The sequence below is a fragment of the Coregonus clupeaformis genome, unplaced genomic scaffold (genome assembly GCF_020615455.1).
Source record: "Coregonus clupeaformis isolate EN_2021a unplaced genomic scaffold, ASM2061545v1 scaf0688, whole genome shotgun sequence".
NCBI lineage: Eukaryota > Metazoa > Chordata > Actinopteri > Salmoniformes > Salmonidae > Coregonus > Coregonus clupeaformis.
The window spans coordinates 129,681-201,769 of record NW_025534143.1 but is presented as its reverse complement, the minus strand read 5'-3'; the positions used below and the strand labels follow the sequence as shown (position 1 = coordinate 201,769).

Below are 72,089 nucleotides of genomic sequence, written 5' to 3'. Positions count from 1 at the left end.
CTGTCTCCTCGAGTTTCTTTTTTGTGAAGAAGAAGGATGGAGGTTTACGCCCATGCATTGACTACCGGGGTCTCAATCAGATCACTGTCAAGTACAGTTATCCACTTCCGCTCATTGCTAGTATGACGGAGTCATTGCACAGGGCGCGCTTCTTCACAAAATTGGATCTCAGGAGCGCGTACAACCTGGTGCGTATCCGGGAGGGAGATGAGTGGAAGACGGCATTTAATACCACATCTGGGCACTATGAGTACCTCGTCATGCCGTACGGGTTGATGAACGCTCCATCAGTCTTCCAATCCTTTGTAGATTAGATTTTCAGGGACCTGCACGGACAGGGTGTAGTGGTGTATATAGATGATATTCTCATATACTCCGCTACACGAGCCGAGCATGTGTCCCTGGTGCGCAAGGTGCTTGGTCGACTGTTGGAATATGACCTGTACGTCAAGGCGGAGAAATGTCTGTTCTTTCAAAAGTCTGTCTCCTTCCTAGGGCACTGCCTGTCCGCGTCAGGGGTGGTGATGGAGATTGACCGCATTTCGGCTGTGCGTAATTGGCCGACTCCAACCACGGTTAAAAGGGGGGGCAGCGATTTTTAGGGTTTGCCAAGTACTACCGGAGGTTTATCCGGGGCTTTGGTCAGGTAGCGGCTCCTATTACCTCCTTGCTGAAGGGGGGACCGGTGCGCCTGTAGTGGTCAGCCTAGGTGGACAGGGCGTTTGGTAACCTGAAGGACCTGTTTACCTCGGCTCCGGTGCTGGCTCATCCGGATCCCTCCTTACCATTCACAGTAGAGGTGGATGCATCCGAGGCTGGGATAGGAGCTGTACTGTCTCGGGTACGCCACCAAAACTCTGCCCCTGTGCTTTCTTCTCGAAGAAGCTCAGCCTGGCGGAGCGCAACTATGATGTGGGGGACCGGGAGCTGTTAGCTGTAGTTAAAGCTCTGGAAGTGTGGAGGCATTGGCTTGAGGGGGCTAAACACCCTTTTCTCATTTTGACTGACCACCGCAATCTGGAGTACATCCGGGCAGCGAGGAGATAGTTTTTCACTCGTTTTGTGTTCACACTTTCTTACAGACCAGGTTCCCAGAACGCTAAGGCAGATGCCCTGTCCCGACTGTACGACACAGAGGAGAGGTCCATTGAGCCCACTTCCATACTTCCGGCGTCGTGTCTGGTGGCACCGGTGGTGTGGGAGGTTGACGCGGACATCGAGCGGGCGTTACGTACAGAGCCCACTCCCCCCAGTGTCCAGAGGGTCATACGTTCGTGCCGTTAGAGGTCCGCGATTGATTGATCTATTGGGCTCACACGTCACCCTCCTCTGGTCATCCTGGCATCGGTCGGACAGTGCACTGTCTTAGTGGGAAATACTGGTGGCCCACTTTAGCCAAAGACATTAGGGTTTATGTTTCCTCCTGCTCGGTGTGCGCTCAGTGTAAGGCACCTAGACACCTGCCCAGAGGGAAATTACAACCCCTACCCGTTCCACAATGGCCGTGGTCCCACCTATCTGTGGATTTTGTTACAGACCTTCCACCGTCACAAGGGAACACCACGATCCTGGTCGTTGTGGATTGGTTTTCTATGTCCTGCCGTCTCATTCCTATGCCCGGTCTCCCTACGGCCTTACAGACTGCGGAGGCCCTATTTACACACGTCTTCCGGCACTACGGGGTAGATTTTGTATCTGATCGGGGTCCCCAGTTCACCTCAAGGGTCTGGAGGGCGTTCATGGAATGTCTGGGGATCTCGGTCAGCCTGACCTCAGGTTTTCACCCCGAGAGTAATGGGCAGGTGGAGAGAGTGAACCAGGATGTGGGTAGGTTTCTGCGGTCCTATTGCCAGGACCGGCCGAGGAGTGGTCAGGTTTTATCCCCTGGGCAGAGATGGCCCAAAACTCCCTCCGCCACTCCTCCACTAACCTTACTCCATTTCAGTGTGTGTTAGGTTATCAGCCGGTCCTGGCACCTTGGCATCAGAGCCAGATCGAGGCACCTGCGGTGGAGGAGTGGTTTCGGCGCTCGGAAGAGACCTGGAACGCTGCCCATGTACACCTCCAACGGGCCAACGGGCCATCAGGCGACAGAAGGCGAGCGCCGACTGCCACCGCAGTGAGGCTCCGGTGTATGCACCGGGGAACCGGGTCTGGCTCTCGACCCGAAACCTGCCCCTTCGCCTGCCCTGCCGGAAGCTGCGTCGGCGGTTTGTGGGGCCATTTAAAGTCCTGAGGAGATTGAACAAGGTTTGTTATAGGTTACAGCCTCCTCCTGAGTGTCGTATTAACCCCTCGTTCCATGTGTCTCTCCTCAGGTCGGTGGTAGCTGGTCCACTCCAGGAGTCTGAGGTACGGGAGGTTCCTCCGCCCCCACTGGACATCGAGGGGGCACCGGCGTACTCGGTCCGTTCCATCCTGGATTTGAGGCATCGGGTGGGGGGCCTGCAGTATCTTGTGGAGTGGGAGGGGTACGGTCCGGAGGAACGGTGCTGGATCCCTAGGAGGGACATCCTCGATCCCTCCATGTTGAGGGATTTCCACCGTCGTCATCCGACTCGCCCTGCGCCGCGTCCTCCTGGCCGTCCCCGAGGCCGGTGTCGGCGCACGGCTGGAGCCGTGGGGTACTGTCACGGATTCAGCCGAGGCTGCTCCTCCTCCTTGCTCGGGCAGGCTTCGGCGTTCGTCGTCACCGGAGTACTAGCTGCTACCGATCTATGTTTCTGTGTTCTACTTGTCTTGTCTTTATTGTTCACACCTGGTTCCCATTAGGTATTGATTACTTCCCTATTTAACCCTCTGGCTCCCACTGTATTTTGTGCGTGTTTGTTCATGTTTGGTTGTCGTCTGGTGAGCGGGTTTGTTTCCTCCCTGCGTGGAGGTTATGTTATTTACGTTACCTACGAGTAAAGTACGTTTTCGATTAGCTCTGTGTCCTGCGCCTGACTTCGTCCTACCGCATCACACTGACACCTTGACAGGTCGTTGGTAAACATAGAAAGACTCCACTGCTGAAAGAGACACAAGAAAGCCCCATTGCACTCTGTAAAACCCCACCTAAACAAGCTTAATGAAACCAAATTAGAGCTCTTTGACAACACAGATCAGCCTTATGTTTACCGATGACCAAATGAAGCAATCAAAGAAAAGAACACCCTCTCTATAATGAAATATGGGGGAGGTTTGATAATGCTGTGGGGTTGCTTTGCTGCCTCTAGTACTGGGGGCCTTGAACGTGTGCAAGACATCATGAAATCAGCAGATTATCAAGGTGTTTTGGAGTGCAATGTTCAACCCAGTGTCCAAAAACGGTGTCTCTGTTGAAGGTTGTGGGTCTTCCAGCAGAACAACAACCTAAACACACATCAAAAAGCACCCAGGAATGGTTCAAGAATAAACACTGGACTGTTCTGCAGTGGCCAGCAATGAGTCCAGATCTGAATCCCAACATAAACCTAAGGTGAGATCAGAAAAATTGGAGCAATTTGCAGCTGAAGGGTCCATTGATGATTACAATAAGTGTTTTTTTGCTGTTATGTTTGCCAAAGGCTGTTTAACCAAGTATTAGCTCCTGGGTGCCAATTATTTTGTCCATGCCATTTGTTAGATTTTTCTTAAATAACATTGTAAACTTAAGTTTCCCCCAAAAACATTGTTTTGCAATGTTGACAATCCAATAAAACATTTTTTTCCCATTTTAACTTATTTTAAAAGTGCAAGGGTGCCAATATTTTTGGCCGCCACTGTACATGTTTCCTTGAAATGTGTAAACAACCTCCGTTCCGATGTGCTGTTATTATTTAGAAGCTATTCTTTTCGGCTCACAGTGCTTTCTTCAGGGTCTTACACTCCCCTAGGTTGAAGGGTGTTATTCACAATGGTCCAATATCTGGATAAATAACAATAACAGCTTCTTGGACCTTATCAGCAGTTCCCAGCAGGCTCACACACACCCATAAAGCTCCTGGTCACATTGCGGCTGCAGAATTTACTGCAGTGTACTTTACAAGGAAAAAGTCCCCTTTAGTCTAAAGCAGGGTTCTTCAATTCCGGTCCTGGAGGGCCGAAACACCTCTGTTTTTTATCCTCTCCTTCTAATCAGGGGCTAATTCAGACCTGGGACACCAGGTGAGTGCAATTAACTACCAGGTAGAAATAAAAAACTGAAGTGTTTCGGCCCTCCAGGACCGGAATTGAAGAACCCTGGTCTAAAGGGATGGCCTGACCGACGTTTCATTGTCATTAGCAACAGTGTGTTGCCCAATCAAAGCTGTCTGCTAGTCACGACCCTACCCCAGATCCACTGAGGAGTGTGGGGACAGAGGGGGAGGAGAGGGGAAAAGGGAGGAGAGGAAGGGAAGGGTCTTAATGGAATGATAAAGCAGAGAGATCATGTATTCTACAATGCTACAGCCAGGCTGCCAGGGCAGCGTGGGCAGATAGCTACACTCGTTTGATGTATAAGATAAAAGGGATTCTCTCTGTCTCTCTCTCTGATATAAAGCACTGGGCTTGCAGTTTGCAGTGAGTACAATACAAAACGCCTCATCTTTCATTGAGGAGCCGTGCTGTGCTGCAGTAAACTGTACTTGCCATTTGACTTCATTCAGACAGGTCATTTACTGCACTGATAACACGTCGTCAGTCATTTATCATGAGCTTATAAAATGCATTATCCTTCCTCAAGCTCCCAATAATGACATACTGTATGTGATTACACTATGTCAGACAATATCATGAACATATCAGCAAGGAGCACCATGTCCATTAGCTTAACATAAATCAGACTTTATACTGTATAATGGACACTACTAACCCTGACCTAATGCATCTTAGGCAGCATACCATCCTCTGAACCATGGAATAGCAGTGAACTGTTACTTTTTTGCCGGAGACCTGAATCGTTAACTAATTAATCCTCCTAGAGAGATAAAAAATGACAGCTTCTTATCTTGAGATTTGTATCATTTGTGATTTATCTCACTTCCCTGAGCTGTAGGGATTTCACATGTCCCCTGGCAAAGAACTGTCTACTAAAGCGGAACGGCGTCCAAGCTTTCACAGAATTTAAAAAGACAAAATCCTCTGGATTCTCCTGCCAAATCCCACAATCCTCTGGGGTGGTGCTCCCACTGCAACCCCTGGGAGGAGGCGCTTTATAGAGTATACTCCCCTCCAGTTTCCTCAGTTCCCCTTGAATACCAAGAAAGCAACAGGACAGGCCCTCTCCCACCACTACAGAGGAGAGTCTGGGCTCTTGCTGTTAGCATGCCCTTTTGTGGCTTCATTGGTATGACTGGGAATGAATGAGGGCATTAATCCCACTTTGTGCTACCTGCAATAGGGGGATTATTATAGTGCAGCACCTGAGGCTGGTTAGAGACAGGGGTACTAAAGGAAAGGCCTAGTGTTAAATCCTCACTGCTGACTGATTTTCACTACACTCAGCCCTGCATGTCAATGTATCCCTCTGCCTATTGTATCCATCCTACCTAGGGCCTATCTCTCTCTCTCAGTGGTGTGGCCCGGTGGGCAAAGCCCTCTCACTGTCACTCCAGGAAGTCTCAGTGGTGCACTGATTGCCCTGTAACAGTTTTAAACTCCAAGTTGCTTTCAACAGCATATGACCATTCGCTAAGCTCCGCGCCAGAATTTTGAGCAACCAATTGCAGTGCGACAACTGTCGAGTCCGACACCTTGGACAAGCTCACTTTTCAATTGCATGAAAGCCAGTGGGATATGGCAAAGACTGAGATGTTTACAAAAAAAAAATTGGGCTAAATAACTGTGCAACGGGAGTACTTGCTACTGTGATTCCTGAAATGCAGAGCCTGTTGGAGTAATTTTCAAATACGAAATTATACTTTTGTTACATTGTATAACTTGTTTTCTCAAAATGTATGTTAGCTAGCATGTTAACAATGTTATGAATACAACTCCCATCTGCTGTCGACATTAGGATACGATTTGAGAGCCTGTCACGCCCTGACTCAGGGGACTCTTACATGTTGAGTCAGGGTGTGTATATTCCTTGTTGTGCTTTTTCTATGTTGTATTCTAGTATGTATAGATCTATGTTGGCCGGTGTGGTTCCCAATCAGAGGCAGCTGTCGCTCGTTGTCTCTGATTGGGGATCATACTTAGGCAGCCTATTGTCACTGTGTAGTTGTGGGATCTTGTTCCTTGTAAGGTATGTTGTGTGTTCTACCTTGGACTTCACGGTTCGTTTCGGTTGTTGTTTTGTCGTGTGTTTAATCGTTAAAATAAACATGTACGTATATCACGCTGCGCCTTGGTCTGACCCGTCATTAAACGAACAGTTAGCTCCAGAAGTGGTTATAGCTTTGACTGCATGCTAAGTGAATTCAGAGCCATCCAGTGGCTAGCTACACTACAAACATTACCAGGTTCCCTTGAAGCATTTGTAATGACAGTCCATTCAACATAACCAAGAGTTTCCTGATTAGTAAGGGGTAGTCTGTGTTTAACCCACTGAGGTAGGGTTTAATTTCATTGTGTATTAGAAACTGTTTGAGATCCTTTAGGAGGATTTTGCCAATAGTTGAATGGGGAATTGGGCTTCCCAGATTTTTTTTGTAAAAGTAACCAAGGGGAGCGCGGCTTAGCAAAGGGTAAATTGGGAAATGTTCCAGAGAGCAAGCGAGGCAGGAATAGATGAAATACCACTGCAAATTTGGTACTTGTGCTAGCTTTGAGTCATCAGTCAATCGAGTTTATCGTCATTGTATGACCCTTTGTTTAAGATTTCTACATACTGAGGTGATTTCAAAAACACTGCATCTGTAATGATGCAACCTGCTACCTCAGGCTCTGCTAGGCACACAATGTCTTCCATTCTGTCCGATCAAATCAATTAAAACGAAGGCACTATGGTGCTTGTTGCCAGTCCCCCACATTTGTGTACATGTTAAATAATATATTGCAACAAAAAAAATGTGCATCCTAGTTCCGTATGGTAAGTGAAACATTCACAAAATAGTAGACTAAATGTAATTTGTTTTTACATGGTTTTCTCTGTGGCTCCAGGGCATGTACAGTATTAACTGTACTGTAAGTTTCAGTAATTATGAGAAAAGTATTGTAAAAGAACATACCGTAACTCTACACATGATAATAATAAAAAGGGGCGAACATGGAAAAATCAGTGAGCCCTGCTTCTTGCACTGGCTAATGAACGTGACAATAAACAATCTTTTTACAGGTTCTGTTATTTTCTTTCAAGGGAAACAGAGCCTTCCTGAAGACACAGAAGAAGAGGGAAGATTTGACTGAGCTACTGTAGGAGAGAACGGCGGCTGTGCTGTGAACAGAGGGACATTTAAAACCACGTGCTGCAGAAGAAGTGGGATATGAGAGCTATATCTGGACAGAGACAGACAGACCATATCTAAGCAGAACAAAAATCCACCAAACTCAAAAGAAGAGAAATAAAATACAACTACATCCGACACAAAGGCTTGAACGGAGCCAACGAATCTCCTGTACCCATTCTGTGTGACTACCGCAATTGTTCCACTGAAGCAACAGTGCTCCATTGAAGCAACTCCCAAATCTGTCAAATAATGTAACACCGCACATAAAGTACTGTCAAAAATGTAATTGATAACAGAGACAGATAATAATAGCATTAAAAACAAAGCCTTACCATGTTAGGCTGATACTATATCGTAAGGAAGCAAATCAGAGAAGTGTCCGTTAAAGAGTCACAGTGAACATTGAGAGGGACAAGGCTCTTTTAGAACCAGGAGGAGGAAACGTTTGTCACACATATGGGTTCTCATTACTGGCCAGAGTGACCCGGCGCCCAGGGTCAAAGCTAAGACATGGAAGGAATGGACAGACACTGAACATCTTTCAACTCTGCCTCTTTTCTTTATTTACAAGACAAAGAATAAAACGGTCCAGGAAGCACATCTTATGGTATGAGACGTTTTCTATGAGTCTTTGTTGGTGTCCAGCAGATGTAAGGGTCCGGAGGCCCGTTCCCAGATTCAGCCAGGGCCCTACTTCATGGCAGGCCACACAATGGCCAACACTGTGAGGCAGAGCTGTGAGGCACTCGCAGGCAACAAGGCCCGTTTTGTGTTGGTCCGTCCCTCCATTTCTTATAAATCAAGTTGACCCTGTGTGCAGTGTGTTCGAGCTGCCACACTCCCCTCTGATACTGACTGATTGTGACTGACTATCTCTAAGAAGGGATGCAGCCGGCCAGGCAGCATCGTCTGGCAGCTGGCTAGACACATATCTAAATGAAAAAGCAATAAGAACCAGAGAAGACAGCAGACACATTTTCAATCTTTAGAAAGCCCCCTTTCAAGCAGAGTCGTCCTGTTCAACATCAAGTTCATTTACAGCCAGGATGTCTCACTTGTCCTTAAGAACTCACCAAGGCCATTACATTTTACATTTTAGTCATTTAGCAGACGCTCTTATCCAGAGCGACTTACAGTTAGTGAATACATATTTTTTTTATACTGGCCCCCCGTGGGAATCGAACCCACAACCCTGGCGTTGCAAACGCCATGCTCGATCAACTGAGCTACATCCCTGCCGGCCATTCCCTCCCCTACCCTGGACAACGCTGGGCCAATTGTGCGCCGCCCATGAGTCTCCCGGTCGCGGCCGGCGGCGACAGAGCCTGGATTCGAACCAGGATCTCTAGTGGCACAGTTAGCACTGCGATGCAGTGCCTTAGACCACTGCGCCACTCAGGAGTACTATTTGTGTGCCTTAGACCACTGCGCCATGGGGGACTATTTGTGTGGAATATGTTTATATGGGGTAACCAATGGAAACAGACAGGCCTATTTATTTTGTCCTTCTCACAAAAAACATTAGATGCAATCTGCTTCTTTGGGTAATCACTCAGCTTAATGCAAATCAGAACAAAGGCTTACAGTATCTATAAACAGATAGAGAACTCATACTCAGCATTAAGTTATCAAAGCCTGTTACAGTAGTATATTTGGTAGGCAATGTGCACTATAGGGACGGCTTCATGATGAGATTCTTGAGATCTTGATGATTGACAACACATGATAATGTCTGAAAAGAACACGTTGTCCTCCTGCGTTTTTAATATGAGTCAGAAGAACACATAAGCTCACACTAAAAGTTCCATAAATGAGGACACAGTGTTTCTTATTGACTGAGCTTGTTGACAAGTAGCAAAGCAGCGTTTATTAGCTCCAGAGCATACTGGAGCATCATTGACAGATGTGACTGGAGTGTTTCATGTTAGCAAACAATCTTCACTGAAGGAGCAGCAAGAATTCAATGTTGGCTCTCTCATCTGATATGAGGGGCATAAAAGACAAATTTGCCTACAACAGCTGTGGAGTATCTGTATCTGATCAGTTGATGAATTGATCAGACTGATCAGTAAATGAGTTAACGAGTTGATCAGACTGATCAGTTAATGAGTTAATGAGTTGATCAGACTGATCAGTATGTCACACCCTGATCTGTTTCACCTGTCTTTGTGATTGTCTCCACCCCCCTCCAGGTGTCGCCCATCTTCCCCATTATCCCCAGTGTATTTATACCTGTGTTCTCTGTTTGTCTGTTGCCAGTTCGTTTTGTTTCGTCAAGCCTACCAGCGGTTTTCCCCTTGCTCCTGTCTTTTTCAAGTTCCTGTTTTCTAGTTGTCCCGGTTTTGACCATTCTGCCTGCCCTGACCCTGAACCTGCCTGCCGTCCTGTACCTTTTCCCACCACACTGGATTACTGACCTCTACCTGCCCTGACCCTGAGACTGCCTGCCGTTCTGTACCTTTTGGACTCTGATCTGGATTACTGACCTCTGCCTGCCCTTGACCTGTCGTTTTGCCTGCCCCCTGTTCTAGTAAAAAAAGTTTGTTATTTCGACACTGTCTGCATCTGGGTCTTCCCTAAAACGTGATACAGTTAATTAAATAATCAGACTGCAGAGCATAATAGTCCATTTTCATGTTGCTCAACTTTCAAATACACTTCATATACTGTACCTTTGATCACTATTGTAAAGTGTACTGTATATACATATACAGTTGAAGTCGGAAGTTTACATACACTTAGGTTGGAGTCATTAAACTCGTTTTTCAAACACTCCACAAATTTCTTGTTAACAAACTATAGTTTTGGCAAGTCGGTTAGGACATCTACTTTGTGCATGACACAAGTCATTTTTCCAACAATTGTTTACAGACAGATTATTTCACTCATAATTCACTGTATCACAATTCCAGTGGGTTAGAAGTTTACATACACTAAGTTGACTGTGCCTTTAAACAGCTTGAAAAAGTCCAGAAAGGGATGTCATGGATTTAGAAGCTTCTGATAGGCTAATTGACATCATTTGAGTTAATTGGAGGTGTACCGGTGGATATATTTCAAGGCCTACCTTCAAACAGTGCCTCTTTGCTTGACATCATGGGGAAATTTAAAGAAATCAGGCAAGACCTCAGAAAAGTCTGGTTTGTAGGCCTCCTTGCTCGCACACGCTTTTTCAGTTCTACCCACACATTTTCTATAGGATTGAGGTCAGGGCTTTGTGATGGCCACTCCAATACCTTGACTTTGTTGTCCTTCAGCCATTATGTCACAACTTTGGAGTATGCTTGGGGTCATTGTCCATTTGGAAGACCAAGCTTTAACTTCCTGACTGATGTCTTGAGATGTTGCTTCAATATATCCACATAATTTTCCTTCCTCATGATGCCATCTATTTTGTGAAGTGCACCAGTCCCTCCTGCAGCAAAGCACCCCCACAGCATGATGCTGCCACCCCCGTGCTTCACGGTTGGGATGGTGTTCTTCGGCTTGCAAGCGTCCCCCTTTATCCTCCAAACATAACGATGGTCATTATGGCCAAACAGTTATATTTTTGTTTCATCAGACCAAAGGACATTTCTCCAAAAAGTATGATCTTTGTCCCCATGTGCAGTTGCAAACCGTAGTCTGGCTTTTTTATGGCGGTTTTTGAGCAGTGGCTTCTTCCTTGCTGAGCTGCCTTTCAGGTTATGTCGATATAGGACTCGTTTTACTGTGGATATAGATACATTTGTACCTGTTTCCTCCAGCATCTTCACAAGGTCCTTTGCTGTTGTTCTGGGATTGATTTGCACTTTTCGCACCAATGTACGTTCATCTCTAGGAGAGAACGTGTCTCCTTCCTGAGCGGTATGACGGCTGTGTGGTCCCATGGTGTTTATACACTGCTCAAAAAAATAAAGGGAACACTTAAACAACACAATGTATCTCCAAGTCAATCACACTTCTGTGAAATCAAACTGTCCACTTAGGAAGCAACACTGATTGACAATAAATGTCACATGCTGTTGTGCAACAGACTCCATGAGGGTGGTATGAGGGCCCGACGTCCACAGGTGGGGGTTGTGCTTACAGCCCAACACCGTGCAGGACGTTTGGCATTTGCCAGAGAACACCAAGATTGGCAAATTCGCCACTGGCGCCCTGTGCTCTTCACAGATGAAAGCAGGTTCACACTGAGCACATGTGACAGACATGACAGAGTCTGGAGACGCTGTGGAGAACGTTCTGCTGCCTGCAACATCCTCCATTATGACCGGTTTGGCGGTGGGTCAGTCATGGTGTGGGGTGGCATTTCTTTGGGGGGCCGCACAGCCCTCCATGTGCTCGCCAGAGGTAGCCTGACTGCCATTAGGTACCGAGATGAGATCCTAAGACCCCTTGTGAGACCATATGCTGGTGCGGTTGGCCCTGGGTTCCTCCTAATGCAAGACAATGCTAGACCTCATGTGGCTGGAGTGTGTCAGCAGTTCCTGCAAGAGGAAGGCATTGATGCTATGGACTGGCCCGCCCGTTCCCCAGACCTGAATCCAATTGAGCACATCTGGGACATCATGTCTCGCTCCATCCACCAACACCACGTTGCACCACAGACTGTCCAGGAGTTGGCGAATGCTTTAGTCCAGGTCTGGGAGGAGATCCCTCAGGAGACCATCTGCCACCTCATCAGGAGCATGCCCAGGCGTTGTAGGGAGGTCATACAGGCACATGGAGGCCACACACACTACTGAGCCTCATTTTGACTTGTTTTAAGGACATTACATCAAAGTTGGATCAGCCTGTAGTGTGGTTTTCCACTTTAATTTTGAGGGTGACTCCAAATCCAGACCTCCATGGGTTGATACATTTGATTTCCATTGATCATTTTTGTGTGATTTTGTTGTCAGCACATTCAACTATGTAAAGAAAAAAGTATTTAATAATATTATTTCATTCATTCAGATCTAGGATGTGTTATTTTAGTGTTCCCTTTATTTTTTAGAGCAGTGTACTTGCATACTATTGTTTGTACAGATGAACGTGGTACCTTCAGGAGTTTGGAAATTGCTCCCAAGGATGAACCAGACTTGTGGAGGTCTACAATTTATTTTCTGAGGTCTTGGCTGATTTCTTTTGATTTTCCCATGATGTCAAGCAAAGAGGCACTGAGTTTGAAGGTAGGCCTTGAAATACATCCACAGGTACACCTACAATTACACTCAAATAATGTCAATTAGCCTTTCAGAAGCTTCTAAAGCCATGACATTTTCTGGAATTTTCCAAGCTGTTTAAAGGCACAGTCAACTTAGTGTATGTAAACTTCTTCTTCCACTGGAATTGTGATACAGTGAATTATAAGTGAAATAATCTGTCTGTAAACAATTGTTGGAAAAATTACTTGTGTCATGCACAAAGTAGATGTCCTAACCGACTTTCCAAAACTATAGTTTGTTAACAAGAAATGTGTGGAATGGTTGAAAAACAAGTTTTAATGACTCCAACCTATGTGTATGTAAACTTCCGACTTCAACTGTACATACATAAATACAGTATCTGACATCTCAATACATGATCTGTAATTCTTCAAATTGAATAACTTTTGTCACCCCAAAGCACAATATTCAGTGTCCAACAACGTGAACTAAAATGTCTTATTTGATCGTTCTCAGTTTATGTATGTATTCATTAATTTGTTATACAATACATTCATTGTGTAAGTACACCTTGTGTGTGACTATTAAGTTCAAAGCCCTTGCAGACTAGGCTATCCTGCTGTCCATGACATATCAAATGTTCAATCAAAATGAAATACAAATCCTGCTTCATTAATTTCTTGTTGGCATACACTTGGATGTCACTATGTGAGTACACTGTCCTGTCGATCACCTTGCAGTGACATTGCACTTTACAGTCACATGGTATAATAACATTCTGTTCAAGCCTGGTCTTATTGGGATACTTCGGGACTTCCCCAGTGTCAGATTAATGCGTGGATACCATTTTTATGTCTCTGCGTGCAGTTTGAATGAAGTTGCTAACTAGTGCAATTGCAAACTAGCGTTAGCTCAATGACTAGATGTCTATTTGTATCTGCTAGCATGCTAGTAGATACCCATAGACTTCCAGTCATTGCGATAACACTAGTTAGCACTGGCTTACGAAACTACCTCTAACTTCTTTCATACTGGAAACAGAAACATCAAAAAGTTCATCTGACTATGGGGAAGTAGATAAAGGGCCTAATTGCCAAAATCCCAAAGTATCCCTTTAACAATGAACAAAAAGTCACATGAAAATGATTAACTTCAATTATTTGTGAATATTATGGTCAGTAGAGTGGACATATAAGTTATGCTGGTTAATTCTGCCATTCTGATGAACAGGAGAAGAACAGGGTTCATACTGTAACTGCTGTTTGGATTGGACTGTGGCCATGTACTGTACTTATTGTTAAAACAGCTGTATCCAAGTCCGGGGCTTTGTACGCCAGTATTTCCGTCCTAATTAACCTCAATTATCCTTTAAAAAGAAGGGAAACAATCCTCTTCAAATCTGCTTGAACATGTCTGAGTAATCATGTTACTTTTCTACAATCACCAAAATAGCAACCACACTAAGACAGTCATTAAACAAGCTGCTGGTTATCAGATGTCTCTGATATATCACATTTCCCGGTGTAGAGGAAAAAGGGACAAATCTATTAGCCCATGATTCATATAGTTTGCTCATATCTATGGTACGAAAAGTTGTATTTGGCCAATGTTAAGTCTGATACGGAATATTTAATAGAGTACCCCTACTTTATTTTAAATGTAGCCTAGTCTATGAAATTGGATCTTGATTAGTGCAACAACCTGGATGAATGAATAGTGAGTGTGTCCAAAGTGCCTACTAAGCACAACTCATATGTATAGCTTTGAGGTAATTTACAAAAGCTCTTCTCAACAACAGCAGATTGATGCTTTGACAGATATTACTGGTGCAAATGTTTTTCCCCCCTATCTTTTGGCTTGCATTGTTACTATATCATCTTTATATGTAGGTGACAGTATTTCAGCTAGTTTTTCATCTGTGAAATATTGTGAGCTAAACAGTCAATGTTAATTGCAATCTCTTTTAGTTGTGGTTAATAATGCATTGATGGCAGGTTCTTTATTTAATGGAAATGTGGCATATTATAGTGTAAATATAACCATAGAGTACCTTGTGCTTAATGGAGTTATCCATGGGCAACAGGTTCATGCAGCTCAAACAATGCATGCCCATGGAAAGGAAGGAGGATTCTCACCAAGGACAATGGCACAGTATAAATGGGGCTACTGCAGCAGGCTATGCTTATCTTCTCAGCATCAGCGACAAGGTAAGTCTCCCCCTGTGCTTGACAAGAATAGCTGAAATATTTGAACTTCATGTTAAAAAGCAGATTTCCATGTTATGCGGTTGCATTATTCCACAAGCTTCTGAACCGTTCTAGGGCACAGGGGATTGGTGTCAGGGGATTCAGTGATTGCAGTAAGCTGCAATAAGTTGGTAAGTAGAACGACAAATGACAATTTCATCTTTGACTTTCAAGGGAGAAAAAGCCTGAGATGAAATGTGTTCTGTTATACTGTATTCTTAGAGGTCAGAATGAGCGGGGATGGAGAAATGTCCATCTTCGGGCCAGCTGCCCAGTACCTGAGGAAGTCAGAGAAGGAGAGGATCGAGGCTCAGTCTATGCCCTTTGACGCCAAAACAGCCTGTTACGTCAGTGATGACAAAGAGCTCTATGTGAAGGGGCTCGTCCAGAACAAAGACGGGGACAAAGTCACTGTCCAGACCCTAGATGACAGAGTAGATCCACGGTGGAACCAATGTCGTAGCAATCAGTGGCAACATGGGCTCATTCCCATTCAATGTGCCAAATTGGAGGCTTGCTTTCAGTAGCTTTCATAACCCTGCTGTATTATGTTTCTATTTTCCAGACTGTAGTAGTCAAGGAGGACCAAGTGTTTCCAATGAACCCTCCCAAGTTCGATTAGATGGAGGACATGGTTATGATGGCCTACCTCAATGAGCCCACTGTGCTGTATAACCTCAAAGATCGTTACGGAGCATGGATGATATATGCAAGTCTTTTACACTGATAAACAATATTTCACCCCCAAAAAATGTAATTGATAATCTCATTGTTAAATGTATCTAACAAGGGCATATACACTACCGGTCAAAAGTTTTAGAACACCTACTCATTCAAGGGTTTTTCTTTATTTTTACTATTTTCTAGAATAATAGTGAAGACATCAAAACTACGAAATAACACATATGGAATCATGTAGTAACCAAAAAAGTGTTAAACAAATCAAAATATATTTTATATTTGAGATTCTTCAAATAGCCACCCTTTGCCTTGATGACAGCTTTGCACACTCTTGGCATTCTCTCAACCAGCTTCATGAGGTAGTCACTTGGAATGCATTTCAATTAACAGGTGTGCCTTCTTAAAAGTTAATCTATGAAATGTTTTCCCTTCTTAATGCGTTTGAGCCAATCAGTTGTGTTGTGACAAGGTAGGGGGGGGTATACATAAGATAGCCCAATTGGTAAAAGACCAAGTCCATATTATGGCAAGAACAGCTCAAATAAGCAAAGACAAATGACAGTCCATCATTACTTTAAGACATGAAGGTCAGTCAATACGGAACATTTCGAGAACTTTGAAAGTTTCTTCAAGTGCAGTTGCAAAAACCATCAAGCGCTATGATGAAACTGGCTCTCATGAGGACCGCCACAGGAATGGAAGACCCAGAGTTACCTCTGCTGCAGAAGATAAGTTCATTAGAGTTACCAGCCTCAGAAATTGCAGACCAAATAAATGCTTCACAGAGTTCAAGTAACAGACACATCTCAACATCAACTGTTCAGAGGAGACCGCGTGAATCAGGCCTTCATGGTATAATTGCTGCAAAGAAACACTTCTAAATGACATCAATAAGAAGAAGAGACTTGCTTGGGCCAAGAAACACACGCAATGGACATTAGACCGGTGGAAATTTGTCCTTTGGTTTGGAGTCCAAATTTGAGATTTTTGGTTCCAACCGCCGTATCTTTGTGAGACGCGGTGTGGTTGAACGGATGATCTCTGCATGTATATTTCCCACCGTAAAGCATTGAGGAGGAGGTGTTATTGTGTGGGGGTACTTTGCTGGTGACACTGTCTGTGATTTATTTAGAATTCAAGGCACACTTAACCAGCATGGCTACCACAGCATTCTGTAGCGATACGCCATCCCATCTGGTTTGGGCTTAGTGGGACTATCATTTGTTTTTCAACAGGACAACGACCCAACACACCTCCAGGCTGTGTAAGGGGTAGTTTACCAAGAAGGAGAGCGATGGTGTGCTGCATCAGATGACCTGGCCTCCACAATACCCCAACCTCAACCAAATTGAGATGGTTTGGGATGAGTCAGACCGCGTTACCTTAGATTGGCGTTACCTTACTTGGCGTTACCTTAGATTGTAAACTATCATGGTCAAAACATATAGATTCAATGGTTGTAAAGATGGGGAGAGGTCTGTACGTAATAAAGAGATGCTCCACACTCCAAAAGCAAGTTCTGCAGGCTCTAGTTTTGTCTAATCTTGATTATTGTCCAGTCGTGTGGTCCAGTGCTGCAAGAAAATACCTAGTTAAGCTGCAGCTGGCCCAAAACAGAGCGGCACGTCTTGCTCTTCATTGTAATCAGAGGGCTGATATAAATACTATGCATGCCAGTCTCTCTTGGCTAAGAGTTGAGGAGAGACTGACTGCATCACTTCTTATTTTTATAAGAAACATTAATGTGTTGAATATCCCAAATTGTTTGCATAGTCAACTTACACACAGCTCTGACACACACAAGTACCCCACCAGACATGCCACCATGGGTCTTTTCACAGTCCCCAAATCCAGAACAAATTCAAGAAAGCGTACAGTACACTTTTTTGGTTACTACATGATTCCATATGTGTTATTTCATAGTTTTGATGTCTTCACTATTATTCTACAATGTAGAAAATAGTACAAATAATGAAAAACGCTTGAATGAGTAGGTGTTCTAAAACATTTGACCGGTAGTGTATGTTTCTTCAATATTGACAGACCTACTCTGGGCTGTTCTGTGTGACTGTGAACCCATATAAGTGGCTCCCGGTCTACAACCCAGAGGTGGTGAGCGCCTACAGAGGGAAGAAGAGGATGGAGGTCCACCTCACATCTTTGCCCTCTCTGATAATGCTTATCAGCTCATGCTAACAGGTATTTCACCCACTGCTTTAAATGTCTTTTGATTACATATTGTGAATTTGAACATCCAACTTATTGTGCTTATTTTTCTTTAGATCAGGAACATCAGTCTATCCTAATCACGTAAGTATCTTTTTTTTTTTTTTTGCAGATATAGTAGTTGCCAGTTAAATATATTCTAATGACACAATAATCTGATATTTTTCTTCAACAGTGGAGAATCCGGTGCAGGCAAGACTGTAAACACCAAACGTGTCATCCAGTACTTTGCGACAATCGCAGTGTCTGCAGACAAGAAAAAAGAACCAGTCAGCAAGATAAAGGTAAGCTTATGCCTTTTGTAGTGCAGTGGCTTTGACTGGTGCTGTACAGGAATGGACTTTGACTGGTGCTTTACAGGAATGGGCTTTGACCGGTGCTGTACAGGAATGGGCTTTGACTTGTGCTGTACAGGAATGGGCTTTGACCGGTGCTGCACAGGAATGGGCTTTGACTGGTGCTGTACAGGAATGGATGTCAGATATATTTCCTTTCTTGTGGCAGGGAACCCTTGAGGATCAAATCATCCAGGCCAACCCTCTGCTGGAGGCTTTTGGGAATGCCAAGACTGTGAGTGTCACGCCCTGACTCTGGGGACTGGTATTTGTTGAGTCAGGGTGTGTATTTTCTGTGTGGTATGTTCTATGTTGTATTTTCTAGGTTTAGATCTAGATCGTCTAGATCTATGTTGGCCGGTGTGGTTCCCAATCAGAGGCAGCTGTCGCTCGTTGTCTCTGATTGGGGACCATACTTAGGCAGCCTATTGGCACTAGTGGGTTGTGGGATCTTGTTCCGTGTGAGTTATGTTGTTTGTCTACCTTGGACTTCACGTTTCGTTTCATTTGTTGTTTTGTCCTGGTGTTTATTCAGTATAAATAAACATGTATGCATATCACGCTGCGCCTTGGTCCGTCCCGTCTATAAACGAATGTGACAGTGAGGAACGACAACTCCTCTCGCTTTGTGAGTGAAACCAGAATCCAACAGAATTGTTTTTTACGCAGAAGTGTAGCAATAAGAGCTGAACAATGTTAAACTTACAGTAAGACATTTTTATTTTCTCAAAAAGGGCAAATTCATTAGAATACACTTTGGCACAACGGGTAAACTGGCCTCAGCAGATATTGAAGTGTGTAAGTACAACATTTGTTTTGTTGCTAAAATGGAATTTCCTGACTTTATCCATATACTGTATGAGTCATGTTGAATTTATTCTGCTTTGTTACTGAAAGATCTGCTGGAAAAATCTCGAGTGACAATTGGGTGCTGAGAGGAGCTACCATATATTCTACTAGCTTACTTGCAATAAGAAGCCAGAGCTTATTGGTACGTAAAATCTTGACACACTACATTATCTCTCTTACTGAGTCTCTCTCTCTCTCTCTCACACACACACACACACAAGCAAATAATACGGGACCCCGATCATACTTGACCACCTTCATACGGGACCCCCATCATATGTGACCCCCATCGTTAGCAAAAAAAAGTTTTTAATATGTCTTGTCATCAGGTGAATCATAACTCCAAATACATTTTTGCTAAGAGCAGCTGGTTAGCTGGTTAAAGGCCCAGTGTGCAATTGTGAAAGTTATGATAATATCATTTTAGTTTAAGAGCTGTTTGAAAAGACCACCTGAAATTTCTGCCTGTTTTGGTGGGATGGAGTTTTAGCCTTCCATGGTGACATAATTTATTAATTAATAGACCAATAGGAAAGAGAGTTCCAAACCTCTCTGCCAATAACAGCGAATTTTCCCCACTCAGACCACTCACAGACAGTCCTAGCAAAATTCTTGAGAAGAAGCTATTTTATTTTTGTCCATTTGAAATAAAAACAAATAACAGTAAGGTACTTAATTGTTACCCAGAAATGATTTGATATTGAGATAAAAATGCACTGGTAGCCTGTTTACGGGGGCTTTTTCAAAGCCTACGTATGTCAGATGAGTTTAATTGGCTCCAATGAGTGTAATTTGCTCAATATTAGGAGTTGAGAAATAAAGTAGACATCATTAGAACGAAGATATTGTCCTCTTTTCTAAATATGTATATTCTGTTGTTGCTAGCGATATTCATAAAAACATTGGGGAAAACATTTCTTTCTTTGCAGACCCCAGTTGAATACCCCTGCTCTAATTTAATTTCCCCCTTTCAGATATGCTTCTCATCACCACCAACCCCTATGACTTTGCCTTTATAAGTCAAGGAGAAATCACTGTGAAGAGCATAGATGATGCAGAGGAGTTGATAGCTATTGATGTGAGTTGAGTTAAGGGAATCAAATATGCATGGTTTCTTTTCAGATAGATATGATTTGATGTCCCTCTTTTATGGCACAGGAAGCCATTGATATCCTGGGTTTTACTGCTGAATAAAAAGTGGGCATCTACAAGCTGACTGGTGCCATAATGCATTATGGGAACATGAAGTTCAAGCAGAAACAGAGTGAGGAACAGGCAGAACCTGATGGCACCGAGGGTGAGGGGGACATCACTCTAGAAAACGTTCATCACATGATCGTGTATATCATAACTGAATCAAATACAATCAGGTAGTGATTAATCTTTGTCATACAGAACAGGTATTAACAAAAGAAAAGTTGTAATGTAATAAATTGATGGTTGTCTCCTCTGTTTGTAAAGCATTGTTATGTGTTCGCCATACAGAAGCTGATAAAGCAGCATACCTGATGGGCTTCAACTCTGCTGACCTGCTCAAAAATCTCTGCTATCCCAGAGTAAAGGTTGGGAATGAGTACGTCACCAAAGGACAAAGCGTTCAGCAAGTAAGGCAACAAGACATGGACAATACGTGTCTTTAGACTAAGCAATGGTCAACTAAGAGGATATTTTCTATACATTATAGGTGTATAACTCCATTGGAGCCCTTGCCAAATCAGTCTATGAGAAGATGTTCTTTTGGATGGTCTTAAGGATCAACCAACAACTGGATACAAAGCAGTCCAGACAACATTTCATTGGTGTTCTGGATATTGCTGGATTTGAGATCTTTGAAGTATGGTTCCAACATATTGATATATTTCATTACTAATGTTTTGTGAAATGATACAAGCATACATTGATCCTCAAGCATTCATTGTCATGCTACTTTCATATTCCCTCAGTACAACACATTGGAACAGCTCTGCATCAACATCACTAATGAGAAACTGCAACAGTTTTTCAATCACCACATGTTTGTGTTGGAACAAGAGGAATACAAGAAGGAAGGGATTGAGTGGGAGTTCATTGACTTTGGAATGGACTTGGCTGCCTGCATTGAGCTTATTTAGAAGGTACTGTCAAAAACCATATACCTTGATTGAATAATGTTGAATGCCCTGCATTTGACCAGTTCTTCTGCATTTGACCAGTTCTTCTCAGTAATTAATCATCTCTTGTCGACCAGCCAATTGGCATCTTCTCCATCCTTGAAGAGGAGTGTATGTTCCCTAAGTCAACAGACACTTCTTTCAAGAACAAACTCTACGACCAGCATCTTGGAAAGAACCAAGCTTTCCAAAAGCCAAAGATTGTCAAAGGCAAACCTGAGGCCCACTTCACCCTGGTGCACTATGCTGGTAATGTGGACTACAGTCTCACTGGCTGGCTAGACAAGAACAAGGACCCATTGAACGAGTGTGTTCTGCAGCTGTACCAGAAGTCATCTGTCAAAATACTGTGTATGCTTTATGCAACCTTCTCTCCAACAGATGGTAACCATGCATTTAAAGTTTATATTACCTGATCAAATTAGATCAACTGACCATGAAGGTAATCTTTATTAATCTCCCATAGCTAAAATAACATGCCATGCATTATTTATCATTATTTCAACATCGTTTCTTCAGAGCCTGCGGCAGGTGGTGCGGCCAAGAAAATTGCTAAGAAGGGAGCATCGTTCCAAACAGTTTCCGCTCTGTTCAGGGTAAGGTGTTGATCTATGTGCGGTGCTGCATAGACAAAAGAAGACACACTTCTCTCCCCACATGAGCTATTGTATATAGCCTATATACCTATACTTCCTGATACATTTTTGTGTCACATTTTTTCAGGAGAACCTTGGCAAGCTCATGACAAACTTGAGAACAACCCATCCTCACTTTGTGCAGTGTTTGATTCCAAATGAGACCAAAACACCAGGTACTCAGGATAATCTGCTTGATTTCAACCACAGAAGGTTTTACTGCCTTGAGATACTGCTAAATGTCATTTTATGCTTTCATCATAGGTGCCATGGAAAACCAATTGGTTATCCACCAGCTACGCTGCAACGGTGTGTTGGAGGGTATCAGAATCTGCAGGAAGGGATTCCCAAGTAGAATCCTTTATGGGGACTTCAAGCAGAGGTAAATTGAGAGACACATGTTAGAGTAATGGAGTTAAAAATGTGCCTTAAGCTCACTCCACAGCTAGCTTGAAATGTTGCCGATGGAGCTATCCAATTGGTACCTTTTGTATAGCTCAAACGGTTGGTAAGTTGTCAAGGAAGTTGGCTGTATGTGAGCAGAGGATCACTGGTTCGAGCTCGGTATGGGGATAGGGACAGTGGAAGAAGCTAAACTGTTAGCAGCACACTGACGTCGGTTTCATTAGGGACTACTTAGTATACTGTATCTAGTGTATTCAGTACTAATGCTTGGTCTCATGTGTTTCAGGTACAGGATCCTGAATGCCAGTGCTATCCCAGAGGGACAGTTCATGGACAACAAGAAGGCTGTGGAGAAACTGCTAGGCTCCATTGATGTGGATCATACTCAGTACAAGTTTGGCCACACCAAGGTGCACTTTTCACACTGTATACAAATCCACACTGTAATAGTAATGCACAAACACAATATTGATAGTAAACCAAACTCCACTTTTTCAGATGTTTTTCAAAGCTGGTCTCCTGGGTGCTCTGGAGGGAGGAGAGATGAGCGCCTAGCCCATGTTGTGAGATCCACTCAGGCACTGTGTCGTGGATACGTTGTCAGACTGGAGTACCCGAAGAGGATGGCCAGAAAATAAGGCAACACGGGTCTATTGCAATCTCACATCCTAAACTCTGGGATATCATATAAGTCCATTTTGAATGAAAACTAACAGAATAATCTTGATTTTACTTTGATAGGGAGTCCATTTACACCGTTCATTCATGATCGTGAAACACTGGCCATGGATGAAGCTATATTTCAAACTCAAGCCTCTTCTGAAAAGTGCAGAATCTGAAAAAGAGACGGACCAAATGAAGGTCGACTTCACTAAGTGCAAGGAGGATCTGGCCAAATCAGAAAGCAGGAGAAAGGAGCTTGAGGAGAAGATGGTCTCCATTGTCCAAGAGAAGAATGACCCTCTCCTTCAAGTTCAGGGTGTAAGTATTCCCAAATTAGGTTAATAAATAGTGAAATACATCTGCAACTAACATTATAACACTTTAGTAGTTGTTATTATATCAACAAAATGTTATTATTTCTGACTAATTAGGAATCAGATAATCTGCTGGATGCTGAAGAGAGATGTGAGGGCCTAATCAAAAGCAAGATCCAGATGGAACAAAAACTTAAGGAGGTAACAGAAAGACTGGAGGATGAGGAGGAAGTGAATGCTGAGCTGACTGCAAAGAAGAGGAAGCTGGAGGATGAGTGCTCTGAGCTCAAGAAAGACATGGATGACTTAGAGCTCACCTTAGCCAAAGTGGAGAAGGAGAAACATGCCATAGAGAACAAGGTAATCCACCTACTCCCATTAGGCTTTCTCAGGGTTCAAACCATTTAAACAGTTTCACAACACTTCATAATTATTTCAGGTGAAAAATCTTACGGAAGAGATCATGTCCCAAGATGAGAATGTAGCTAAACTGACCAAAGAGAAGAAAGCCCTCCAAGAGGCCCACCAACAAACACTGGATGACCTGCAATCAGAGGAGGACAAAGTCAACACTCTGAACAAAGCCAAATCCATGCTGGAACAGCAAGTTGATGATGTGAGTTAGTTTATTAAATGAACACAGGTGTGATGATGATGAGAAACGTAAAATAAGGTACATTTTATTTGTATGTAGCTTGAAGGTTCCCTGGAACAAGAGAAGAAGGTTCGTATGGACCTCGGGAGCCAAGAGAAAGCTGGAGGTGTCACGATCGTTACAGGAGGGAGAGGACCAAGGCGCAGCGTTGAAAGCAAACATATTTATTATACGAATGATCACACGATCAAAACAACGAAACGTGACGTCCTTGGTTACATAAACAAACCAACACGGAACAAGAAACCACAACACAAAGTGAAAAGACAGACAGTTAAATATGGCTCCCAATCAGAGACAACCAGCTGACACTCGTTGCCTCTGATTGGGAGTCACTCAGGCCAACATAGATATACAAACATAGAATCACACACCCTGGCTCAACATAACATAGTCCCCAGAGCCAGGGCGTGACAGTACCCCCCCCCAAAGGCGCGGACTCCGACCGCGCCAAACAACCACAACAGGGAGGGACCGGGTGGGCACTCCGCCTCGGCGGCGGATCCGGCTCGGACATGACCCAGGCACGGGTTGTGCTGGACTGACGACGCGCACCCCTGGCTTGGTGCGTGGAGGAGGAACGGGCCTTACCAGGCTGACGACGCACACCGTAGGCTTGGTGCGTGGAGCAGGGACAGGCCGGACCGGGCTGACGAAGCGCACCCCTGACTTGGTGCGGGGAGCAGGAATGAGCCGGACCGGGCTGACGACGCGCACCACTGACTTGGTGCGGGGAGCTTGGATGGGCCGGACTGGGCTGGCGACGCGCACCACAGACTTGGTGCGGAGAGCAGGAACGGGCCGGACAGGGCTGACGAAACGCACCACAGACTTGGTGCGGGGAGCAGGAATGGGCCGGACTGGGCTGGCGACGCGCACCACAGACTTGGTGCGGAGAGCAGGAACGGGCCGGACAGGGCTGACGAAACGCACCACAGACTTGGTGCGGGGAGCAGGAATGGACCGGACTGGGCTGGTGACGCGCACCACCGACTTGGTGCGGGGAGCTTGGATGGGCCGGACTGGGCTGGCGACGCGCACCACAGACTTGGTGGGAGTGGCAGGAACAGGCCGGACCGTACTGGGAACACACACCACTGGCCCTACGTGGGGATCAGGAACAGGCCGGACCGGACTGGCAACACACGCCAGTACCTCTCGCCGTGCCTCTACAACCTCCTTCCCCCTGGTGACCAGTGACTCCCGTAACCTGGCGGCCTCTTCTGCCAACCCGCTGGACCGCTCTATCGCTGCCTCCTGCTGCCCCGACGTCGTGAGCCCCCCCCTAAAAATTTTCTGGGGGTCTCTCCTCCCCGTGGGCCAGGCCTCCATCGTTCTCGCCAGACTCTCACCCCACTGCTCCAAAGTCCAACCTCACTCCTCTTCTCTTGGCTTGGCCCAGTCGAGACTCCTACTCCACTGCTCCCAAGTCCATCCTCTCTCTTCTTCACGCTGCTTGGTCCTGTTATGGTGGTTTCTTCTGTCACGATCGTTACAGGAGGGAGAGGACCAAGGCGCAGCGTTAAAAGCAAACATATTTATTATACGAATGATCACACGATCAAAACAACGAAACGTGACGTCCTTGGTTACATAAACAAACCAACACGGAACAAGAAACCACAACACAAAGTGAAAAGACAGACAGTTAAATATGGCTCCCAATCAGAGACAACCAGCTGACACTCGTTGCCTCTGATTGGGAGTCACTCAGGCCAACATAGATATACAAACATAGAATCACACACCCTGGCTCAACATAACATAGTCCCCAGAGCCAGGGCGTGACAGGAGGGTGACCTGAAGCTGTCTCAGGAGACCTTAATGGACCTGGAGAATGAGAAGCAGCAGCTGGATGAGAAGCTCAAGAAGTACTTTGACATTGTCTAATGTTGCATTGAGTAGGAAAGACTTTGAGGGGTCACATCTGCTGGGTAAGGTTGAGGAGGAACAGTCTCTTTCTGCACAACTTCAGAAGAATATCAAAGAGCTTCAGGTGAATAAAATCTTACTGTATTTGTCTAATGGCTTAATTAACTTATAGATAAATGCACCATGGGTGTGCTAGGATATGTATACATTATACAAAGAGGAAGTGTTACCAACATTTATTTTACTGTAAACTGAACATAGTTTGTCAACCTGTAGGCTCGTATTGAGGAACTTGAGGAGGAAACTGAGGCTGATTGTGCTGTTCTGGCCAAGGTAGAGAAGCAGAGGGCTAACCTCTCCAGGGAAATTGAGGAGATCAGTGAGAGACTTGAGGCTGGTGGAGCCACTGCTACTCAGGTTGAGATGAACAAGAGGCGTGAGGCTGAGTTTCAGAAGCTGCGTCTAGACCTGGAGGAGTCCTCGCTACAGCATGACGCTACCTCTGCTACTCTGCGTAGAAAACATGCAGACAGTGTGGCAGAACTGGGAGAGCAGATTGACAACCTCCAAAGAGTTAAGCAGAAACTCGAAAAAGATAAAAGTGAGCTAAAACTGAGGTGGATGACCTGTCAAGCAACATGGAGGCTATTGCTAAAGAAAAGGTAAGTTAACAAATATTTTTTAAATTTTGGTTTTGAAATATAAATTGAAATAGCTACAGTTTTTTTTTTTTGTGAAATGCGATTTTGTAGATCAATTTGGAAAAACTGTGCCGTTCTCTTGAAGATCATCTGAGTGAAGTGAATACTAAAGAGGAAGAGCATCAGAGATTAATCAATGACCTTTCAAAACCGAAGGCTCGACTGCAGACAGAAAATTGTGAAAACTTCACGTCCAAGTCAAAGCCAATGTTCACATTTACATATTTCTGAACTTCTATTTTGATCATTTTCAGGGGAGATGTCACGACAGCTTGAGGAGAAGGATTCCTTAATGTCACACCTAACTCGCAGGAAACAAGCCTATGTCCAACAAATAGAAGAGCTGAAAAGGCAGAATGAGGAGGATGTTAAGGTCAACATAATATATGCTACTAAAATGTTATGTTTGTGAAGAAAAAGCCCATGACATTTCCTTTCCATATCAGGCTAAGAATGCCCTGGCACATGGTTTACAATCAACCCGCCATGACTGTGACCTGCTCCGGGAGCAGTATGAGGAGGAGCAGGAGTCCAAGGCTGAGCTGCAGAGGAGCATGTCCAAGGCCAACAGTGAGGTAGCTCTGTGGAGAACCAAGTATGAGACTGATGCCACCCAGCGCACTGAGGAACTTGAAGAGGCCAAGTAAGATCCAACAAAACTGATCTATTTTGTCCACGTGATCGCTTCAACCAAAGGGAAAGGTATTATGGAATTTCATGTTTCCCACTACAGGAAGAAGCTAGCCCTACGTCTTCAGGAAGCAGAGGAAGCTGTTGAGGCAAACAACTCCAAGTGCTCCTCATTGGAGAAGACCAAGCAGAGGCTGCAGGGGGAGGTGGAGGATCTGATGATGGATGTTGAGAGAGCCAACTCTGCTGCTGCCACTCTGGACAAGAAGCAAAGAAACTTTGATAAGGTACAAGATGGCATACCTACTATTTTAGAAATACATGTTTATGATGCTTATTGTGTTTATTTATATGACAAATATAGCCTGTCTAAGTAATATTTCGTAATTTGTAGATCCTGGCAGAGTGGAAGCAGAAATTTGAGGAGAGTCAGGCAGAGCTGGAGGCATCCTTGAACGCTCAAACGCGAAAACAAAAACATGCAACGTATGTCAAGGATCTTTATTTAGTAAATGCTCTCATTCCACACACAATCTTTAAGTATAGAAACATTATATAGAAACAATTAAGCTTACTGAGAAATGTTTTTTTTCTTCTAGAGGAAATTATGGATCTCACTGAAAAGCTAGGGGAAACAGGAAAAACCATTCATGAGCTTGAAAAGTCAAAGAAACAGTCTGAACAGAAGAAGACAGAGGTTCAGACTGCCCTGGAGGAGGCAGAGGTAATAGTAAAACTTGTAAAGATGGTACCTCATATTTATCCCGATTTCCAACTACAATATCTTCCTGTCTATTCTGACTATACATTAACTCCCATTCAGGCATCTATAGAGCATGACGAATCTAAGATCCTCTGTGCCCAGCTGGAGTTGAACCAGGTGAAGTCTGAGGTGGACAGAAAGATTTCTGAAAAGGATGAGGAGATTGACCAGTTGAAGAGAAACAGCCAGAGAGTTATTGATTCCATGCAGACCAATCTGGACGCTGAGGTCAGGAGCAGGAATGATGCCCTGAGAGTTAAGAAGAAGATGGAGGGAGACCTCAATGAGATGGAGATTCAGCTAAGCCATACTAATAGGCAGGCCAGTGAGTCACAAAAACAAATGAGATATATCCAAGTTCAGCTCAAGGTTAGCTGATGGAAACAAACATACATGAAATATACTGTTTGTTTTGCAGTTATAGGAGAAACTTCACCATTTCCATTTACTTTGATCAATTCATTCCCCCGTAGGAAGCACAACTCCACCTTGATGATGCTATTAGAGGACACGATGATACGAAGGAGCAGGTTGCCATGTCTGAGCGCAGGAGCAACCTGTTGCAGGCTGAAATTGATGAGATGAGGGGTACTCTGGAGCAGACTGAGAGATGCCGTAAAACAGCTGAGCAAGAACTAGTGGGTGCTAGCGAGAGAGTGCAGCTACTGCACTCACAGGTACAGTACTCAACTTTCTTAATCACCTCAGCCCTAAAGCAACAACTAATTTAATCTAAAAATACAAAATGTCCCCATGGTGATTTGCTGACTTACATATTTTACAGAATACAAGCCTGATCAACAGTCGCAAGAAACTTGAGGCTGATCTCGCCTCAATTCAGATTGAGATGGAAGACAGTATTCAGGAGGCCAGAAACGCTGAGGAGAAGGCCAAAAACGCTATCACTGATGTACGTTTATGTTCCGCCTTATTTACTGTAAGTGTCCCTTTTATGGTTATCAATGTGCTAAACTGTTTTTATTTTATTTTGTTCAGGCTGCCATGATGGCAGAGGAGCTGAAGAATTAGCAGGACACGAGTGGTCACCTTGAGAGGATGAAGAAGAATCTGGAGATCACCGTCAAGGACCTGCAGCACCGTCTAGTTGAAGCAGAGAATATTGCCATGAAGGGTGGAAAGAAGCAACTCCAGAAACTGGAGACAAGGGTAGTGTTTGTATAGTTAAGATTATAATAGAACCTTAACTATTATTGAAGATACAGATGACAATGTTATGCTTGTATTATGTGGTGGTAATAGTTGTTGGTTTCCATCAGGTGAGAGAGCTGGAGATTGAGCTAGAGTCAGAGCAGAAACACGCCTCAGATGCTGTCAAAGGCTTACGCAAGTATGAGCGCAGAATCAAGGAGCTCACCTATCAGGTAAATGTCAGCTGGATGGATACACTGCATGCGAAACTGCACCGTTGATTTCCTCATCACCACAGTTCTTTGGTGCATGGCAATTTAAAGAATTCTCCATAATAGGCCCTAGGCTGCATAAAATGTGTCCTGTTTTAGAACAGTCTGAGGAGGATAAAAATAACATCATTAGACTTCAAGAACTGGTGGACAAGTTACAGCTGAAGGTCAAAGCCTACAAGAGACAGGCGGAGGAGGCTGTGAGTACAACTCAATCCAGACCAGTTTACACACATGGTTTTTAACCTCCCTTCAAAATGTTGACACTTAATCTAATTTCATTTTATAGGAGGAGCAAGCCAATACCCACCTGACCAAGTTCAGGAAGGTGCAGCATGAGTTGGAGGAGGCTGAAGAGCGTGCTGACATTGCTGAGACCCAGGTCAACAAGATGCGGGTCAAGAGTCGTGACATGGGCAAGGTGAGTTGATGGGCTAGCAAATTTACTGCATTCATACAATAAATCTGACTAACCATACCTGATATACTGAAGTGGTATACAAATAAATCCTTACTATTTCTTATTTTACAGGGAAAAGACAGTGGAGAGTAACCGATGGCTGGCATTCTGAAGGAAAAGTGGACAATGCCTGCAACATACTCTTAACCAACAACTTCCAAATACCTCATTTGTTTAGTCTAATGGATATCTATGAGAACTGTAAGAAAATGTAGAAGTTGTAGATGTATTATTTTGGTTTGCTGTAGTGGATGTATAATAATAAACTCAACATGATTTATGTTTATTGATTCATTGTCTGGATACACAAAAGTTAGCCTATGCTATTTGACAAAATCAGTAGTAAAACAAAAAATAGTAGCCTAGTATGGCGCAAAATGCACTCAACATTAGGGCCTACCTACACAATACAGGCAGAGAGAACTGTATGTTCACAGTTGACAGATCTAGGTCTTGAATTCCATTTGCTTATATTAGGGGAATATGCAGGAGTGGAATTTGGGAAAATCAAAAAAAGAGTGGCTCACCGGGCATTCAGCTCAAAAAAACATGTCAAGATGTCCCTACAGAAACATTTTCACTTTTTACATTCACATTCCGCCCCCCACGTCCACCCTTAGCCATGCAGTATCTTAATGGATTTCCTATTGCTGCAAAATAAACAAAAATTACGACTTAATAAATCCAACACATACAATTATTAATGATTTGGTGGACTCATAACCTGGCTTAGCACGGTTACGTCATGACTATACCCACTGGGCACAAACTGGTTGTATTGTGACACAATGTATTGTGATGTGGAATCTATGTGGAAAATACATTGAATTCGAAAACAACGTAAACTTATTTTCAGTGGCATGCTTCTCCTTCTCCACTTTGGCCAAGGTGAGCTCTAAGTCATCAATATCTTTCTTCAGCTCAGAGCACTCATCATCCAGCTTCCTCTTCTTGGCAGTCAGCTCAGAATTGATTTTGTCTTCATCATCCAGTCTCTCTGTCAACTCTTTCAGTTTGGCTTCAAGCTGTATTTTGCTTTTTATGAAAGCCTCATCTCTCCTCTGCATCCGAAAGAGTTTCGGAATCCTAGGAAAACCGATTGTCCAGTCAACGTGTCTGTCTAATGGAACACTTCTTAAACACTACAATGAACAAACTGATATAACAGTACCCCTCAGATGACTACAATAATGACCCTGTCTGTTTAAAAACAGTGATAGTTCATGTTGACAATTCTAATAGCACTTACAGATTGAACTTGTAACATGAGGTTTTGTTTCTCAGAGAACAGAGAAACCATCTTCTCCTCCAGTTCCTTTCTCTTGGCCTCTGCCTTTGCCAGGTCCTCCTTACATTTGACAAAGTCCTCCTTCATCTTTTCCACCTCCTTTTCACTCTCTGCACTCTTCAGAAGGGGCTTGATCTTGAAGTACAGCTTCATCCATGACCAGTGTTTCACATTCATGAATGAGCGGAGGTTGTATTGCAGAATGAACACACAATCTCTGAAAAATAGGTAATTGTAATGCCCAGTTCTAATGTTCTAAGCATGTACTTTCTTTTAAAGATAAGGATAAGAATATTTCAATTGATGGGTTGTCTTACTTCTTTATAGCCAGCTGAGAAAATTATTTTCTCATGAGGTACCCACGGCACAATGCTTGAGTGCCTGTCACCAGAGAGGCCAGTTTTTCATCTCGCAACTCTTCAAGAGTGCCCAGCAGACCGGCTTTAAAGAAGACCTGCAATGACGTTGTTTACTGAGACACAGATGCAGTTGATATACTGTAGGTGTATATACAGTGCCCTCCGTAATTATTGGGACAGTGACACTTTTTCTTAGAAGTGTTTAGAAACATATTCTATTCTTATTTCAATAAAAGTGGCTCCAAAATGACACAATACATTATTTACTATTAATTTCTATTGGGCACAAAATAATCTGAAACACAACCAAAACAAACAGAAAATGCATCCAACAAATTTGTAGTCACAAGCTTGATGTAGCCATTGTGTGCTAGGAATATGGAACCAAATACTAAACTTTTGACTACTTTAATACACATATAACTGAATTTGTCCCAATACCTTTGGTCCCCTAAAATGGGGGGCTATGTACAAAAAGTGCTGTAATTTCTAAACAATTTCAAATCCAAACTTTTGGAGTATAGAGCCAAAAGAAGAAAAAATGCTTCTGTCCCAATAATTACGGAGGGCACTGTATAAACACCAGGTGAAAATCAACAGAGATGAATGGCTATGTGGTTTTGCTAACAAGAGCATGTTTATACAGTGCCTGGCAAAAGTATTCATCATCCTTGGCGTTTTTCGTATTTTGTTGCATTACAACCTGTAATTTAAATGGATTTCTATTTGGATTTCATGTAATGGACATACACAAAATAGTCCAAATTGGTGAAGTGAAATGAAAAAAATAACTTGTTTAAATAAATTCAATAAAATAAATATCGGAAAAGTGGTGCGTGCACATGTATTCACCCCCTTTGCTATGAAGCACCTAAATAAGATCTGGTGCAACCAATTACATTCAGAAGTCACATAATTAGTTAAATAAAGTCTGTGTGCAATCTAAGTGCCACATGATCTCAGTATATACAGTGAGGGAAAAAAGTATTTGATCCCCTGCTGATTTTGTACGTTTGCCCACTGACAAAGAAATGATCAGTCTATAATTTTAATGGTAGGGTTATTTGAACAGTGAGAGACAGAATAACAACAAAAAAAATCCAGAAAAACGCATGTCAAACATTTTATAAATTGATTTGCATTTTAATGAGGGAAATAAGTATTTGACCCCCTCTCAATCAGAAAGATTTCTGGCTCCCAGGTGTCTTTTATACAGGTAACGAGCTGAGATTAGGAGCACACTTTTAAAGGGAGTGCTCCTAATCTCAGCTTGTTACGTGTATAAAAGACACCTGTCCACAGAAGCAATCAATCAATCAGATTCCAAACTCTCCACCATGGCCAAGACCAAAGAGCTCTCCAAGGATGTCAGGGACAAGATTGTAGACCTACACAAGGCTGGAATGGGCTACAAGACCATCGCCAAGCAGCTTGGTGAGAAGGTGACAACAGTTGGTGCGATTATTCGCTAATGGAAGAAACACAAAATAACTGTCAATCTCCCTAAGCCTGGGGCTCCATGCAAGATCTCACCTCGTGGAGTTGCAATGATCATGAGAACGGTGAGGAATCAGCCCAGAACTACACGGGAGGATCTTGTCAATGATCTCAAGGCAGCTGGGACCAGAGTCACCAAGAAAACAATTGGTAACACACTACGCCGTGAAGGACTGAAATCCTGCAGCGCCCGCAAGGTCCCCCTGCTCAAGAGAGCACATATGCAGGCCCGTCTGAAGTTTGTCAATGAACATCTGAATGATTCAGAGAAGAACTGGGTGAAAGTGTTGTGGTCAGATGAGACCAAAATCGAGGTCTTTGGCATCAACTCAACTCGCCGTGTTTGGAGGAGGAGGAATGCTGCCTATGACCCCAAGAACACCACCCCCACTGTCAAACATGGAGGTGGAAACATTATGCTTTGGGGGTGTTTTTCTGCTAAGGGGACAGTACAACTTCACCGCATCAAAGGGACGATGGACGGGGCCATGTACCGTCAAATCTTGGGTGAGAATCTCCTTCCCTCAACCAGGGCATTAAAAATGGGTCGTGGATGGGTATTACAGCATGACAATGACCCAAAACACACGGCCAAGGCAACAAAGGAGTGGCCCAAGAAGAAGCACATTAAGTTCCTGGAGTGGCCTAGCCAGTCTCCAGACCTTAATCCCATAGAAAATATGTGGAGGAAGCTGAAGGTTCGTTGCCAAACGTCAGCCTCGAAACCTTAATGACTTGGAGAAGATCTGCAAAGAGGAGTGGGACAAAATCCCTCCTGAGATGTGTGCAAACCTGGTGGCCAACTACAAGAAACGTCTGACCTCTGTGATTGCCAACAAGGGTTTTGCCACCAAGTACTAAGTCATGTTTTGCAGAGGGGTCAAATACTTATTTCCCTCATTAAAATGCAAATCAATTTATTAAAATTTTTACATGTGTTTTTCTGGATTTTTTTGTTGTTATTCTGTCTCTCACTGTTCAAATAAACCTACCATTAAAATTATAGACTGATCATTTCTTTGTCAGTGGGCAAACGTACAAAATCAGCAGGGGATCAAATACTTTTTTCCCTCACTGTATACACCTCTTCTGAAAGGCCCCAGAGTCTGCAACACCACTAAGCAAGGGGCACCACCAAGCAAGCGGCACCATGAAGACCAAGGAGCTCTCCAAACAGGTAAGGGACAAAGTTGTGGAGAAGTACAGATCAAGGTTGGATTATAAAAAAATATCAGAAACTTTGAACATCCCACGGAGCACCATTAAATCCATTATTAAAAAATGGAAAGAATATGGCACCACAACAAACCTGCCTAGAGAGGGCCGCCCACCAAAACTCACGGACCAGGCAAGGAGGGCATTAATCAGAGAGCCAACAAAGAGACCAAAGATAACCCTGAAGGAGCTGCAAAGCTCCACAGCGGAGATTGGAGTATCTGTCCATAGGACCACATTAAGCTGTACACTCCACAGAGCTGGGCTTTACGGAAGAGTGGCCAGAAAAAAAGCCATTGCTTAAAGAAAAAAATAAGCAAACACGTTTGGTGTTCGTCAAAAGGCATATGGGAGTCTCCCAAAACATATGGAAGAAGGTACTCTGATCAGATGAGACTAAAATTGAGCTTTTTGGCCATCAAGGAAAACGCTATGTCTGGCGCAAACCCAACACCTCTCATCACCCCGAGAACGCCATCCGCACAGTGAAGCATGGTGGTGGCAGCATCATGCTGTGGGGATGTTTTTAATCGGCAGGGACTGGGAAACTGGTCAGAATTGAAGTAATGATGGATGGCACTAAATACTGGGAAATTCTTGAGGGAAACCTGTTTCAGTCTTCCAGAGATTTGAGACTGGGACGGAGGTTCACCTTCCAGCAGGACAATGACCCTAAGCATACTGCTAAAGCAACACTCAAGTGGTTTAAGGGGAAACATTTAAATGTCTTGGAATGGCCTAATCAAAGCACAGACCTCAATCCAATTGAGAATCTGTGGTTTGACTTAAAGATTGCTGTACACCAGCGGAACCCATCCAACTTGAAGGAGCTGGAGCAGTTTTGCCTTGAAGAATGGGCAGAAATCCCAGTGGCTAGATGTGCCAAGCTTATAGAGACATACCCCAAGAGAGTTGCAGCTATAATTGCTGCAAAAGGTGGCTCTACAAAGTATTGACTTTTGGATGGGGGGGGGGTCGGGGGTGAATATTTATGCACGCTCAAGTTTTCTGTTTATTTGTCTTATTTCTTGTTTGTTTCACAATAAAAAATATTTTTGCATCTTCAAAGTGGTAGGCATGTTGTGTAAATCAAATGATACAAACCCCCCAAAAATCTATTTTAATTCCAGGTTGTAAGGCAACAAAATAGGAAAAATGCCAATGGGGTGAATACTTTCGCAAGCCACTGTAAAGTAATTGGATCCTCACCTTGGTATGTCCAAATTTATATTGTGTGTGATCGACATCAATTGATCCAAGAAGCTTCTCTGAAGCTTTCTTGCCATCGATGAACTGTTCCTCTGGGATAGCACTGGCATTCAAAATTCAGTATCTGTCCAGATTACAGAAGATGCAATGGCAGGCATAAGAGATTATTTAACTACCAAAATAATCTTGTGGTAGTTAAATGATGAGAATAAAGGTTTACCTCTGCTTGAAGTCAGCATATATAATCCTGCTTGGGAACCTCTTCCTGCAGATCCTGATACCCTCCAGCACACCATTACAGCGCAGCTGGTGAATAACCAGATGATTATCCATAATACCTGTATTCAACAGAAATGAAATAATAACATCACACACATGACAATTGCGCCATATTTTTGTTATGTATGCCAGCTTCCTCATCCTCATAATTCATGTCATAAATCAATTTTTTTTACATCAAATCTTTTCAGTGTTTTCCTCTGTAAAGTCCTGTGGTATGATCTCTTTGATGGACTTCTAACAAAAATAGTTATCTGTCAGCAGAGCAGTACCTGGTGTCTTCACTTCATTAGGAATCAGGCAACGTACAAAGTGAGGGTGAGTGCTCCTCAAGTTGGTCATTAACTTGCCAAGATTTTCCTGTGGAGGAGAGTATTGTCATTAGTATTAAACATATCCTTCGATATTAGCTGATATAAATGTCATATGAGTTGAGTCTACTGCAGCATGATTAGGTATTAATTTACCCTGAAAACAGCAGAGACCGTCTGGAAAGAGCCACCTTTTTGCTTTTTCCCCCCTTTCTTTTTATCGACACCACCAGCATCTTCATAAAAAAGAGACATTTACTGTACCAATACATGTAGGATTTATCTTTTGATTACTCATTACCATCCCACTGGGCACACACTGGTTGAATCAACGTTGTTTCCATGTAATTTCAATGAAATTACGTTGAACCAACGTGGAATATCCGTTGAATTGACGTCTGTGCCCAGTGGGATATGACGTGCATACTACCTGCATTACCAGCCGCAAAGGACGCATACAGCAAAGCCAGCAGTTTGACTGGTGACTTCTGGTACAGCTGCACAACAGACTCATTCAACGGGTCCTTGTTCTTGTCCAGCCAGCCAGTTAGACTGTGGTCCACATTACCAGCATAGTGCACCAGGGTGAAGTGGGCCTCAGGTTTGCCTTTGACAATCTTTGGCTTTTGGAAAGCTTGGTTCTTTCCAAGATGCTGGTCGTAGAGTTTGTTCTTGAAAGAAGTGTCTGAAGCCTTGGGTAACATACACTCCTCTTCAAGGATGGAGAAGATGCCCAATGGCTGTTGATGAAATCATTCTTACTTGAGGTAAAGGTATTGATTAAAAATGACATTTTCAAATTGCTGAAAGTGGGTTTTTAACATACCTTCTCAATAAGCTCAATGCAGGCAGCCAAGTCCATACCAAAATCAATAAACTCCCAGTCTATTCCCTCTTTCTTGTATTCCTCATGCTCCAGCACAAACATGGTGTGGTTGAAAAACTGTTGCAGTTTCTCATTAGTGAAGTTAATGCAGAGCTGCTCCAAGCTGTTGTACTGAGTAATAAGAATCAAACCATTAATATTGTTGTCCACTGAATGCGGCAGTCTCAACATAGTTGCATTTAAGATTGCTTAATGCTTTTTTAAAATACATTTTAGAAAGACAAGTATAAAGGAATTAGCTTACATCAAAGATTTCAAATCCAGCGATGTCCAACACTCCAATATAGAATTGTCTTGCCTGCTTCGTATCTAGCATCTCGTTTATTCTGATGACCATCCATAAGAACATCTTCTCATAGATGGACTTTGCCAGGGCGCCAACTGAATTGACTACCTAAACAGTATGTAATGTAGAATGATGAAAACTGTGCAAAAAGTAATCAGTCAACAGAAGATTAAATCTATTTGAACTGTTGAATATAGTACCTGTTGAACTGTCTGCCCCTTGGTGACAAACTCATTCCCGACCTTCACTCTGGGGTAGCAGAGAGCTTTCACTAAATCAGCAGAGTTCAGGCCCATGAGAAAAGCGACTTTGTCTGCCACTGGTGGATAAATATGATGATGGGTTATGAGCTGATGATGTGTGTCTTGAGATTTTATCATTTAAGTCCAAAACATTTGATAAAACTAAGATATCTCACCCTCAGTGCCATCAGGCTCTGCCTGTTCCTCACGCTGCTTCTGCCTGAACTTCAAGTTCCCATAATGCATCAGAGCACCAGTCAGCTTGTAGATGGCCAACTTCTCATCATGGTTGAAGCCCAAGATGCCAATGGCATCCTAGATAATTGAAAAACGTTGGCATTTACTATAACATGCAAGATTAATGTAACATGAAAATATGTGCATAACAAAATAATTGACTTCTCACATCTGTGGCCACCAGCTCTTCTTTGTCATCAATGCTGGCCACAGTGATCTGACCCTGACTGATCATTGGGAAATCATATGGGTTTGTCGTGATTAGAAGCATTTCTGTCAAGGAATAAAACAATTATTATTATGTGAATTATAATTAATGGACATTTTTGTAGGGGTTGATAAATTGGAAATTACAAACTTTAGAAGCCTTTTTAAAACTCAAATACACTACAAGTTTACATTTCCTGCTGTGCAGCAGCAACAAACAAGTGATCAATTTAAGATCCTACATCTGTAGTAAATTTCATTTAAGAATTTTAGAAATATGGTAGGTTCATATTCACATTATATTCTTACTGTACCGATAAGTTCTGGTTTGTGATTTGTCATGATCTGATAGAAGATATGGTAGCTCCTCTCCTCTAACAGTTGGAATGTCACTCTGGACTTCTCCAGTAAATCTAGACAGAGCAACAGTACATAGATGATGAATACTAGTTACATGTGATCAATTTAAAGGTCATGAAATTTAAGAGAACAAAACATACATGTTTCAATATCAGCAGAAGCCAATTTTCCTGTGGTTCCGAAGTGAATTCTGATGAATTTACCCTGTTGAAGTGGAATATACGTTTTGATTAATGAAATATCTCCTACTTTCATTTCAAGTAAAGAGAAGCTTTGAGGAAAGTTACTTACAAAACGAGAGGAGTTGTCATTCCTCACTGTCTTTGCATTTCCAAAGGCCTCCAGCAGAGGGTTGGCTGAATTGATTTGATCTTCCAGGGTGCCCTGGGGACCACATTCCATTACATACATCTGAACATCTCTTACAGTACTTGCCTTTACAGTATTCATTGTCATCTCTGCCTTACCTGTATCTTGCAAGTTTGCTCCTTCTTTTCAGTACCTCCAGCCACTGCGATTGTCGCAAAGTACTGGATAACACGTTTTGTGTTGACAGTCTTTCCTGCACCAGATTCTCCACTGTAAACACAGCGTGATTTTTACATTTTTGAATATTGAATCATCTACGCATTTTCCTCTGAATATTTAGACATTCTCAAAGCAAATGCAATTGACTCACGTAGTCAGGACAGACTGACACTCACTATCTGTGGGTTAAGTGGAAACGGACAAGTATTACTGGTATATTTGCAATATCATCCACTGTGGCTAAGTTAAACCCCTGAGGTGCTTGACACTCCTTTAGGTTGCCTTAATAATGACCAGCTTAAATAATTCAAAATTCTTACTTACCTGTAAGCATATTTTGATATGCATTATCAGAAATAGAGAAGATGTGTGGTGGGGCCTCCATACACTTTTTGCCTCTGTAGGCTGTCACCACCGATTGGTCGTACACTGGGAGCCACTTGTACGGGTTCACAGTAGCACAGAACAGCCCGGAGTAGGTCTATAAATGACAATTGATATTATGTTACATGATATGGCAGTAACCTAAACAAACAAGTGTCCTTATTAAAGCCCTACTTACATACAGTGAGGGAAAAAAGTATTTGATCCCCTGCTGATTTTGTACGTTTGCCCACTGACAAAGACATTAATGGTAGGTTTATTTGAACAGTGAGAGACAGAATAACAACAAAAAAAATCCAGAAAAACGCATGTCAAAAATGATATAAAAAGATTTGTATTTTAATGAGGGAAATAAGTATTTGACCCCCTCTCAATCAGAAAGATTTCTGGCTCCCCGGTGTCTTTTATACAGGTAACAAGCTGAGATTAGGAGGACACTCTTAAAGGGAGTGCTCCTAATCTCAGCTTGTTACCTGTATAAAAGACACCTGTCCACAGAAGCAATCAATCAATCAGATTCCAAACTCTCCACCATGGCCAAGACCAAAGAGCTCTCCAAGGATGTCAGGGACAAGATTGTAGACCTACACAAGGCTGGAATGGGCTACAAGACCATCGCCAAGCAGCTTCGTGAGAAGGTGACAACAGTTGGTGTGATTATTCGCAAATGGAAGAAACACAAAAGAACTGTCAATCTCCCTCGGCCTGGGGCTCCATACAAGATCTCACCTCGTGGAGTTGCAATGATCATGAGAACGGTGAGGAATCAGCCCAGAACTACAGGGGAGGATCTTGTCAATGATCTCAAGGCAGCTGGGACCATAGTCACCAAGAAAACAATTTGTAACACACTACGCTGTGAAGGACTGAAATCCTGCAGCGCCCGCAAGGTCCCCCTGCTCAATAAAGCACATATACAGGCCCGTCTGAAGCTTGCCAATGAACATCTGAATGATTCAGAGGAGAACGGGGTGAAAGTGATGTGGTCAGATGAGACCAAAATCGAGCTCTTTGGCATCAACTCAACTCGCCGTGTTTGGAGGAGGAGACCCCAAGAACACCATCCCTACCGTCAAACATGGAGGTGGAAACATTATGCTTTGGGGGTGTTTTTCTGCTAAAGGGACAGGACAACTTCACAGCATCAAAGGGACGATGGACGGGGCCATGTACCGTCAAATCTCGGGTGAGAACCTCCTTCCCTCAGCCAGGGCATTGAAAATGGGTCGTGGATGGGTATTCCAGCATGACAATGTCCCAAAACACATGGCCAAGGCAAAAAAAGGAGTGGCTCAAGAAGAAGCACAGTCTCCAGACCTTTATCCCATAGAAAATCTGTGGAGGGAGCTGAAGGTTCGAGTTGCCAAACGTCAGGCTTGAAACCTTAATGACTTGGAGAAGATCTGCAAAGAGGAGTGGGACAAAATCCCTCCTGAGATGTGTGCAAACCTGGTGGCCAACTACAAGAAACGTCTGACCTCTGTGATTGCCAACAAGGGTTTTGCCACCAAGTACTAAGTCATGTTTTGCAGAGGGGTCAAATACTTATTTCCCTCATTAAAATGCAAATCAATTTATAACATTTTTGACATGTGCTTTTCTGGATTTTGTTGTTGTTATTCTGTCTCTCACTGTTCAAATAAACCTACCATTAAAATTATAGACTGATCATGTCTTTGTCAGTGGGCAAACGTACAAAATCAGCAGGGGATCAAATACTTTTTTCCCTCACTGTAGATCATCCATGCTGCATAACGATCTTTGAGGTTATACAGCACAGACGGCTCGTTGAGGTAGGTCATCATGGCCATGTCCTCCATCTTATCATACTTTGGAGGATTAATCTGATGAACGTCCTCTTCCTTCATGGTTACTGTCTAAAAAAGTGTGTTTAAAATGATGACACACCATGCAATGAAAAGTTATTAATGCTTTTAACGTTGTTGTAGATATTTCAAAAATTCCATTTGAAATCAAATAACTCAGAGATTTGCAAATGGGAAAGTTTATAACTAATTGGTCAGATACAATAGGACCCACCTCTCCATTCCCACATTTCACTGTGACTTTGCCTCCTTCTCTGTTCTGGACGACTCCTTTGATGTACAGATCCTTGACATCTGGCACAAAGCAGGCATTCTTGGCATCAAAGGGCCGGGTCTGAGCCTCAATCCTCTCCTTCTCAGGCTGTGAAGATAGATGGCGGCTGCTCCAAAAGCGGCCATCTCCGCGTCCGAGCTCATGATGGCAGTTCACTGATTTACCTAGATATTAATAAGAAAACAAAACATACTACGTTTATTGTGCTTCTTTGTAAAATTGTGTATAATGTATTCATGAAATATCATATTTTTTATGTATTATGATGATATTGTCATCAAAAGTATTTTTCATCAAATGTCTTTCTGTCTTAATTTACTGTCCTCACACCACAATAGAATGTACACCGTTTACAGTGTGCCTCCGTTCTTCAAAATAAACACAAAAAGCACTATCACCAGAGTGTTAGTATAGGCTAATAAGTGGCTTTGTCTTTATCAATTTACTCCATGGTCCTGATGCGTGATTCCAGTTAAACAGAGTGCAGGACTATGCTCCCTGAACCTGACTTTGGATTGAAGACAGGCTGAGAATGGAAATGTATAGGCTCTTACCGCTGGTTAGCCTAGTAGATGCCAGGCCTCTCAGTGAAGAACACAGTGCAGTTGTGGTCCTTTTATGAAGATGAATGTGCTGGTCAAGCAAAAAATGGCCCTCCGAATTTGGGCATGTAATTCTACCCAAATCTCAAGTCACATTATCAATTTCTGCTCAACACTTACATATGGAGCAGGATCTTCAAGTGGTAATGGGGACGTGTCACCAGCAACACGTGATGATCCTCAAACTCTATTTTTACATACTTCGATCCTGTCAAACCATGCTGTTAGCTATTCACATACAGTACAGTAGGCTAATTAATGCATCTCAATTTTATGAATTGTATTTTCAAGGTTACAATAAACCAGAAGCACAGCATTTCTGTTATTCGGGGACATTTGTAAACGTTTTAATACACTTTGTTATTAGCAGTGTTGATTTGGAGGGTGAAGGTGTCATTGTGTGTATTTCTGGCTGTAAAATGTGTACCTTATATCACCCAATCAACACTACCCACTGGGTACACACTGGTTGAATCAACATTGTTTCCACGTCACGTGAACCAATGTGGACTAGACAGTGAATTGACGTCTGTGCCCAGTGGGTAGTGACTTCAAAATCCCTCTTCACCTAGTTGTATATCCTTGAGGAACACATGACCTTTAGTCACCTTCACGTTCAGCGACTTGGATACATGTGGGTTCCTTCAGCAATTTCACAAAATGTTTATTAGTTTGAGCAAACTCAAATTGCTCAATCATCTGTGTCACTAATTAAATCAACTCATCTTTATTAAATTACATCTCATTTGTTTGCTAGTTTCCTTGTGCGTGTAAACTGTAGTGAACCTTTGTTTCGGCAGTGTCCTATGGCTTAAGAGGGGATTCCCACAAATCCTTCCCCATCAGCTGCTTCCGTTGGAGGGGGCAGATGTGGCCCCCAGCTGGTAGTTTCTGTGGCTGGTCACTTATGTTGGGCGATTAGGCCTGGCTTGCAGTTGGCGTTCCAATTCATCCCAAAGGTGTTTGATGGGGTTGAGGTCAGGGCTCTGTGCAGGCCAGTCAAGTTCTTCCACACCGATCTCAACAAACAATTTCTGTATGGACCTTGCTTTGTGCACAGGGGCATTGTCATACTGAAACAGGAAAGGGCCTTCCCCAAGCTGTTGCCACAAAGTTGGAAGCACAGAATCGTCTAGAATGTCATTGTATGCTGTAGCGTTAAGATTTCCCTTCACTGGATCTAAGGGGCCTAGCCCAAACCATGAAAAACAGCCCCAGACCATTATTCCTCCTCCACCAGACTTTAAATTTGGCACTATGCATTGGGGCTGGTAGCGTTCTCCTGGCATCCGCCAAACCCAGATTTGTCCGTCAGACTGCCAGAGGGTGAAGCATGATTTATCACTCAAGAGAACGCGTTTCCACTGCTCCAGAGTCCAATGGCGGCGAGCTTTACACCACTCCAGCCAACACTCGGCATTGCGCATGGTGATCTTAGGCTTGTGTGCACTGCTCGGTCATTGAAACCAATTTCATGAAGCTCCCGACGAACAGTTCTTGTGCTGACGTTGCTTCCAGAGGCAGTTTGGGACTCGGTAGTGAGTGTTGCAACTGAGGACAAACGATTGTTATGCGCTATGCGCTTCAGCACTCGGCGGTCCCTTTCTGTGAGTTTGTGTGGCCTACCACTTTGCGGCTGAGCCGTTGTTGCTCGTAGACGTTTCCACTTCACAATAACAGCACTTACAGTTGACCGTGGCATCTCTAGCAGGGCAGAAATTTGACGAACTGACTTGTTGGAAAGGTGGCATCCTATGATGGTGCCACGTTGAAAGTCACTGAGCACTTCAGTAAGACCATTCTACAGCCAATGTTTGTCTATGGAGATTGCATGGCTGTGTGCTCAATTTTATACACCGGTCAGCAACGGGTGTGGCTGAAATAGCCAAATCCACTAATTCGAAGGGGTGTCCATATACTTTTGTATATATAGTGTAATTCACATTTTCTGTTACTGCATGATTATTTTCCTGCTGTAGCAAGCTAGCTCAAATTAAGATCCTACATCTGTAGTCAAACAATTGCTTTAGCTATGACATGAGCTTTCATATTTAGTGGATGTACCTCATAAATTGCAAGGTTACCATTTTTGAAATCAAAGGGCCTGTAATGGTTCTCTAGCTAGTTTTCAGATTAAAACATTATGGTATCAAGCTTCTAGATTTCCATATTCAAGGTTGCTGAGATACATTAAAGGAACATTTAGAACAAGCATGGGGAGTCTCACAGTGTTAAGTGAGGAGTGTGAAAGGCGGACTGAGGAGTGACAGTTTGAAAACACATTACAGCATTTAAAAATAAATTAAGATGGTTGAATGATTACACACTCACAGTAGCTCTTTTGTGGTCAATTAGAAAGAGCCATACCCATTACATGATGAGTTTGACCTTAGGTCCTTGTGGAGAAATATCACCTTGCTTATGTCTTGGGAGTGCTCCTGCTAACTAGTGGAACACGTTCACAGCATTCTGCTAAGGCCAGAGGGCAGGGTTGCACAACAACAGTCACAGAGGGCTGTGGTGTATGATGGTTTTGGTCCTCATCTTTTGATCAGAGACTATTTTATATCTGGGCAGAGAGAGAGTTGTTCATCCCTTCCATAGACGTTCTATTAAATCAAGCCGGCTTAGGGCTAAAGTGTTTACACTGATTTAAGAAAGGATACAAATTGATATCAATTATGTTTATGTAGCATATATTTTTCTAATATAAAATAAAATCCACTAACGGAAACCTCGAGTGCATTGTGTTATGTACTGTACTGTAATGAGACACTGCAGCTGTCATTTAATGCTGCTAAGCACCTGTCTGAACTGAGTGTCCAGTTCCTCAAGTACAGGGCTTCCCCATCATGTCCCCCCCATTGCCTTTGAGTGTTTATCGTCACACTTGTTGCCTCAGCCTGTGTCAATGTGACCCAGAGTGAAAGTCACACAGCAGTAATTAACTAACCCTTCATCAACAGGGTCAAGGACAGCTACAAATGTCATGTAAATGACAGCTGCTGCCAATTAGTGGAACTGAATGTGATGAGGGCTGTTCAAAACCAAGCTTTCAATAATCCACGCGGTACCTCGTACCTACAATGCTCACAAAATGTTGCGGCGTCATCATCTGTGCGTTAGTTAGGTGCATCAGAGAGTTACTTTTCTGGTGAGTATTTCCTCTTGATCCTTCCTTATAGGTGCACTGTGCAGCCGTTTACTTCTAATTTACATTTCTCTGTGTTTAAAAAAACAAAAGAATATGACTTAGCATTACATATCTTAGTACTATGCTATAACACAATATAAGATCCTAATTCAAAAGGTTATTACCTTATCATAATCCAACAAAACCCATTTTTTGCAGGGATGTGAAGTAGTGTTGTATTGTTTTTGTTCAACTGCAGAGAATGAGAACCAACAGTGTAACAGGAAGATACTGTTTGTGTACACTGAAGTGGCTGGTTGACCAATCACCAGTAAATAGGTCACTTTATAGCTTCAAACCATCCTACAAAATTATATTTTGATTCCTCCACTGCTACATATATACATGACAAGTTATCTGCAGGTGAAACTGTTGCGTTAACTTGTACGAATATTTGTGTGCAGCAATAGGATAGCAATGGGTAATAAGTTGGTGTGATTCAATTAAGCATGATTTTTGTTGCCTGCCACATTACAGAATAGCTTGATTATTGTAGCTTGATGTCACTTGTTTACACATTCACTCATTCTCTCTCTCCCGCTGTGTGGGGATGTGTGTTGGGTGGGAGTGTTGAAGACAAAGGAAGTGTCTCCATCTGTTGGTCGTTGAACAATACTACATCAAGGGAACCAATGCAAGCAGTGAGCAACTGTTTTTGCAATCATATGAATATCTATCATGAGTTCCATCCTTAAGGATCTCATGTTAACAGCATGTATGTCAGATTAACAAGACAGTGTTCCTTGATCTCTGTGCTTCACACAATGTACCCATCAAAACCAATGTTTTTTTCTGTCGTTATTAAGCTCTGAGTTTGGATGTTTTAATGAGATAGGATGCATTTTATGATTAGAGTGAGCTGGGGGAGAGGTTCAGGAACTCACACAGTGATTCTGGTATGCACAGTATCTATATGTGGAGAGTAAGTGGACAATGTGTTTGCATTCTCAACGTCCTAATATCTTTTCATCTTCTAAAGTCATTGCGTATTCATGATCGTTACTGATAAAAGCAGTGGATGATTTTGATGTACTGTGGCTTCTGACAGTCTCTTTGATAAATGAGAGATTAGTTATTGTTTGAAGTGGACACCTCTGACATAACTCTGTATGAGGGGAAGCTAATCTCCTGGAGTATAAGTGTATCTCCAAAGATGCCTGGCATTTTAATCAAATGCTTTTGGATTTTATTTTTCTGCACTCTGTCTCGCCTAGAATCAAGCTGTATGTCTCCTACAGTCTATGTCAGCTGTTGTCCAATAACTATTCCTGGAATCAGCAAGTTGAGCTGTCAGTATTCACTCAAAGTTGGATCCAGAGCTGTCTCCAACATACTACAGAATGTAATTTTGCTTTTAAACTATTGTTAAAATATAGTGTCTTAACATGTCCATCTATTTGAATATAAGATAACTAAAACCCATTTGCTATATAATCTATGCTAAAAGTGTTACCTCTAATGAAACAAAGATAATAGACCAGTATGATACTTTGCAGTATTTAATTATAGTTTTATAAGTAAAATTGATTTGTACTGTATTTCATTGTAATGCCATTTTCTGCTTTTAAGCAGAACATCTAAGCATGGTGGTCAAACTATAGCACAGGGAATGCTAACATACAGGTACGTACAATAGTGTAAGCAGGCATGTATCTTTGCAACAATAATTACTGTATACTGTATCTACATTCTATGTCTGAGTTATTGTAATTCTAAACATGAATTACAGCACCATCAGCAGAAGATGCCCATATCTCTATTCTTCTCTCTTGCCACCAACATCACAACTCTTAGCTCTTAATTTGTTCACTTGGGATTCTGCTATGTCTGCCCGCTCCTCAGCTTCGTCAAGCTCATGTTGCACCTTCCTGGATTTGGCCAAATTGATACTGGTCTGCTCCTCCTGTGGTTCACAGAAAAATAAAGAGACAGATAAGTTAGAAGTGGTGAACTGTTGTCCTATTTATCTAATAATAAAATGTACAGTCGTTGCCAATAATATATTGTACTCACCGCCTCCTCACACTGCCTTTTGTAAGCTTTCACCCTCAGCTGCAGCTTGTTGACCAAGTCCTGCAGTCTGTCTGCATTCTTCTTGTCTTCCTCACCCTACAAACCCAGAGTTATTCATTACTCTCATATTTTATCATGATTTGGTGCAATTCAGGAATAAGCAACCAAACATATTTTACCTGATATGTGAGCTCCTTGACTTTTCTCTCATATTTCCGCACACCCTTCATGGCTTCCACACCACGTTTCTGCTCTGCCTCCAGTTCATTCTCCACCTCTCTAACCTTGAGTGTAAATAATTGATTAAGAATGAATCACCAACTAAGAGAGCGTGAACTGGAAATAAAACATTTATCTTTATCCTTACCCTGGTCTCTAGTTTCTGGAGCTCTTTTTTCCCACCTTTCATGGCTAACTGCTCAGTCTCATCCAGACGCTGCTGCAAGTCTTTAACAGTGACCTCCAGGTTCTTCTTCATCCTCTCCATGTGAGCGCTGGTGTCCTGCTCCTTCTTCAGCTCCTCAGCCATCATGGCAGCCTATCGATAAATAATTTGCAATCGATCAAGACATTGTTTGAACAGACTTCATTTGGACTGAGATTTACACTGACTTCGGACTTACATCTATAATAGCCTTTTTAGCTTTCTCATCTGCATTTCTTGCTTCTTGGACTACATCTTCCACCTCTGATTGCAGCTGAGTTATGTCAGACTCCATCTTCTTTTTTGTGCTGATGAGACTAGTGCTCTGTTAAATGAGTAAAGAGAGAGGGTAACAGAATAAATTAAATTCATACATTTCACTTAAGGCCAAAGTTCTGATTTGCTTATGGGGCCTCACCTGAGAGTGCAACAGGTGCATCCTCTCGCTCACGTCGACCAGCTCCTGCTCGGCCAGTTTACGGCACCTCTCGGACTGCTCTAGTGCTGCCTTCATCTCCTCAATCTCTGCCATCATCAGTGTATTGCGGCGTTCTACAATGGCTAGCTGTTCCTTCAGGTCCTCCTGCCCATGGAGGGCATCGTCCAAATGGACCTGAGAGTCCTGAAACAGAAAGGTCATGAATAAGTCCAATACCTACTGATTAGAACTTTGATAGAGATGGTGAGTGTTATGGTTTTTATAAAATGGGTTTCTGGAGTCAAACACTAACTTTGAGCTGGCCCTGGATGTTTCTGAGCTGCTTGGTAGCATCAGCTGCTTGGTGGTTGGCATGGCACAGCTGAATCTCCATCTCATTTAGGTCCCCTTCCATCTTCTTCTTGACTCTGACGGCATCGTTTCTGCTGCGGGTCTCAGAATCTAGAGCACTCTGCAGGGTGTCCACGGTCCTCTGATGGTTCCTCTTCAGCTGGTCTATTTCCTCATCTTTCTCTGCCACCTTTCTGTCAACCTCTGACTTGATCTGGTTCAACTCCAGTTGAAGGTGGAGCATCTTGGCCTCTTCATGTTCAAGGGAGGACTAGAAGAAGACAGGTGCACAGAACAGAAACATTTGCGGTCATATTCAAATTTCAAATAATAAATGTGGGGGAATGCACAATATGTGTGAGAAAATGGCGAACCTCAGCTTCTTCAAGAGCTGTTTGGGTGTCCATCTTGTCCTGTTCAGCTTGTTTCGCTGCCTTATCCAGTTCATGGAAGGTCTTTGCAGATTGTCCCACTTGTTCAGTGATATCTGTTATCTCCTCTGAAAATTGACAAAACAATATGTTTGTTACATGCAGGCCTATAAGCTAAAACACATACATACATTCTATGAGGATATGTTGTTTTGATTTTCAAGGGTGATGACTATCATACGTTGAAGGTTCTTATTCTCTCTCTTCATGTTCTCTAAGTGATCCAGGGCTTCTTCAAATGAGTTTTTTATCTTGAATAGCTCTGTGCTCAGAGACCTGAACTCCCTTTGTGAGCCGTCCAGCTCAGACTGGGTCTCTTCATACTTCTGTTTCCATTCAGCAAGAACCTGATATTAAAAAAGATCACATGAAAGTCAATCCAATTGTTGAGACCGAACCACACCACAGTCTTTAGTCATTGAGACACTAAAGAAGTCAATAGGATTACATTGTCAAAGTTCCTCTGTTTCTTGTCCAGGGTGACAATGGCTGAATTGGACCTCTCCATCTCGACCATGAGGTCCTCCACCTCTGCTTGTAGTCTCTGCTTGGTCTCCTCCAGTGAGGCACACTTTGCGTTCATTGCCTCTGTCTGCTCTTCAGAATCCTGGAGGCGCTGGGCAAGCTTCCTCCTTAAAAGGGAACACACAATAGTAAATCAATCAATTAATTAATTACTGTATGTTGCAAAATAATATATGTTTTACCCATGTGTTATTAGGATATATTTGTTGAGGTAGTTCTTACTTAGCATCCTCAAGTTCCTCAGTGCGCTGGATGGCATCAGTCTCATACTTGGTTCTCCACAGAGCTACCTCACTGTTGGCCTTGGACATGCTCCTCTGCAGCTCAACCTTGGACTCCTGCTCCTCCTCATACTGCTCCCGGAGCAGGTCACAGTCATGGCGGGTTGATTGTAAACCATGGGCCAGGGCATTCTTAGCCTAAAGCCAGAGACAATTCATAAAATTAGTCTTAGCTTATATTGTCATGGTGAAATAACCATGGCTTGTAATTGGCAAGAGTTTGTATAACCTTAACTTCCTCCTCCAAAAGTCTCTTCAGCTCTTCAATCTGTTGACTGCACACTAGTTTCACTCTGGTCAGCTGGGACACAGTTAACTTCTTCTCCTCAAGATGGCGTGTGAGCTCACCTATTCAAGGTATACAGTAAAAGTAGCACATTAGCAGCGTAGTTCTCAAACTATGTATCAAGTCCTTGGTGTCCTTAATGTACACAGGAATTTACCTGAAACTTACCATTTTCTGTTTGCAAGCGAGCATTCAGGGCAGTGTAATCATTTAGAGACTCATGGGCCTCGTCACATTTGTTCTTGTACTCATTACTTTGGTCTTCAAGAGTTCTGCACAGTTTCTCAAGGTTAGCCTAAAATATAAAAAATAAAAAGTAAGTAACCAGTGTATCCAACCTGGACTCAGGGGTAGACGTAACATAGTAAATGTTACGTTTAGTATGGTATGTATTCATTTGTGGATGTCCATCATCCATTTCTATGATATGTCGCGAATTGTGATATGTTATGAAATGCAATTTGTACAATATGTTCCGAATTTGCAAAACATATGATATGTTACGAATTCCAATTTGTTGTGGCTAATGTGTTAGCCACAACAAATTGGAATTCGTAACATATAATACATTTTGCAAATTCGTAATATAAATGTACAAATTGCAATTCGTAACATATCACAATTCTAGGCTAGGGGTTAAGGTTAGGGTTGGGTTAAAGGGTTAAGGTTAGGGGAAGGGTTAGCTATCATGCTAAGTAGTTGCAAAGTAGCTCGATTGCTAGATGTTCGCATTATACGCCCACTCGCCCCCAACCAACCAACCACCCATCCACCCACCCACATAATCTACGGATTGCTAGACGTTCACATTATACACCCACCCGCCCCGACCAACCACCCACCCAACCTACTTTTGTTTTTTGCCTTAAGCAACCTTCTGTCTTATGTAACCATACCAAACGAAACATATCATCCTAATTTGAACGTCCCGAATTTACGTTTACTATATTACCGCTAGTCTATGAGACCAGGCTGGTGAATTGTGAATTCGTTTCTTTTGTATGTTGAATATCAATATGGTCAACATCTGTTGAACCTACCTTGCTTTTGAGGACACTCTCCACGTTGCTGGCCAAGTCATCAATTTCCATCTTGTATTCACTTTTCTCCTTCTCCAGTTTCTGCTTAACTCTGTGGAGGTTGTCTATTTGTTCTCCCAGTTCTGCCACGCTGTCTGCCTGCTTCTTGCGGAGAGCAGCAGTGATTGACTCATGCTGCAGGGTTGACTCTTCGAGATCACGACGCAGCCTCTGAAACTCACTTTCGCGCTTCTTGTTTGCCTCAATCTGGGAAGCAGTGGCTCCACCAGCTTCTTCCAGTCTCTCACTGATCTCCTCAAGTTCCCTGGAGAAATCAGACCTTTGCTTCTCTATCTTGGCCCGAGCAGAGCGCTCTGCTTCGATTTCCTCTTCGAGTTCCTCAATGCGAGCCTGTGGTAAAAATAATAATTACATCAGAATTTTGACAAAAGTTACAATGTATGCATTTAATTTATTTTCACAAACCACATACCTGAAACTCCTTTATTTTCTTCTGAAGTTGAGTGCTCAGTATTTGTTCATCCTCAAATCTACCTTGCAGGTAACTGAACTCTAAATCCTTCCTGAAACAAATGTTTGTACATTTCATTATTCATTATATGAAAATTAGTTGATGCTCCATTGTTTGTGCTGTTTCTATCACTTTCAACTACTACTCTATCAAAATGTGAATCAAGAGTTTAATCTCCATAAACTCAATGATAATTTCTAAATTACTTTTTTAATCGTTCATCCATTTGTTGTCTTTCATTCTCCAGGTCCATAACATTTTCCTGTGACAGCTTGAGATCTCCCTCAAGTTTTCTTTTGGCTCTTTCCAAATCTGCACGCACCTTCTTCTCCTGCTCTAGAGATCCCTCAAGCTGGAAGGAGATCATAGTCCAGAACAATCAATGACTGTGGGAAAATCTTGAAAGAATGCTAACAAAAGACAAAAGTGTACAAGTCACTCGATGCTTACATCATCAACCTGTTGCTCTAGCTTGACCTTTGTCTTAGTCAGAGTGTTGACTTTGTCCTCCTCTGCCTGGAGGTCATCCAGGGTCTGCTGATGCACCTCTTGCAATGCCTTGATCTCCTTTGAAGACTTCAGAAGATTTTCCTCTAATGTGGTCAACTCCTCTGTCAAATTTTTCACCTGTGTTAAAATAACGCACACAATGTTACCGTCCATTCATTGTGGTTATGACATTTAAAGGCATGGGGTGATGTGCTTATCAGATGCCCTCACCTTATTTTCTGTGGCATATTTCTCCTTCTCAACCTTGGCAATAGTGAGCTCCAGGTCATCTATATCCCTTTTGAGCTCGGAGCATTCATCCTCCAGTTTCCTCTTCCTGGCAGTGATCTCTGCATTGAACACCTCCTCTTCCTCAATTCTCTCAGAGAACTCCTTGGTTTTTGCCTCTAGGTGGATCTTGCTCTTGATCAACCCCTCACATCTCTCTTCTGCATCAGAGAGGTTCTCTCTTTCCTGTTGAAATATGAACAAGTAGCATACCTTAGACAATAAACCAATAGTAACAGGGTTGCTGCTACTGCTTATTAGAAATAGAAAGTGCTATATATTTATAAGAACCATGCAACATCTACACACATATCTAATATAAAGCATGTTCTTAAAAACTTGACAGAAACCCACCGCTTGAATCTGGAGGTAAAGGTCATTCTTCTCCTGAGCAAGGACCACCATCTTCTCCTCAAGTTCCTTCCTCCTGGCGTCTGACTTTGCAAACTCATCTTTGACCTTTGAGAACGCCTCTTTCATGTTCTGCATCTCCTTCTCAGCCTCTGCACTTCGCAACAGGGGCTTGATCTTGAAGTAGAGCCTCATCCAAGGCCAGTTCTTCACGTTCATGAATGACCGGATGTTATATTGAATTATGAAAATTGATTCCCTATGTAGTGGCAAAAGAAAAATCCCGTCATTTATTGAAGTTCATAGGACCTGTACTGTATGAATTTTTCAATTACAGAAATATGTTTTTTAGACCTTTTCTTTGACATCTCCTTGAACCTCTGCCTGGTGATGTAGCCCCTGGAGACAGCCTGGATGCGAGTCAACAACACTGCCAGGCGCTCATCTCTCATCTCCTCCAGCAGACCTAACAGGCCAGCTTTAAAGAACACCTAATATACACATACAAACACAAAGAATGCAAGTGTTATTCTGAGTTGGTGCACCACTGTCTGAATGTACACTACAAAAGATGAGATGAAGCAACTGCTCATATCACTCGATAACGTCATGCCTATAGGTCAGACCATAACATAGTTTTGCCTTCACAATACCTTAGTGTATCCAAATTTGTACTGGGCGTGGTCCACATCGATGGAGGACAGTAGCTTCTCTGATGCCTTTTTGCTGTCGATAAACTGCCCCTCGGGGATAGCACTGGCATTCAGGATTCTGTATCTGTTGGGGAAACAGTCCACATTTATGTCACGATTCAGACAGACGACCAGAGGACCACAATTGCGTCACACCAGAAAGTTTATTAAACTTAAGGGAAAAGGGAAGTAGGGAGTGAATGAAGGCTCCAGGGGTAACAGGGATCCCGTCCAATGCGCTGGGTCTGTGCCCCCCAGTGGCAGCGATGCGTCCTATGAAGCCGGTGGTGGGTGGTCCAGAAGTCCTGGGGGAGACACAGACACAACAGGGCGGAATGAAACCAGGCAGCAGTACAGTACAAGGGAAATCCAAAATACGTAGTCGCAAGGCAGAAGGCTGGTCAGAGTTACCGGGATTGAAGAGTAGTCAGGAGTCGTAATGGCAGAAGCAGGTCTGGATCTCCTGAGGCAGAAGAGTATCCAAAAACAGGCAGGTCCGGGGGTCACAAAACCAGGGTGAGCCAGAAGCGGCAAACAGGTTCCGGGTGTGAGCTTTGCAGACGATCTGACACCGGAGAGCTGAAAGACAGGGCCTTAAATACTGGGAGAGGTTAGTGGGTAATGCAGCGCAGCTGGCAGAGTAATTAGAGCCGAGCAGAGCAGGGACAGGTGGAGCTAGTTAGGCTGAGTAGAGAGAGGGAGGTGAGCAGAGTGGAAGATAGTGGAAACAAATTAAGGTGGTAACCCGGTGGAGTGAGAGGGCTCATGACAGAACCCCCCAAGGGACGGCCCCAGAAGTCCCAAGAGCAACACCACGCCGGGCGGGAGGAGGAGCCGGAGGAGGGCTAGAACTCCTCCGAACGGTCCCAGTGAACGTCCTCATCCTCGGAGGAAGCCGGAGGGCCGTGGTCGGGAGATGGGACAGGTCCCGAGACAGGATCAGGCACAGGACAGGAAGCCGAGCGGGCCGAACGGTTAGGGACCCCTCTGGGGCGGCCCCTACGGATTGCAGGTTGATCCGGATGCCGTTGGTGAAGCGGTGATGAGAGTCCTATCCACAATCCGACTAGCTGGCACCCAGGTCCTTTCCTCAGGTCCATAGCCCTCCCAGTCAATGAGGTACTGAGACCCCTACCCCTCCGTCTGGACCGAAGCAGGCGGCGGACGGTGTAAACCAGACCACCATCGACGAGCCGTGGAGGAGGAGGACCAGGCGCAGCAGGGACCAGCGGACTCTCATGGATGGGCTTAATCTTAGACACATGGAAAGTGGGGTGCACCCTCAGGAATTAGGCAGTTGGAGCCGGACAGCAGTTGGGCTAATCACTCTTATGATAGGGAATGGGCCAATGAACCGAGGTGCCAGCTTCTGCGACTCCACCCTGAGTGGCAGGTTCTTCGATGACAACCACACCCTTGACCAACATGGTAGGTGGGAGCAGGAATTCTCCGACGGTTGGCCCCGGTAGTGTAGCTGGCAACGGACCTGAGGAGTGTGGCTCGGGCTTGTGACCAGGTGCGGCGACATCGACGGGCAAAAGCAAGTGCAGATGGGCAAGTAACCTCCTCCTCCTGGCTGGCAAATAGAGGAGGCTGGTATCCATAAACACATTGGAAAAGGGGACATACCCGATGGCAGAGCAGGTCAGAGAATTGTGTGCGTACTCCACCCATGTCAATTGCTGCGACCAGAGTGGGGGTTGCGTGAAGTCATGCATCGCAGTGCCTTCTCGAGCTCCTGATTAGCCCGCTCTGACTGCCCATTGGATTGGGGATGGAATCCGGAAGTCAGACTGACTGTGGCTCCCAGCAGGTGACAGAACTCCTTCCAAAAAGCGGAGGAGAATTGTGGACCACGGTCAGAAACAACATCCCTTGGCAGTCCGTGGATCCGGAAGACGTGTTCCAGGACCACCTGGGCGGTCTCCTTGGCGGTTGGGAGCTTGGGGAGGGGAATGAAGTGTGCCATCTTGCTGAAACGGTCAACGATGGTGAGAATGACGGTCATGCCACTTGAAGGGGGCAGCCCGTGACAAAAGTCAAGGGCGATGTGAGACCAGGGACGTCTGGGCACAGGCAGGGGCTGCAGCAATCCGGCTGGGGGCTGGCAGGACGACTTGTGTTGGTTGCAGATGGGGCAGGCTTGGACGAATTCCCGTACATCCTTCCTCAGAGAGGGCCACCAGAACCTCTGGGCGAGCAGGTTGTAAGTGCGGGTGGAGCCAGGGTGACAAGCTAGGCGGGGAGTCATGTCCCCACTGAATGACCTGGGACCTCAGGTCTTCGGGGACAAAAGGCGGTCAGCTGGGCAAGTGCTGGGACCTGGCTGGTTACGGAGAGCCTCCAGCACCTGTTCCTCAACAGCCCAGGTCAGAGCTGCAACGATGCAGGGACTTGGCAGAATCGACACAGGGTCCTTGGAGGGGGTGTCATCCTTCTGGAATTGACGGGAGAGGGCGTCTGGCTTGGTGTTGCGTGATCCAGGCCGGTATGACAGAGTGAAATTAAACCTGGTGAAGAACAGGGCCCAGCGGGACTGCCTGGAGTTCAACCGTTTGGCCGTCGCGGATGTACTCCAAGTTCTTATGATCGGTCCAAACGAGAAATGGAATGGTGGACCCCTCCAGCCAGTGACGCCACTCCTCCAAGGCAAGCTTCACAGCCAGCAGCTCACGGTTCCCTATGTCGTAATTGCACTCAGAGGGGGACAACCGACGTGAGAAAAAGGCACAGGGATGGAGCTTCCTATCCTCCGCAGCCCACTGAGAAATCACAGCACCAACTCCCACATCCGAGGCGTCCACCTCCACAATGAATTGCCGGGTCCACATCAGGCATCTGGAGGATGGGAGCGGAGGTGAACCTCACCTTGAGGGTACTGAAGGCTTTGTCGGCTGCTGGGGTCCAGGTGAAGGGTTGCTTGGTGCTGGTTAGAGCAGTGAGAGGGGCAGCAATGGTACTGTAGTTCCGGATAAACTTCCTATAGAAGTTAGCAAACCCCAGAAACTGTTGCAGCTTCTTTCTGTTCTCCGAACTGGCCATGAAGTGACTGCTGATACTTTGGCAGGATCCATTTGGATACTTCCTTCTGCCACTATGTACCCCAGAAGGCCACTGTCTTGACGTGAAACTCACATTTCTCTGCCTTGGCGTAGAGGGAATTCTCCAGAAGACGATGAAGGACTTGCTGGACATGGCGGGTGTGTTCAGACAGGTTTCTGGAGTAAATTAAGATGTCATCCAGGTAAACGAAGACAAACTTGTTTAACATGTCCCGCAGTACATCATTCACTAGAGCCTGGAACACAGCAGGAGCATTGGTGAGGCCAAAAGGCATAACCAGATACTCGTAGTGGCCTGTTGGTGTATTGAATGCGGTTTTCCATTCATCTCCCTCCCGGATCCGCACTAGGTGGTAAGCGTTTCTGAGATCCAACTTGGTAAAAACAGTGGCTCCCTGGAGCAACTCAAAAGCAGAGGTGAGCAGAGGCAGAGGGTAACGGTTCTTCACTGTGATGTCGTTGAGTCCCCTGTAGTCGATGCAGGGGCGAAGAGATCCGTCCTTCTTCCCCACAAAGAAGAAGCCAGCACCAGCAGGAGATGAAGATGAACGGATTAATCCTGCGGACAGAGAGCCATTGATGTAGTCCTCCATGGACTTTCTTTCAGGAGCAGACAACGAATAAAGACGACCCCTTGGAGGAGCTGTTCCAGGGAGGAGGTCGATGGCACAGTCGTACGGTCGGTGAGGGGGCAGAGATGTGGCTCTTGCTTTGTTAAACACCTCTCTGAGACCATGGTAGCATTCTGGGACATTGGAGAGGTCAGGAGCGGAGTTAGTAGGTACTGGCCGAGGGGTAGTGCGGCAGCAAGCAGGCAGGTTCGGTGGCAGTCCTCTCCCCACTCCCTGATCACCCCGGTCACCCAGTCGAGCTGAGGGTTGTGCCGAGGCGGAGCCATGGGTAACCCAGGATGAGGGGTTGGCCTGGAGAGGGAGCAGGTGAAACTGGATAGTTTCTTGATGGTTTCCGGACAGACCCATCGAGACCGGGGCCGTGACATGAGTGACCGATCCGAGTAAGTGTCCGTCCAGTGCCCGGGCAGGAATAGGAGGTGTCAAAGCGGAGGTTCTCCAGTCCCAGTTGGCGTGCCAGCTTGATGTCCATTATGTTGGCTTCGGCGCCAGAATCCACCAGAGCAGCCAGGGTGTGAGTTGGAGTCAGAGAGGCGGAGGTGAACTTGCAGCAGGGGTTTGCGGTCGGAGGACTGGATGGTCATTGAACTCAACCGGACTCCCCCTACGCCCGGTGAGCTTCGGCCCTTTAAAGGGCAGGTTACCACACGATGTCCATCACCTCCACAATAGAGGCAGAGGTTTGAGGTGAAGCGGCGCTGGCGCTCTGCAGGAGTGAGGGAGGCTCGCCCAATCTCCATAGGCTCAGACTGATCAAGCTGACCTGGGTGAGTGGCAGTAGATGACAGGAGCCCAGTCGGATCTCTCCGAATGCCGGTAGTAGGTGGACCTTGGCGCCCCCCTCTCACGGCCGCGGGTCTGTATCCTTCTGTCGATCCTGACAGTCAGTGCGATGGCTTCATCAAGAGTGGAAGGCAGTTCATGGGAGACCAACTCGTCCTTGATATAGTCAGCCAAACTATGGAAGAACGCGTCCACCAACGATGGTGTGTTCCAAGAACTTCGTCTAGCCAGGGTTCGGAAGTCGATGGAATGGTCTGCGACTGTACGTCTGCCTTGTCGAATACTGAACAGTTCACGAGACGCCTCTGCGGTGGGTGAATCCAGGTCAAACACCTTCAGCATCTCCTCAGCAAACAGGTCGAAGGTTGCACATGCGGGGGTTTGACGTTCGAACTCTGCTGTTCCCCAGAGTCGAGCTCGGCCCGTCAGGTGAGTGATGGCATACCCAACTTTAGCCCCCTCCGTGGCGAAGGTCCTTGGCTGCAAGGAGAACTGAAGTCGGCAGCTAGTCAGGAATGGCCGGACCTGGGTTGAATCGCCGTTGAACCGCTCGGGGTTTCCAATCTTGGGTTCGGAGCAGCGGCTGCAATGACCGGGGCAGGTAACTCGGGGGGCTGGGCTGGTGGGCAGACTGGCTGGGGTAAGGTTGGTGAGGAGTTGAATGATCATGGCGAGTTGTTGTTGCTGCTGCTGGAACTGCTGCTCATGCTCATCGGTTTCCATGTCGGGAAAGTGTGCGCTGAGTCCATAATGGTCAGATCGTACTGTCACGATTCAGACAGACGACCAGAGGACCACAATTGCGTCACACCAGAAAGTTTATTAAACTTAAGGGAAAAGGGAAGTAGGGAGTGAATGAAGGCTCCAGGGGTAACAGGGATCCCGTCCAATGCGCTGGGTCTGTGCCCCCCAGTGGCAGCGATGCGTCCTATGAAGCCGGTGGTGGGTGGTCCAGAAGTCCTGGGGGGAGACACAGACACAACAGGGCGGAATGAAACCAGGCAGCAGTACAGTACAAGGGAAATCCAAAATACGTAGTCGCAAGGCAGAAGGCTGGTCAGAGTTACCGGATTGAAGAGTAGTCAGGAGTCGTAATGGCAGAAGCAGGTCTGGATCTCCTGAGGCAGAAGAGTATCCAAAAACAGGCAGGTCCGGGGGTCACAAAACCAGGGTGAGCCAGAAGCGCGAAGCAAACAGGTTCCGGGTGTGAGCTTTGCAGACGATCTGACACCGGAGAGCTGAAAGACAGGGCCTTAAATACTGGGAGAGGTTAGTGGGTAATGCAGCGCAGCTGGCAGAGTAATTAGAGCCGAGCAGAGCAGGGACAGGTGGAGCTAGTTAGGCTGAGTAGAGAGAGGGAGGTGAGCAGAGTGGAAGATAGTGGAAACAAATTAAGGTGGTAACCCGGTGGAGTGAGAGGGCTCATGACAATTTATCCTTGAGCTCATGTTTGTTGAATCATTTTTCTTATGGGTAACAGAGATCAATGAAGGATTTGCCTCTGCTTGAAGTCAGAATATATAATCCTGCTTGGGAACCCCTTCCTGCAGATTCTGATACCCTCCAGCACACCGTTACAGCGCAGCTGATGCAAAACGAGGTAGTGTTCCATGGCCCCTACATGGAAAGGCATAATTCTGTCAGGTCAGGCAGCCTTGAGAGCAAACAACCCACATTACATGTTTCAAACCTTTACATACCTGGTGTTTTGGTTTCGTTTGGGATGATGCATCTCACAAAATGGGGATGTGTGGACCTCAGGTTAGACATCAGCTTGTTGAGATTTTCCTGAGGGATGGTTATGAAGTGATAAAAGAGCATGAACAAGCAAAACAATGCTCACTGAATTGTGCATAGAAATGTTCTAAAGTCTACATACGATCATTAGATCAATATACATTTTCATAAGAGTAGGGGGAAACAGTTTTACCCTGAAAAGTGCAGAGACAGTCTGGAAAGAGGACCCCTTCTTTTTTGCTCCTTTTTGGTTTCTATCAGCTACAGAAAGAGAAAAATAAAACAATTGTATTTCTACTCAAGATCATTTTTCACTGATGTCTTATAACGCTGATGTAAACTCACCATCAACTAAGACAAACTTTGCAAACAACTGAGACAATAGCTTCAGGGCAGCTTTCTGGTACAGTTGTACCACAGTGTCATTCAGCGGGTCCTTGTTCTTCTCCAGCCAGCCACCAATGTTGTAGTCCACAGTGCCAGCGTAGTGCACCAGGGTGAAGTGGGCCTCTGCCTTGGCTTTGGCAGGCTTGGGCTTCTGGAAGTTGCTGTTCTTCCCAAGATGCTGGTCGTAGAGTTTGTTCTTGAAGGAGCAGTCTGTTGCCTTTGGAAACATGCACTCTTCTTCAAGGATGGAGAAAATACCCATTGGCTGTGGAAGATTTACAGTGTAAAATGTGTTTATAAGAACCAAGGTATAGAACTTCATTGTTTTGATCATGTCTGTCTACTGGATTTCAATATTTTGCTTGTAAACGTTTTAATTACTGTCAATAAATAGATGTTTTTCAACTCTGTCCTGTTGATCCTAACTTATTTAATTCAATTAACAGTTAGACTGTAAAGAGTGACTTAAAGGTATGCTGAAAAGGTCACAGTACCTTCTCAATAAGCTCAATGCAGGCAGCCAAGTCCATTCCAAAGTCAATGAACTCCCACTCAATTCCTTCCTTCTTGTATTCCTCTTGTTCCAACACAAACATGTGGTGATTGAAAAACTGTTGCAGTTTCTCATTAGTGAAATTGATGCAGAGCTGTTCCAGGCTGTTCATCTGCATGGTTTACAAAATATAATTAAATAACATACAATAAAGGATTACATTGTTGTAAATGTGTTTCAAATGAGGAGTCCACTCATACCTCAAAGATCTCAAAGCCTGCTATGTCCAGAACGCCAATAAAATGCTGCCTGGGCAATTTGGTGTCTAGCTGCTGGTTTATTCTGGTCACCATCCACAAGAACAGTTTTTCATACACTGCCTTAGACAGGGCACCCATGGAGTTATTCACCTGCAAATGAGACAAAACACATTTTAAGGACAATGGAAATTGGTGAGAGTTGGGCGAGGGTCACTCATGTCTGTACACACTCTAATGTAGTTGTCATACCTGTTGAACTGTCTGTCCTTTGGTGACATATTCATTCCCGACCTTCACTCTGGGATAGCACACAGCTTTCAGTAGATCAGCAGAGTTCAGGCCCATGAGGTAGGCAACTTTGTCAGCTACTATTGGATACATGAGACAAAAAAGATGATGAGTGGATTCTGGCTGTGGATAAGTGAAGATTTAATTAGAATTTCAAAATAAGTAAAAATCTAAGACTGCTCACCCTCAGTGCCATCAGACTCTGCCTGTTCCTCACGCTGCTTCTGCTTGAACTTCATGTTCCCATGATGCATCACAGCACCAGTCAGTTTGTAGATCCCAAGTTTTTCCTCTGCATTGAAGCCTAGGATATCAATGGCACTCTATTGGGACAGATATTGGAGCTCAGTCAAACATATATAAACATTTCATCAGTCCCTAAGACAATATTATACAGTACAGTTGAGGGTTTTCTATTATGTTTTCGATGTATTCATTTTCCAATCTGTGTGGGTAATATACACATATGAGATATAGGGTACAGGTGGACTCACATCTGTGGCCATGAGCTCTTCTGTGTCATTGATGCTTTGCACCTTTATTTCCCCCTGACTGATGATAGGGTAGTCATATGGGTTGGTGGTGATGAGCAGCATCTCTGTGAACATGATAGAGAAGGTGTATATTTACCAGTGGGGGTTACATTGGTGTTGGAGGCTGAACTCACAGTACATCACTTTTTTTCTGCAGTTCAAACAACAACAAAGTGGCAACCTACCACTGTTTTTGGTAAACAGTTGAGGGATGGGGCTGGAGAAACATAACCACTCTCAAATTCATAGACAGAGCTATGGATGTGAGGACTGACTAGGCTATACAGTTTTTATTTACAATTACATTGTTTACAAACAATGGAGTAAAACTATTTTATATTTGGGGTTCTGATGGGGTATGACAGTTGACCTAAGCTCATGAGTCATTTATTCTTCAAGAACCAATGGGTACATATCATTAATTTTAAAGTACACAAATGGATGTAGCAATCTCAGATTGCCCCCTTAAAGTAACCAATACCTTTGCAGTCCAAAACTACAATTACTGTGTATGGCTTTACATAGATCCACCAGGCAGCATTACTCAACCTACCAATTAATTCAGGCTTCTTATTGGACATGATCTGATAGAAGATGTGATAACTCCTTTCTGCCAGGAGCTGAAACGTGACCCTGGATTTTTCCAGAAGGTCTAAAGAAGGAAATCAGAGAAATGAATCAAATGACATTTTGTTCCAATCCACAGCAATGGCCTTGCATATTTAAAGAAAATAGACAAGCAAACTCACAAGTCTCAATATCAGCCGAGGACAGCTTCCCCTTTGTGCCAAAGTGGATGCGGATGAATTTGCCCTGTACGTTTTCCAAATATTACATTGTTTTTAAAAGGTCACATTTCAGCTAAGGTGTTTGGTTTATGAATGCATGCCTGGCTATATGTTAACCATATATGCACATACTGTATGTTGCAATGTTAATCAAATCCACTCACAAAGCGAGAGGAGTTGTCGTTCCTCACAGTCTTGGCATTCCCAAAAGCCTCCAGCAGAGGGTTGGCCTGGATGATTTGATCCTCCAGGGTTCCCTTTGAGAATAAAATTGTTGGTAAGTATGAGTAAATCCACTTTACAGTAAATGCAATAGAGGGGACTATATACATATTATGTTAATGTAACATGAGTATGGATAGAACCTGCATTTTCCCATTGATTTCCTTCTTCTTTTCACTTCCTCCAGCCATGGCGATTGTCGCAAAATACTGGATGACACGCTTTGTGTTTACAGTCTTCCCTGCACCAGATTCTCCACTGTAAAAATCAAGATTGAACAACACAATTGAGAGTAATAATGTAAACTTTCCTAGTAAATTCAGTTCTTTACAGAGGCAGACAATTAGTAACAGCATGGGCAACAGTACATACGTGATAAGGATGGACTGGTTTTCACGATCTGTTGAAAGATAAAATTACCTGTTAAGTATACTTGCTGCTACAATAGGATACATCATGAAATGAAGATTATACCTGTTAGCATAAACTGATAGGCATTGTCAGAGATGGAGAAAATGTGCGGTGGGACCTCCTGGCGCTTCTTGCCCCGATAGCCAGCCACCACCTCTGGGTTGTAGACCGGGAGCCACTTATAGGGGTTCACAGTCACACAGAACAGCCCAGAGTAGGTCTGCAATAGGGGAACAACTCAGGTTGTCATTGATGATCTAATTGAACCCATGAAACTAGTTTGTAGATGTTTGACTGACAATGCAATTAGAAGATGTACGTATGACTGAGTTGAAATGTAATCTGATCTGTGTCTGCTTACATAGATCATCCAGGCAGCGTAGCGCTCCTTGAGGTTGAACAGCACGGCTGGCTCATGGAGATGGGTCAACATGGCCATGTCCTCGATCTTGTCAAATTTAGGAGGGTTCATGGGGCTGATGTCATCCGGATTCACCGTGACAACCTGCAACATGATCAAATAAAGGGGAGGGCAGTTAGGGGAGGCAAGTTTCCATTCAAATAATGAACCAGTTGTATTGATTACATGCTAGAATAATAACTGGATGAAACTGCATCGAAATCATGCCACGATGGCATAATTAACTTTTTATTTAGCATCCAAAAAGGCTTAGAAATGACATGCACTCTGAATTTCAGTCACTCTCACATAGTAAGTAAAATATATCATGCTTTCCCACTGGGCAAAAACTGGTTGAATGTTGTTTCCACGTCATTTCAACAAAAAACGTCAATGTGATGAAGTTGAATCAACGTGGAGAACTGATTGGATTTGAAAAAAGTAATCATCGTAAGTGAATATCATTTTTTTTAACCCAACTTTTAACCATGGTGGAATGTTTTGTTGATTTCACTTTGAATTCACGTTAGCTGATAACTCAACCAAATGTAAATCAAAACTAGACGTTGAACTAACGTCTGTGTCCAGTGGGTTAGAACAGAGCTACTATGGTCAAACGTTCTAGAACATTTTATATGTACTCACTCTCCCATCCTCAGTCTCCACTGTGACCTTGGAGCTGTCTTGGCTCTTGATTTTGCCTTTCACATACTCCACCTTTAGATCTGCCACAAAGCAGGCCGTTTTGGCATCAAATGGTTTGATCTGTGCCGCAATCCTCTCCCGCTCCGGCTTGCGGAGGTACGAGGCAGCCACCCCAAATACTTCCATCTCAGCATCACTCATTTTCTAAAGCTGTGTAGCATGGAGACAATTGATTATACATCATATGCTTCATATTGATCTGTTGGGCATAGATTATACAATAAAAACAAATAATTTCAGAAATTCTCTATATTCCTTGAGAAGATCCAATGAACATCAAAGGCCTAAATATATGATTTGGTCCATTCTTACCTGAGTGTTGCAGCTACAGGGAAAAATCTATGATCACAGTAGGATGGCAGAGACTGTATTGATGCTATCTCTCTATGGATGCAACCTTTATTGTTGTTAAATGTTTGCTGTCTCAACAGTACGCCAAAGACATACCTCCAATGCCCTGCTATCATCACACTAAGAATACTTTTTATAAGGGATGTTTTTTTTCTTTCTGTTTGCTTGACAGCTTCTCTATATTTGGATAGAGATCAAATCTGGCTCAAACGCCACCATGGAAAAGTAAAGTATGTCCATTTTGTATTTTCAGCTGTCTATCTATAGCTGTATTGTGTCACATTTAAATGTTTTCAATTGTAATCCTGTAGCCTGTCCATTAAAAAGCAATGATGGCTGAGGACGGCAGCTTAGAGGGCTTTTGGTCCAGACACGACATTCCTCATTTTCTAGGATCAGGGAAGATTAGGTCTGTTAGGGCATTGCTCAAATTCTGGCATTGGCTGACTGGGATCACGGTCGATTAGGGCTCACTGGGAGGGGTTGACAGGCGGCAGTTAGTACGTTCCAGACAGACAGAGACAGGTCCGTCTGCTGTATTCCATTGCCATTCAAATACCTGAGACGAAGAGATGTTATCAAAACCTTTTCAGTTTTGCTTTCAAGACTATTGACCCAATGCTAAACTGAGGTAATGTTACTCTATGAGATTGGATTCAGTCACAGGGACCAATACGTAAATGTGCAATAAAAAAATAAAAAAACATACCGACACAGCACATTTGACACAGTAATTCTGAACAAAAATGATCTACAACACTGATTACCAGAGGCCTTTGTCGGCCTTATAATGAAGCACGCTGAAGCAATACAAGACTTCTCTGACAATACAAACATCTAAGCTGCTTCCAATTGTGATGATGTTACATGTAGTAAACCACTTTACAGATGACCTGAACACATCTCATACAAAAGCAGCCCATGTCTCATCATGTCTTCCAAAAATTCAGGCCTCCGTTTATGCATGGCTGAGAGAGCATTCCAAATAACAGGGTTAACAATGAATCCCAAAAAGCCCTTCTAATCCATACAAAATCCTGAGTGAATTTCTATTAATGTTCCTCAGTTGCCCATGTCAATACAGCACAAGTATGTGTTTCAAGTGTACCATGCGATGCCAGTGCTGATAGAGGGCTTTGGCAGGGCTATATAATGTTATGTTGAATAAGTCATCCATTTCATCTATACGGGTGCATTCCAAGAATGCAATGGCTAACAATATATTCTCAATGCATTCACACCCAATTTGTAAGTCGCTCTGGATAAGAGCGTCTGCTAAATGACGAAAATGTAAAAATGTAAATAGCGCTGTAGATGTTTTTAATTGGTATATGTTCCGTTTATTCCTGTGTGTGGCAGTGTGCAAGAACAATTCTAAATTATATTAAATAAAATGTCAACTGACTCAAATTAAAACTTAATTTGAAAACAAAATTGACTGATAAGCTGTGGTACATTTTGAGCACGAGTGGCACAGTGGTCTAAGGCACTGCATCGCAGTGCTAGCTGTGCCACTAGAGATCCTGGTTCGAATCCAGGCTCTGTCGTAGCCGGCCGCGACCGGGAGACCCATGGGGCGGCGCACAATTGGCCCAGCGTTGTCCAGGGTAGGGGAGGGAATGGCCGGCAGGGATGTAGCTCAGTTGGTAGAGCATGGCGTTTGCAACGCCAGGGTTGTGGGTTCCATTCCCACGGGGGGCCAGTATGAAAAATAAAAATGTATGCACTCACTAACTGTAAGTCGCTCTGGATAAGAGCGTCTGCTAAATGACAAAAAATTTAATTTAAAAAAAAAAGGCACAACATTATCTCTGGTCCAGGGTGTTAGTGCGCATTATTAAAGGCACGGTCACTAACGCCCTGGACCAGAGCTACCACAAAATATAGGACCATGCCATCCCTTTTAGAGAGACTAGATCAGGTGTGTCAAACTCATTCCATGGAGGGCCTAGGCTTTTGGTTTTTCCTTTCAATTAAGCCCTAGACAACCAGGTGTGGGGAGATCCTTACTAATTAGTGACCTTAATCCATCAATCAAGTACAAGGAAAGAGTGAAAACCCACAGACACTCGGCCCTCCGTGGAATGAGTTTGACACCTGTGGACTAGATAGATGCTGCCTCATCATCATCAGGTAGTTTAGTTCAGACTGTTTGTCTGATATCATGCACTCCTTTGGACAAGCTCCTAACAGCACGTCAGTTAGAACGTAAACTGACTAGCATAGAAGTGCTGTGGTCATAATCATGACCCTCCACAGCTCCCTCTAAAACTCATGTGATGTCACATGCAGTCGACAATAGAACGGCAACGCCTGCATTCTTTCTTTCAAATTCCTTTATATCTATTGGTGAACTCAGCTGTGCACAATGCTAAACAATTTATTTAGACTTACACTCTATGCATGATCCTATTCCACCATATAAACATGTTACAAAGAACATTTATCTGTTAAATGTCCAATGAATGTGTGAACTGTCTCCAAGGAAAGAGTCAGTAGAGTTGTACTGTGTGTGGGCCATTCAGTTTCATAAACTATGACACAAGCTGGCACTGCATCACATCCAACCTAATTGGTGTTGATTTAATATCCCCCATGAATGTCAATTGAAGGGCTGGCAACAGTTGTGGGTATAATTGGTCATGGGGAGGCAGTAGGCTCGCTACCACTGGCTAGACCAGGGCAGGGCTTATGCTGACCTCTTCCAACACGTTATAGTAGAGTATGTACATTGACTGTGTACAAGCCTGTGTCAAGGACACTGCGAGACTGTGGGAATTTGAAGTCACAGTCCGAACGAGAGAAGAAGCAAGGGACAATCCCCATTGGCTGGTTCTGTCTGAGGCAGACGGATGCCTGCCCCTGGTGGAAAATAGATCTGAGGACGGGTGCATCTGCCTGGGATTAGAGGGTCAACGGACAGGAGACAGGTGTCAAGGCGTGCTGAAGGTGGGTGTGGTGTAGGAATCATGCGCAGGACGCAGAGGCTCAGTCCAAAGGCTTTAGTGCAATATATATTATATATATACAACAGAAGCACAATAAGCCTGAAGGCAAAATGCACGACGCACACAGGCGACAAAACGAATGACGCACAAACATGTGCAAACAACCCTCTCCAAAACACTGGAGGGAAAAATGTAGCTCCAAACACGAAACAGAAGCGCAATCACACACAACGACAAGCACACACAACGAGAACTAAATAGGACACTAACGAGGACTAACAAGACACAGGTGTACAACATCCAGACAAAACCAAACGAACATGAAACATGGATCGGTGGCAGCTAGTACTCCGGGGACGACGACCGCCGAAGCCTGCCCGAACCAGGAGGAGGAGCAGTCTCGGCCGAAACCGTGACAGTACCCCCCCCCCTTGACGCGCGGCTCCAGCCGTGCGCCGACCCCGGCCTCGGGGACGACCAGGAGGACGCGGAGCAGGGCGCGCGGGATGGTCCCGGTGGAACTCCGACAGGAGAGCTGGGTCTAGGATGTCACTCCACGGCACCCAGCACCGCTCCTCCGGGCCGTACCCCTCCCACTCCACGAGATACTGGAGACCCCCCATCCGGCGTCTAGAGTCCAAGATGGACCGAACGGTGTACGCCGGGAGCCCCTCGATGTCCAGTGGGGGCGGAGGAGTCTCCCTATCTCATTGTCCTGGAGTGGACCAGCTACCACCGGCCTGAGAAGAGACACATGGAACGAGGGGTTAATATTCTTATACTCAACAGGTAGATGTAATCTATAACACACCTCGTTCAATCTTCTCAGGACTTTAAAGGGCCCCACAAACCGCCGACCCAGCTTCCGGCAGGGCAGGCGGAGGGGTAGGTTTCTGGTAGAGAGCCAGACTCGATCTCCGGGTGCGTACACCGGCCCCTCACTGCGGTGGAGATCGGCGCTCGCCTTGTGACGAAGGACGGCCCGCTGCAGGTGGACGTGGGCAGCGTTCCACGTCTCTTCCGAGCGCCTCATCCAATCATCCACCCCACCGCAGGGGCCTCGATCTGGCTCTGCTGCCAAGGTGCCAGAACCGGCTGGTAACCCAACACACATTGGAAGGGGGTTAGGTTAGTAGAGGAGTGGCGGAGAGAGTTCTGGGCCATCTCGGCCCAGGGAATGTACCGTGCCCACTCCTCCGGCCGGTCCTGGCAATACGACCTCAGAAACCTACCCACATCCTGGTTGACACGTTCTACCTGCCCGTTACTCTCCGGGTGGTACCCTGAGGTAAGGCTAACCGAGACCCCCAAACGCTCCATGAACGCTCTCCAAACACGAGAGGTAAACTGGGGACCTCGATCAGACACTATATCCTCGGGTACCCCGTAATGCCGGAAGACATGGGTAAATAGGGCCTCAGCGGTCTGTAGGGCAGTAGGAAGACACGACATAGGGAGAAGACGACAGGCCTTAGAGAACCGGTCCACAACGACCAGGATGGTGGTATTCCCCTGAGAGAGGGGAAGGTCTGTCACAAAATCCACCGAGAGGTGGGACCATGGTCGTTGTGGAACGGGCAGGGGTTGTAACTTACCCCTGGGCAGATGTCGGGGCGCCTTACACTGGACACACACCGAGCAGGAGGAGACATAAACCCTCACATCCCTAGCCAAAGTGGGCCACCAGTATTTAGTGCTAAGGCAATGCACCGTCCGGCCGATACCCGGATGTCCAGAGGAGGGTGACGTGTGAGCCCAGTAAATGAGTCGATCCCGAATCTCGCGGGAACGCATCTCCGACCCTCAGGACACTGTGGAGGGCTGGGGTCGTGCACGCAACGCCGCTCGATTTCGGCATCGACCTCCCACACCACCGGTGCCACAAGGCAAGACTCCGGTAGTATGGGAGTGGGCTCAACGGACCTCTCCTCCGTGTCATACCGCCCGGGACAGCGCATCTGCCTTACCATTCTGGGACCCAGGGATGTACGTGATTTTAAATACGAACCTGGTGAGAAACATACTCCATCGAGCCTGGCGAGGGTTCAGTCTCCTCGCTGCCCGGATGTACTCCAGGTTCCTATGGTCAGTCAAAATGAGGAAAGGGTGTTGAGCCCCCTCAAGCCAATGCCTCCACAACTTAAGGGCTTGAACTACAGCTAACAGCTCCCTGTCCCCAACGTCATAGTTACGCTCCGCCGGGCTGAGCTTCTTAGAGTAAAAAGCACAGGGGCGGAGTTTAGGTGGCGTGCCGGACCGTTGAGAGAGAACGGCCCCTATACCAGCCTCAGACGCGTCTACCTCAACCTGAAAGGGTAATGCGGGATCCGGATGCGCTAGCACCGGAGCCGACGTAAACAGGTCCTTCAGTCTCCTAAAGGCCCTGTCCGCATCGGCTGACCACTGCAGGCGCACCGGACCCCCCTTCAGAAGGGACGTGATGGGAGCTGCCACCTGTCCAAAACCCCCGGATAAACCTCCGGTAGTAATTCGCAAAGCCCAAAAACTGCTGCACCTCTTTTACAGTAGTTGGGGTTTGCCAATTACGCACAGCGGACACACGATCCACCTCCATTCTCACCCCTGACGCGGACAACCGATAACCCAAAAAGGAGACCGACTCCTGGAAAAACAGACATTTCTCTGCCTTGACATATAGGTCGTGCTCCAACAGCCTCCTCAATACACGACGCACCAGGGTTATATGCTCGGCTCGGGTAGACAAGTACACCAGAATGTCATCAATGTACACGACCACCCCTTGTCCCTGCATATCCCGGAAAATGTTATCTACGAAGGATTGGAAGACTGATGGAGCATTCATCAACCCATATGGCATGACGAGATATTCGAAATGACCTGACGTGGTACTAAACGCTGTCTTCCATTCGTCACCCTCCCTAATGCGCACCAAGTTATACGCGCTCCTGAGATCCAGTTTTCTGAAAAACCGCGCTCCATGCAATGACTCTGTCATGGTCGCAATCAGAGGGAGAGGATAACTGTATTTCACAGTAATCTGATTGAGACCACGGTAATCAATGCACGGGCGCAACCCTCCATCTTTCTTTTTCACAAAAAATAAGCTCGAGGAGGCGGGAGAAGTGGAGGGCCGAATGTATCCTTGTCTCAAAGATTCGGCTATATAAGTCTCCATAGCTTTTCTCTCCTCTTGAGACAAAGGATACACATGGCTCCGTGGGAGCGCTGCTCCTGCCTGGAGATCAATCGCACAATCCCCCTGTCTATGAGGAGGCAACTGCGTCGCCCTAGTTTTGCTAAACACGAGTGCTAAATCCCCATATTCAGGCGGAATGTGCAGTGCGGGCACTTGGTTTGGACTTTCCACCGAAGTCGCCCCCCACGGAAACACCCAGACATCGCCCCTCGCACTGAGCAGACCACCCATCGAGAGCCCTCTGTTGCCACGAAATAGCAGGGTTATGGGTGCTTAACCAGGGAATCCCCAGCACCACTGGGTACGCAGGAGAGTCGATCAGATACAACTGTATAGTCTCCTCATGACCCCCCTGCGCACACATCCGAAGTGCCGCTGTGATCTCCCTGATCAACCCCGACCCCAACGGGCGGCTGTCTAAGGCATGAACGGGAAAAGGTTTGTCAACAGGTAGGAGAGGGATCCCTAACTCAAAACAAAACTTACGATCAACAAAATTCCCAGCTGCGCCTGAATCTACTAGCGCCTTATGCTGGGAAAGAGGTGCAACCTGTGGAAAACAAACAGGTATACAAAAGTGTGCAACAGAAAGCTCTGGGTAAGTGGGACGTCTACTCACCTGGGAGGCCCCCCCAGTGCGTGGCCTGTTGTCGTTACTCCCGGAGAACCCTCCCCAGCACCTGGCCGTAGTGTGCCCTCCACGACCGCACTTGGTGCAGGAGACAGGCCCCCTCGGGCTCTTCCTACTCCGTTCTCTAGCACCGGCACCCCCGAGCTCCATAGGGCTCGGCTCGGACGTGCCGGAGGGCGGAATGGACGGACTCCCCTCGGGACGTCCACGGGTGGCCAGCAGGGTGTCCAGACGGATGGACATATCGACCAACTGGTCGAAGGTAAGATGGGTATCCCTGCAGGCCAACTCACGTTGAACGTCCTCTCGTAGGCTACATCAAAAATGGTCGATGAGAGCCCGTTCATTCCACCCTGCATCCGCCGCTAGAGTCCGGTACTCTAGAGCGAACACCTGAGCGCTCCTCCTCCCCTGTCTCAAATGGACTAGACGCTCCCCGGCAACAACTCGGCGTAGGTGATGGTGTTGGCGTCCATCTTCCTCCACTCGGCGTTAGCCCACTCCAACGCCTTGCCCGTGAGACAGGAGATGAGGGCGGAAACGCTCTCGTATCCCGAGGGCACCGGGTGTACAGTGGCCAGGTAGAGCTCCACCTGCAGGAGGAACCCCTGACACCCGGCAGCTGTTCCGTCATACGCCCTCGGGAGCGAGAGCCGAATCCCCCTGGGTTCCGAACCTGGGACTGGTGGACCGACCGATGGGATGGACAGGGTAGGTGGAGGTGTGGGTACCCTGCTGGCCTCCCATCGGTGCATGATGTTGATTACCTCCTGTAGAGCGGTCTCCAGTTGTCGGATCTGGTCCTCTTGCCCACGGAGATGCTCCTCGAGCGACACAGGCGTCACTGCCGATCCTGCTGATTCCATTATAAGGTGTGTGATTCTGTCAAGGCGTGCTGAAGGTGGGTGTGGTGTAGGAATCATGCGCAGGACGCAGAGGCTCAGTCCAAAGGCTTTAGTGCAATATATATTATATATATACAACAGAAGCACAATAAGCCCGAAGGCAAAATGCACGACGCACACAGGCGACAAAACGAATGACGCACAAACATGTGCAAACAACCCTCTCCAAAACACTGGAGGGAAAAATGTAGCTCCAAACACGAAACAGAAGCGCAATCACACACAACGACAAGCACACACAACGAGAACTAAATAGGACACTAACGAGGACTAACAAGACACAGGTGTACAACATCCAGACAAAACCAAACGAACATGAAACATGGATCGGTGGCAGCTAGTACTCCGGGGACGACGACCGCCGAAGCCTGCCCGAACCAGGAGGAGGAGCAGTCTCGGCCGAAACCGTGACAACAGGAGGCCACAAAATAAAGCTGCCGATAAACACTGCTAGTCTGAAAGGACACCCAATTTTAGGGGGACTGTTTCAGACAGACAGTACATCCACAGGGAGACACTCGTTGTATCATCAAACTCAGTTCTCCAGGTAAAAAGTGTACATTGAATTATAAGGCACAAGGGAGTCCTGTCCAATGTTGTAAAGAGAAGGGCATGTACTGTCG

General features: G+C 44.8%; 1 protein-coding gene and 2 pseudogenes across 3 annotated transcripts; 1 reads left to right on the top strand and 2 right to left on the bottom strand.

The window, feature by feature from the left end:
* Nucleotides 1-14,939: 14,939 nt before the first annotated feature.
* LOC121556828 lies at nucleotides 14,940-29,631 on the top strand (annotated as a pseudogene).
* A 454-nt stretch (nucleotides 29,632-30,085) lies between these two features.
* On the bottom strand, nucleotides 30,086-41,000 carry LOC123485433 (annotated as a pseudogene).
* A 5,138-nt stretch (nucleotides 41,001-46,138) lies between these two features.
* LOC121556824 (myosin-4-like) lies at nucleotides 46,139-63,597 on the bottom strand. 3 transcript variants are annotated; one of them, XM_045216347.1, is made up of 38 exons: nucleotides 63,394-63,597; nucleotides 62,710-62,853; nucleotides 62,412-62,568; nucleotides 62,310-62,337; nucleotides 62,081-62,195; nucleotides 61,880-61,972; nucleotides 61,677-61,740; nucleotides 61,481-61,579; nucleotides 60,889-60,992; nucleotides 60,579-60,717; nucleotides 60,356-60,474; nucleotides 60,107-60,256; nucleotides 59,848-60,018; nucleotides 59,312-59,618; nucleotides 59,160-59,227; nucleotides 58,930-59,017; nucleotides 58,729-58,846; nucleotides 52,714-52,837; nucleotides 52,415-52,551; nucleotides 52,064-52,319; nucleotides 51,653-51,895; nucleotides 51,383-51,559; nucleotides 51,139-51,284; nucleotides 50,894-50,984; nucleotides 50,422-50,811; nucleotides 49,550-49,676; nucleotides 49,325-49,443; nucleotides 49,037-49,233; nucleotides 48,738-48,921; nucleotides 48,471-48,636; nucleotides 48,233-48,357; nucleotides 47,821-48,129; nucleotides 47,508-47,711; nucleotides 47,289-47,414; nucleotides 47,033-47,203; nucleotides 46,845-46,949; nucleotides 46,666-46,761; nucleotides 46,139-46,555 (listed from the first exon to the last, which is right to left on the bottom strand). In XM_045216347.1, the coding sequence occupies exons 1-38, from the start codon at nucleotides 63,592-63,594 to the stop codon at nucleotides 46,409-46,411; spliced, it is 5,805 nt and encodes a 1,934-aa protein (XP_045072282.1). In that variant the 5' UTR covers nucleotides 63,595-63,597; the 3' UTR covers nucleotides 46,139-46,408. The 3 variants fall into 3 exon arrangements, with proteins under 3 accessions (XP_045072282.1, XP_045072279.1, XP_045072281.1); XM_045216344.1 differs by having other exon boundaries at nucleotides 59,160-59,220; nucleotides 59,296-59,618; nucleotides 63,394-63,594; XM_045216346.1 differs by having other exon boundaries at nucleotides 59,160-59,220; nucleotides 59,308-59,618; nucleotides 63,394-63,594.
* Nucleotides 63,598-72,089: the final 8,492 nt, after the last annotated feature.

Bases quoted from the DNA above. Each gene is read 5' to 3' on its own strand.
- LOC121556824 (XM_045216344.1), bottom strand. From the start codon at position 63,594: ATGAGTGATGCTGAGATGGAAGTATTTGGGGTGGCTGCCTCGTACCTC. The intron at 49,444-49,549 runs GTAAGTTTCAGG...TACCTTGAATAG, and splicing joins TCGCTTGCAAACAGAAAATG to GTGAGCTCACACGCCATCTT. The intron at 48,637-48,737 runs GTAATCCTATTG...TTTTAATATCAG, and splicing joins AACAGAGGAACTTTGACAAT to GTTCTTGCTGAATGGAAACA.